This window comes from Beta vulgaris, chromosome 3 (assembly GCF_026745355.1).
Source record: "Beta vulgaris subsp. vulgaris cultivar EL10 chromosome 3, EL10.2, whole genome shotgun sequence".
Classification (NCBI taxonomy): domain Eukaryota; kingdom Viridiplantae; phylum Streptophyta; class Magnoliopsida; order Caryophyllales; family Amaranthaceae; genus Beta; species Beta vulgaris.
Window position 1 is genome coordinate 39,646,685 of NC_079204.1, and position 72,089 is coordinate 39,718,773.

At 37.5% G+C, this 72,089-nt stretch overlaps 3 protein-coding genes across 13 annotated transcripts; 1 reads left to right on the plus strand and 2 right to left on the minus strand.

Annotated features, from left to right (window-relative positions):
* Positions 1–7,139: 7,139 nt before the first annotated feature.
* Positions 7,140–11,468, minus strand: LOC104906529 (spliceosome-associated protein 130 A). Its single transcript, XM_010695296.4, has 3 exons — positions 10,474–11,468; positions 8,522–9,013; positions 7,140–7,467 (listed from the first exon to the last, which is right to left on the minus strand). Exons 1-3 carry the CDS (start codon positions 10,546–10,548, stop codon positions 7,462–7,464), a joined length of 573 nt encoding a protein of 190 aa, XP_010693598.2. The 5' UTR covers positions 10,549–11,468; the 3' UTR covers positions 7,140–7,461.
* A 4,936-nt stretch (positions 11,469–16,404) lies between these two features.
* Positions 16,405–16,926, minus strand: LOC125495653 (protein FANTASTIC FOUR 1-like). Its single transcript, XM_048640434.1, has one exon. The coding sequence runs from the start codon at positions 16,924–16,926 to the stop codon at positions 16,405–16,407; it is 522 nt and encodes a 173-aa protein (XP_048496391.1).
* Positions 16,927–27,120: 10,194 nt separating this feature from the next.
* LOC104906560 (protein GAMETE EXPRESSED 2) lies at positions 27,121–41,176 on the plus strand. 11 transcript variants are annotated; one of them, XM_019252405.2, is made up of 16 exons: positions 27,121–27,239; positions 27,699–28,062; positions 28,464–28,790; positions 29,097–29,303; positions 29,392–29,477; positions 29,581–29,722; positions 30,963–31,271; positions 32,426–32,550; positions 32,961–33,178; positions 33,271–33,498; positions 34,348–34,571; positions 38,093–38,331; positions 38,981–39,137; positions 40,040–40,203; positions 40,521–40,594; positions 40,762–41,176. In XM_019252405.2, the coding sequence occupies exons 1-16, from the start codon at positions 27,174–27,176 to the stop codon at positions 40,877–40,879; spliced, it is 3,048 nt and encodes a 1,015-aa protein (XP_019107950.2). In that variant the 5' UTR covers positions 27,121–27,173; the 3' UTR covers positions 40,880–41,176. The 11 variants fall into 11 exon arrangements, 9 of the variants coding, with proteins under 9 accessions (XP_019107950.2, XP_048497419.1, XP_048497420.1 ...); XM_048641462.1 differs by having other exon boundaries at positions 29,214–29,303; XM_048641463.1 differs by having other exon boundaries at positions 28,605–28,790.
* The last annotated feature ends 30,913 nt before the right edge of the window (positions 41,177–72,089 follow it).

Genomic DNA, 72,089 nt, shown 5'->3' on the forward strand with positions numbered 1-72,089 from the left:
CCCCTACCCCGTGGATTTCCCCACCCCACCCTCTACAGTAGCCCCTACCCCCGTTCCCCCACCCCCTCGCAGCCTCCCCCCACCACCGTTCCCCCTCACCCCTGTCGATTTTCGTCGAATTCCCCCACGCCCGTCGATTTCCCCCACCCCGTCGACCTCCATCAAATCCCCCCCCCCACTCTCGTTAGCCCCATCCCCCGTCGATTTCAACCAACGACCCTCAATCACTTTTTCTTTGTCTTCAATTGTTGTGGGCTGCTGGTGTATTTTTTACCCGGATGGGGGAATTTGACGGGGGTGGGGAGGTGGGGGATATTATGGGGTGGGGGAAGGGGGATTTTGGGGACTAGGGTGGTGGGGGAGGGGGGACTACTGCGAGGGGTGGGGAGATGGGGGGCTGTTGCGTGGGTGGGGAGGAGGGGGCTGCTGGGGACTGGGGTAGTGGGGGAGGAGGGGGGCTGCTGGGGGGTAGGGGGGAGGGGTTGGGTGCTGGTGTGGGGGAGGAGGGTTAAGGGGTTAATATTAGGGTTAGGGTTTAGGGTTAGAGTTTAGGGTTAAGGTTTAGGATTAGGGGTTAATAATGGCAAAATGGTAAATAAAGTTAACGGAAACTTAACACCGTTAGTCAGTAAGGGTACTTGGTACATTGTATGCAAATCACAAGGGCATCTGGTGCACTTTTGAAACGAGGGTACCTAGTGCATTTCGTAAAACCGCAGGGGTACCTAGTGAAAAAACCGAAAAATATAACAATATACTTGAATGACGATTAAATTAAAAACTTTCACAAAATTACCAACACGCGATGTCACGCATCGTGTGCAAAAGATACTAGTGATAGTATATGTTAGCTCTACGGATCTTGTGTTATTTAATAATTCTCAAATAAGTATTTATTTGTCATCTATATAAGGTTTACCCAGGAATGACAGGTCATGGCGTCATTACTCTAGCCTAAAAAAAATTCTTCGGCAAATGGCCTAATTTAAGTAGTAGAAGCAAAAAAAAATTAGATACTAGTTTGAAAATAAAAAAACACCCTACCAAAATTATAATCATCCAAAATGAAATCCGTTTTGAAATATTGAATGAAACAAACAATTAAAAATTTGAAAGGAGTGTCAAAACTCATTTTGATTATTGTTTGGGTCCATTATGACGAAATTACTAATTACCCCTACATGAAGGGAAGATAACTCTCCACCAATTGGAGTTGACTCGAGTACTCCTATTATTGGGAGCCTCGACCTCTATAATAGGATTGTCTCATCAATCAAAAGGTATGCAATTCTCACCTACAAAGACCAGAGTATCTCTCTCTATATTTACTCACTTTCTCTCTCTACCTCAATGACATCTAACTTAAGCGTTGGAGGGGATTTCTGTAGGATTGTCGGAGACCTCTTCTTCAACACTTCAGAGCTTCTCATTATTTCAGGACTGTCAACACTACAATCATCTTCGACAATTGCTTGACATAAACAGTTTGGCACCGTTTGTGGAGATGCTACATCTCAAAGTCACATACCGAGAGCAACATTGGATAAAGACAAGAGCTTCTCACCTGGACCAAAAAGCTCCCATCCTGTCGTCACACCAGACTCAATGTGGAACGAACTTATTAGGAGGATGAGAGATCCACCTATCGGGATGAGCAGATAAACCTCAACCTCTGAACTAATTATTTCCTCTAATTTCACCTCACTTAGTCAGTATGACGAACCTAGAGAGGATGGTAAATCGGGTCAACAAGAAAATTCAATGAAGTCTTCAAGAGCTCCTAATCGACATACCGCGGCTCAACCAAGGGCCTCAACTTCAAGCCTAACTAACTCCTCCACTCAAAGTAGAAATGAGATAGCTCGGGAAGAAAAAGACCAAGAAGATATTGCACGGCAACAAGTGGGCATAAGATGAAAGAGGTCGCATGCCAGGTTGTCAATAATCATGAAGCAAGTCAACGAGAAGGATCTCGCAGAGAGGATACTCGTGCTTGAAACTCTTCGAAGAACGTATGAAGGGATCCCTCTTGGATCCAACAAGCACAAAGAAGGAACATACAACTCAGGCCCTCAACAGGTTCTGGGACTCATTCCTGGTATCAGCACGAACTCCTTAGCACTCGATACTTTGATATTGCGTGGTGGATGAGAAGAGATTTGTAAGCTTGTCGTCTGAATCGTGGAAGCGAAAAGGAGAGGCTCCCCCCGGGAGTGCACCAACAACAATCGTAATCGAAACAATCACCCTTGATAAAGGGCCTTCGGCCTCGGGTCATAGAAATGACAAATCGGTGGAACAAGAACCAAAAAGAAATCCAACTCAGCTTCAAAGGGACACTATCAAAAGTCTTACATCACCTATATTAATGAAAGCAGATACCTTGGAAACTCTTGGATCAATAACAAAGGCGAGCAAAAGGAAACTCGAGAGAATGATCACCTCCTCGAAAATCATGGGGATCATTAACCTCCCAAGTCGAGAACTTCTCCAACGGCACCCCCTCAATCATGAGAGGAGTGCCTCAAACCAACATGCATGGCCAAAAGAGGGTCAAGTATCGCTTATTGGGACCTACTCAATGAGTAGCGTCGTTTCGACAAGAGAGACCGCCTCAGGAAGCATGAAGCTCACTAGCTGTCCCGAGTCAAGTACTCTTCCCTCCGTTAGAACCTCCTCGAGAAGCGTAGGCTCGTTAGTCTCTTGAGTCAAGAAATTTTCCAAAGTCACCTCCTCGGGAAGCACGGGGCTTCATTACAACCCCCCCCCCCCCACAAGTTGATACCATCTCCGGAAGCATGGGGTTCTTTTAACTTAGCAAAATTAACCAAGTACTACCCACTCAACCTCCCTGGGAAATAGGGGGTTGCCCATCACCGCTTGGGGATGTGAGGTGATCATCTCGGAAATTACGCGACTTGAAAACTGTCCGACTCGGAGAACAGGCGACTCATTAGCCCCTGAGTCGAGACGGTATGTGAATCTCTCATTATTCTTACCAAGGGGGTCATTACATAATAAATAGCTAAGTACCCACATCAAAACCCACTCGGGAAATACCCGACTCAGAAAGATGCTCGGCTCGGAAAAATAGGCGGCTCATTAACTCTCACAGTTTCCACACCTATAACTCTCAGACACTCAGGAACTCACTCTTCCCAACTCTAGAAGGCAAAAAGACCGGCGTGGAAAAAACATCTTGGTCTCCCTCCTAGCCAATCCGTTGCCAATCTTCGCTCGGTAACCCCACATATATATACCCTTCGGAAATTTAGGGCTCCCTCTCTCCAGACTCAGGAAACTTGAGGGTCAACTTGGGAAATTGAGTCGGTCTACTTCACAATCACCTACCAAGATAAGATGGACAACGATGTGTCCACCACTCGAAAAATTTGGGGCTTCTTCCTAACTCGGGGTTGGGGAGTGTCTTCCGAACTCGAGATTTTCATCTCGGTTCCCCCATGAGGCTCACCCTGTTCGGCCTCGGGAAACTTATAATTTAGGGCAATCGCACATCAGGGCACCTAACTTAAGGCAAGGTGCAATCTCGCGTCCCCCGGGACCAGCAAGGTACTTTAGACCAGATGTCTCTCTCGAGTTTCGTTGGATGACCGCCTCGGGAAAGAATGATGTTACCCTATCCGTTCATCCAGCACGGGGCTAATTGATTGAACCCCTCATCTGGTTTGATAAATACGCTCAAACAAATGAAGGATGGGGCTCATTACCCCCCCCCCCTCGAGTCGAGAAACTTCTTCTTAAGCACCTCCTCGATCATAAGAGGAGCATTCTATTAACTTAGTCAAGAAAAGGGCTAAGTATTATTAATTGGTACTACTAGGCATCTGAGTAGTGTCGTGAAACCTCCTTGGGAAACATGGGGCTCATTAGCCCCCTCGAGTGGAGAAACTTCTTCATCGGCACCTCCTCAATCATAAGAAGAGCATCCCACTAATTTAGCCAAAAAAATGGCTTAGTATCATTAATTGGTACCTACTCGACATTTGAGTAACGTGTGTTGACCTCCTCAGGAAACATGGGGGTAGTTAGCCACCCCGAGTCGATAAACTTCTTCATTGGCATCTCCTCAGTCATTAGAGGAGCGTCCTACTAACTTAGCCAAAAAACAACAAAGTATAAAAAATTGGTACATACTCGGCATCCAAATAAGAGGAAACATGGGGTTCATAAGTCCCCCCGCCCCTCCCTCCGAGTCGAGAAACTTTCATTTGCACCTCATCAGTTATAAGAGGAGCGTCCCACTAACCTAGCAAAAAACGGCTAAGTATCATTAATTGGTAACTACTTGGCATCCGAGTAGCGTCCCGTGACCTCATTGGGAAGCATAGGGGTCATTATCTTCCATGAGTCGAGAAACTTCTTCATTGTCACGTTCTAGGTCATAAGAGGAGCATCCTACTAACTTAGCCGAAAAATGGCTAAGTATTATGAATGGTACCTACTCGGCATCAGAGTAGCGTGGTGAGACCTCCAGATACCCTTCACAACATCATAGACTCGGGATTCAACACCCATAGGTCGCGAGAGTTTGCAAGAGCCCATCTCAACATCATGGACTCGGGAATCAACCATCTCGGCCAAGCAGAAGTTGTGTTGAGCGCAGATAGAGTGCATCAAATGCATTGTCGTGCATGTTCTCGTGCCTCGCACAAGTTGTTGTCGGGATTATATAAACAAATTTCGAGTCAAAATATATAAGACAAGAAAGAAAGTAACAATGAAATTATATTTCAATAAGGTATTGAGTACAATCTCTGTAAACAGTTTATAATGAATACAGACTAAGTCCTCTGATTATGTTCCGCAGCTGGAGAGTTGCACGTGTTGATATCGACGTGGAGTTGAGTGTAGAGCGACGCTTTATCAACGTCAATCAGAGTTTGAGTTTTGTTTGATTTCCTTGACTTTTTTACTATATTTCATTTACAAACTCAACTTATACCATTATATCCAAGTATTACCAAATATCAAATTTGAATAACAGGATATTATAAGAATTACAACTATAACTAATAATATGATCTCTTTTACTTATTTTATACATTACTTATACTTACAAAGCTTAATCAATTTTACGAGGGAGAAGGAGGGAGGATAGAGGAGAGAGAAATTTTTGGGAGGAAAGAAAATCCCAAATCAACTTCCTATTTCTTATTTTATTTATTTCGAAAATAAAATAAAACCAAACCATAATATAATTAGGTATAGTAAGTAGGTTGTATAATTAAGTTAAAATTGTAGGCTTATCCAAATTATATATTTTTTTATAAACAATATTAAAATATTTTTTCTTTATTCTTTATATTTTCTTATTTATGAAAGAATAACTCCTAAAAATACGGAGTATTACAAGCGTCCCCCCTTTAAGGAAGTTTCGTCCCGAAACTTTGAGGTAGCCAGACTTAACAATGATCTTTTGCACATCTGAGTCCTAATATTTCACAAGCCTTTTCTAACTTTCGCACGTCACATAAGCAATAAATACACGTAATTAACAGACTTAACAGACTTTTAGGGTGGAAGCGCAAAATTTCTATCGCATTCTTGGCATCACATCTTCAGACGCATCGCATCTTCGGCTTCCCATGTGGCTTCCTCGGTATTTTCATTTCTCCACAACACCTCCACAATTTTGACGTCCTTATTTCTCGTACTACACACCTTGTGGTCTAGGATCTTGATGGATTTCTCTTCATAGGACAAGGTTTCATTTAACTCGACGTTTTCAGGTTCTAGGACATATGACTCGTCAGGTATGTATTTCTGGAGTTGGGATACATGTAACACGTTATGGACCCTTTCTAATTCCTTGGGAAATTTCAGGCGATAAGCGACTTTGCGTACTCTTGCCAAAATCTCATATGGTCCTATGAACTTAGCGCTTAGCTTCCCCTTTTTCTCAAATCGCATCACTCCTTTCATTAGGGATACCTTAAGCAACACATTTTCTCCAACTTCATAATTCTCTTCCCTTCGCTTCTGATCCGCATAGGATTTTTGCCTATCCTGTGCAGCCTTAATCATATCTTGAATGATTCGCACCTGATCCGTAGTCTCTTGAATCATTTCAGGACCTAACACCACAGTTGCACTAATGTCGTTCCAACACAAGGGACTACGACACTTTTTCCCATACAGTGCTTCGAATGGAGCCATTTTAATACTAGCATGATAACTATTGTTGTATGAGAAATCTATGAGGTTCAAATGATCTTCCCATGATCCCTGGTATTCTAAGGCACAAGCTCTTAACATGTCTTACAAGGTCTGAATAGTTCTTTCTGTTTGACCGTTTGTAGCTGGGTGAAAGGTTGTATTCATCAATAGCTCACTACCAAAAGCTTCCTGGACCTTTTTCCAATAATTCGAAAGGAATCGTGAATCCCTATCCGACACTACACTCATGGGTAATCCATGCAATCGTATGACATGTTTAACGTATGGTTTAGCTAGGACTTCCAAACTCCACGTGTCTTTCATGGGTATGAATCTCATGGTCTTGGTTAGTCTGTCCACTATTACCCATATTGTATTATTGCCTCCCCAACTCCTAGGTAAAGCTACAATGAATTCCATGGATATCGAATCCCACTTCCATGTTGGTTCATCTAGAGGTTGAATTTTTCCTTGGGGTCTCTTGTGTTCACTTTTGACATTCTAACACGCTTGACATTTGGAAACAAAATCGGCTACTGCCCTCTTCATCCCAGGCCACCGAAACATATTTTTGAGGTCCCACTAGTAGAAAAAACATCGAATGCTCCGGTTGAAAACCCATTAAATGCTCCGTATTTAGCGCGTAGCAGACGCCATACGAGCATTTGAGCATTTTACAAATGCTCCGGTTTTCACCAGAGCATTTTGTAGCTCAAATGCTCCGGTTTTTTATTAACAACCGGAGCATTTGATAGTTTTTTTTTCTAAAAAAAAATTGTACAGCTTCAGCAGCTACTTTGTACAAGTAGCTTTTAGTGTGGCAGCCCCTAAGACTACTTTTATAAAAATCAAAAGAACAAATAAAAAGGATATAAAGTGAAATTTTATTAATCAAATAAAAAATTAATATGTCATGACACAAGTATAAACAACTAGCTAATAATTGCAAAAAAAATCTCATATGCGTTTACGACACCATAATTAGTATTCTACAAAAAGTATTGTGAAAAACAGGTAAGAATTATAGATCTAAACAAAAGAAAGATGCATCTCTCATCATAATTATACAGTCATATGTATCTTCTATCTTGCTTTAAATTTCATTATCACTAAACCTCCTAAAAATATTTACAGTACAGTGGAAACACCATCAACAACATCATATGAAAGTTTGGCACTTAAAATTAAACTATAAGCTTCAAATAACATCCATGCTTTCAAGGAAAAACATGTAGCAAGGCTTAAAAGTGAAGTTCAATCAGCATGGTCCGCATGGATCTCCATTTATATCTAAAAAACAAAGGCACAAAGAGAACATTAAGCAATCTACACAATATAAACAACAACTTGACAACACATCAATTGAAGGACGTTCTTTCCAAATAAGCTATTCCTTTTTTTTTTCCAAAAAACACAGGCTAATGTGTAGTTTCCCAAAATGAGTTCCTTTTGAAAAAGTGATCCTATATTATAGATCACATAGCTATTAAATAGATTGATGCCTAAAAACAAGGTCTACCTATTATTGGGAAAACAAGCAAACAACATGCCATAAGTGGGAAAACCATTCATTTTCCAAAGCCATAGAAGACAAATTTTTTTAAAAAAGTAGAGATTAGTACAGTTGGTTTTTAAAGAGCAAGTATCTATGGATAATGAAATAGGGTTTGAATAATGAGCAAAGAACATTAAGCAAACCACAAACATTGCGGAGGACATATCACAAACTTATAAATGAGTAGGCTACAACAGGAAATCAAAATTAGAATTACCAAGGACTGGTCTGCAGACTGCTAAGAGATGATTAATGCAGATGTACAAGAATCTTATAGGGAGCCAGTGGCTAAACTATTAGATTTGTGAAGATATTAATCAGTAGTTATCTTTGGAAGTTTCTTTAGAATTAATTTGTACCAAGTTCAATTTGTTTGGATAATTAAAGGCAAGCCAGTGGCTAAACTATTAGGTATTGCTTAACACAAGAAAAACATGAAGCAATAACCTACCAGTTTTTAGATTTGACGCTCAAGCTCAAAAGCATGTATATGAACAGAGAGAGGCACTTTCTATTAGAAGTAGTAGTTATACCATAAGGTTATATGGGAAGGGAACTCAAACCTTGGATGGGATGTACTCTAGCAGGGACACAATGTTATGAATTTTAAATTAAAATGACACCATATTTTAGCAACTAAATACCATTTTCAAATGACAACACTGAAGTAGCACCAAATTACGAGGAAAATATGCAGATCTATAGGCCATATGATCTCTGCCATGTCAAGCAAATAGAGCTTATATGAAGAATGTAGACATGTCAAGCAATAGAAAGTAATAAGCATACCTTAACAGGAAAATATGCAGATCTATAGGCCATATGATCTCTACCACACAGAGGTGGATTCTCCTGTCTCAAATGCATTTCCAAGTGAGAAAAGAAGTCAACATCATCACGGGAGGTGAAAGGAAGGAAAGCCCCCAAGCTCCCCATCACAGTGCCATAAATAATACATTCTCCACCACCAGGTATGAGAGATGCCTTCTGCAAGCTGGACACAACATCACCAACATGAAACTGAACGATCTCCTCCATCTTGTTTGGAGCTCCATTCAGTTTACCCTGCTCCCATTTTATTTTCCCATCAGTCAGGTCTTCTTCAATCTCGTCGGAGACATCCTGAGGTAACCGAACAAAATATACATTCCCAAACTTATCTGCACCAGCCATTGTGTCAAAATCTACATGGTGTGATGCAGTTAGCCATCTAGGATAAACACCATCAGAAAATATGTAGAGCTGGTTTTCATCTCGCCTATACTTGCAATAATGGAATGACTGCAAAGACCAAAACATAAAATTTGTCAGACAGCATCAAAAATTGAGCCGGATTCTCATATCGATTCAAAAGCCACAGAATTAACTCACACGATAAGATCCTTTCACAATCCACAAGAATCTTAAAGAAGGTCAATAAAGAAAAATCATGCTAAGATTTTATGAAATTGCAAATATTTGCATCAACCATAACTCACAAATGAGTTCAAAACTTTGAGGACCAGCAACCTCACAGAGAAGACTAGATCTCCCTCTAGAAAACTACAATTGACTTGTGCCATATGAAATGAACTTTTCACACTCCCCTCCCACTTTCCAGAAGTAGCAGTTTAAAACTTTAAATAATGAAAGTAAAACAAACAAGACTTTCCATTTAATAATGTTATCTGTCTTCATATCTTCATAATAGTACCGTAATAAACAAATGATGTAGTAATTCTAGGAGGAGAGACACTCAGACACCCTTATAATTTTTTCGGGGTCAAGGGTTTTCTATTATACCAATTTGAGAACTTCTGCTTACATGCTACTTCTCAGGCCAAAAGCCTGTGAACTACATGGGACTATTAGCTGACACAAAAAAAGCTAATCAAATTCAAGAAAGATCTTTCATAATACTCGTTAATTCTATGATTCATAGAAAATTACTCCCTGAAAATGAAAACTTTTTAGGTGAGTTATGTCTCAAAGAGAGAAGAGTGGTGCACAGAATTCAGCCACAACTAGCTTTTAGTCCAGTGATACAAGGAATGTAGGACGCTTGCCCGATGTGCGATTTGAATCGCTTGTCCCCAATCGCGGAACAAATCGCGACTGAGGTCGCCTTCGTTCGCGAATCAGATCGCCTAAGGCGACGTCCCTTATTTTATTGCAAAAAACCCAACCAATTGAGCCCAATTGCAAAACTAGAGTTTTGTTCGACAATTTTAGTTGAATAATTGAGGATCGCCAGGCCAATATTCCATAAGAACTTAAGACATGATCTTAAATTCACCACACTAAACCAGACATAATTAGGTATGAAAAGTAGGCCAATAATTTCAGTTTTCAGTTAATCTTGATAACACATAGATAAGGTAAACCCACAGGGAAGAAGCTCATGAAAACAATCGACCAACAGATAGCTCATCACCAGTAGTTGTGGAATCGTATCATTGATAACGAAAAGGCGAGAAGCTCCCTAGGGGCTAAACTGCTCAACAAAATCAAAACATCTTTGTTTTTCATAAGACCAACATAATAGCGAAAGTTATACACGAAATAGACTTATTCTCAAGGATGTCAATAGCAAACATGATTCAGTGATGGACTCATTTACCATATCAACACAATACAAACATCTAAAATCACCAGATAATCACACAAATGAATTAATCAAATCCACTCTGTAATTCATGCAAAATCCACCAAAAACCAAGTTTATTTTAACTAACTAAACGATGAATTTATCAAAAACTAACCAAATAAAGACGTTGCTGGCGAGGTGGGCGGCACTGCGACAGTGAAGGAGAGGAGTCGTTAGTGGTGACGGACATGCAACAGTTGTTGGCGGATTGTGACGGAGTGAGGGAGAGAGACCTAATAACCCATCAAATTAACCCTTCAAAAAACATAGATCTGCAATCTATCGGCAACATAAACGAAAATTCGGTTCTTTCAACGGAATCAAAGAGAGGAATGATGAGAGGACGCGAAAGCTATTTCAATCGAAACCTTAATTTTTGATGTTATTCGCGTGCCCCAAAAGTTATGAGAACGGCGAAATCGATTTGATATGAGAGAAAGGAAATCCTACAGGTTGCTTGGTAATGGTAATTAAACAATTGATAAGTTAAATCTTGAAAATAAAAGAGAGAAAATGAAAATTAAAACTTTTTCTCAGCTAGAATTTGTATGGTTTCAGGGGCGTGATGAGACAGAGAGAGAGGAACTCATGAAAGGGAGAAATAAATCTTCTTCGATTTCTAGGGTTCAAGTTTTAGAACAAAAATAAATCAGAAATCGAAAAATAAAATCGAGCCACTTACTTATGGGTGAAATAATGCAAGTGAAAATTGAAGTGGAAACCAAGGTGACAATAAGGAGATGGAGAAAAGGAGGGCAGAAATGGAGTATGGAAGATATGAAGACAGGATGAGAGAGAAAGATAAACCAGTGAAGGGAGGGAGAAAACAGAAAGGCAAAATACTGGGAGAGCAGTAATTTGATTAGAAGAGGGAGGGAAGTAGGGGGAATTAATTAGTAATAAAAAAAGACAGCCAAATGCTCGGGTTGACGGTCGCGGAGCACTTATTAACAACTGCTTGTGTTGATTAATCAACCGGAGCATTTGACATCAAATGCTCCGGTTGACTAATCAACACAAGCATTTGTGAATTTCTTTTATTAAAATTTTCACAAATGCTCGGGTTGATTAGACAACCAAAGCATTTGATAAGTAGCAAAAGCAGTTTTTTCCACTAGTGTCCTTATATAACTTATCCTCCCTTGGTGGACGGAATTGTTCGTGTTATGACCCTCACTAATTATCTTTTGCTTCAACCCCTCACATATTTGTGGTACACATCACCTACCCTTATAGCGTATCACTAGTGGAAAAAACCTCATATGTCACTTAGTAACAGATGCGATTTTTAAACCGCATCAAAAAATCAATTAGAAAATGGGAAGGAAAGCTAAAAAGAAAATATGATGTGGTCCTCTTGTAGACCGCATAAGATTAAAAAAAAACTGATGCGGTTTTTTAAGAATCTGATGCGGTTCCTAGGACTGCATCATATTTTCTTAAAAAAACGCGCGACCCATTTCCCTCCCTTACAACCCTAGCCCACATAACTCTCCTCACTCAACCCTCATCCCCCTTCTCCTCACTCAACCTTAATCTTCCTCTCTCTCATTCACGGCGCCCTCTCACTCCTCTCTCCTCTATCCTCTCTCCTCTCTCATTCTCTCGTTTCCTCGTTCTCAAACACAATTTGTCACTTTGTTTCCTCATTCTCAAACACCACCACCACACATCCTCCTCTCTCCTCTGTCGTTCTCAAACACCAACGGCAACGCCACCACCAAGCCACGACACACCGCCAACGCCAGCCACGAAACCCTAACGACACTCCGTCGACACCACCAACGCCACCAACCAAGAAGTGAAACGACCGCGTCCTAGTCTTCAATGGTGCCCAGGTCTAATCTTCACCTCTTCGAAACGCCGACCACCACCAACACATCATGGTTTATTTTCGTTCTTTAGTTGAATTTGTTAATTTTTGTGGTGATTATTATCATGTAATTTCATATTATTCTAGACATAGGTTTAATTTCGTTTAGTTCTCACTTTTCGTTTCTTATTTTTCTGTTAATTAGTTTATACTCTGTAATTTCAGATTTGATTAATTACTTTATTTTTTTAATTTAATTTCGTTTGTATAAATTAAATCCACTAACTTCGTTTGTATAAATTTCATTTAGTTAGTTTCTTAATTTTTCGTTTGTATAATTTCATTTACTTTATTTTAGATTTTCGATGTTTAAAATGGCCCCATGTTTTCGTTGTCTGTAATGGCCTCATGCATGTTTTCGTTAATGTAAACGGATTTCACTGCTGAACATTTTTTTTTTATTTTTCAAAAAAAAACAATCTGATGCGGTCATTCTTGAAAACCGCATCAGATTCTTACCATACTGATGCGGTTTTGGACCGCATCAGTTTTTTTGCTAGCGGCTGCGGCGGGTCCATCTGATGCGGACCAAAACCGCATCCGTAAGCCGGATTTTGATCGCATCAGATCAGATGGGGTATTTTCCACTAGTGTATACTCCCATCTTCATGGATTTCAAACCCTTCTGCTTTGCCCTCCTTAAGCTTTGCTTTGACTCGCTCAAGTTTTACATCCCCAGACCGACTCTCTCTTATTTCATCTAGGAAGTTGGGCTGGATGATTAGGGTACTCAACAACTTTTCTACTTCCCCTTAATGAACCACCTCTATTTGGAGTTCAGAAAATTTCTCACAAAGTTTGTCGGCAAAAACCAAGGTGTTCAGGCTATGGTTAGATTTATGACTTAATGGATCAACAACAACATTTACTTTACCCTCACGATATTGTATATCTAAGTCATAGTCATTAATGAGCCCTAACCACCTGCAATGTCTCATATTAAGGTCTTTCTGGGTGAAGATGTATTTGAGGCTTTTGTGATCGGTGAAGATTCGACAGGTCACCCCGTAAAGGTAATGTCTCCAGATTTTTAAGGCAAAGATAATTGCGGCCAACTCTAGGTCATGTGTCGGATAGTTAACTTCACATGATTTTAGTTGACAGGACACATAGGTTATGACTTTCCCATTTGGCATAAACCACCCAACCCATTCTTTGACGCATCACTACAAACATCATATCCCTCATTCTCGTTAGGCAAGGTAAGGACGGGTACTGGAGTTAATCTCTCTTTGAGCGTTTGAAAGGCTTTCTCACCGTCCTCATTCTAGTTAAACCTACAATCTTTCTTCATTAAGGTGGTCATAGGCATCGCTAATTTTTGAAAAGTATTTCATAAACCTCCTATAATAACTGGCTAACCCAAGAAACTTCTTATATCTGTGACATTCTTTGGTGTAGGCCATTTACTCACAACTTTTATTTTTGTACGATCTACTGATACACCCTCCTTAGAAACAAAATGACCCAAAAAATGACACTCTTTCAAACCAAACTTCACACTTTGAAAACTTTGCATACAGTTGGTTGTCCCTAAGTGTCTGTAAATTAAGCCTCAAATGACCCTCATGTTCCTACTTTCTCCTTGAATAGATCAATATGTCATCTATGAACACGACTACAAACTTATCGAGTTAGGTTCAAAAAATCCTATTCATGTGGTCCATGAAAACAGTAGGTGCATTGGTTAACCCAAAAGGCATGACGGTAAACTCATAGTGCCCATATCTAGTCCTGAAGGCAGTTTTAGGTATATCTTGATCAGCAATCCTCAATTGATGATAACCTGACCTTAAGTCTATTTTGGAGAACATCCCGGCCCCCTGAAGTTGATCAAATAAGTGATTTGATTTTTTTTTCACAATGATATTGTTCAACTCAAGGTAGTCTATACACAACCTCAAACTACCATCCTTCTTCTTCACAAATAAGACAGGGCTCCCCATGGTGACATACTAGGTCTAATATACCCCTTCTCAAGTAGTTCTTCCAACTGGTTTTTCAACTTGTTCATTTCTGATGGAGCCATTCGGTATGGGGTTTTGGAGATAGGTCCAGTCCCATGTACTAGGTCGACAGTGAACCCTACATATCTCCTTGGAGGCATACTAGGTATTTCTTCAGGAAAACATCTTGGAATTCTCTAACTATTGGCACATCCTCAGGTCTCAATGGATCATCTTCAACCCTTCTCACGGAACACATAAATAAAGGTCATCCTTTGTCTATATAGCTCTTAAGTTGCAAAGCATTGATTACTTTAATCCCAGGTTTTCGAGGTATTCTCCTATATGGCACCCTTTTTCCCGGAGGATCTATCAGTTCCACCTTCTGTGCATCACAATTTATCTTAGCAATGTACTTCCCAAGCCAATCCATTCCCAAAATGACGTCTAGGTTCGATAAATTAAACTCTATTAGATCAGAAAGAAAGAATCCTTCCCCTATTTTCAGCAACACATTTAGGAATCTCTTTGAGCAATTAACGGTATCCCCAGATGGAATAACTATAGGCACAGAAATTGACTCGGACTCAAACAGTGCTAGAGTTCTAACATTTTTATGGGCAATAAAAGAAAATGATGCTCTAGAAACGAACAATACTTTAACAAGAGTAGAGTTGATAGAAAAAGTACCAGTGATAACATCCCTACGAGCTTCCTCTTTGCTAGCCGTGATCATATATTGCTTACCCTTGCCCTTATTACCATTGTTATTGGTCACATGGTTCCTATTTGGTGCCTGATTGTTGGTGTTGGTTGGTGATTTGGAGTACTTGGAGTTCCCATTGCATGCATTTCCACCATTCCCAATTCCCAATTCCCATTCCTAGGCTTGTCTCCATAATTCCCTTTCTTTTGACTATTGGGGTTAGCTTTATTCTTCGAGTAACACACATACGCTCTATGCCTCAATTTCCCACATTCACAACACTCCACCTTATTACCCTTGCAATCTTTCCCAGGATGGATGTTTGGGCACTTCCTACACCTGTACACACGCTCAGCTTTTCAGTTGTTAGTGTTATTGGTGCGGGTATTGTTATTGTGGTGAGTGTTATTGTTATTGGGTCCCTTACAGAAGTTTGTTTGGGAGTTTTGGTGGTTCTGGTTCCCATGGTGTTTCTTTTCAAATAGTTGAACCTCGGGGTTTGGACTCTCCTTTTGTTTCTCACCTTGCTTACCCCCTTCCTCTCGTTTCCTTATGGCATATAAATGAGCGGCTTTACCAAAAATACAGTCTAACGAGGTGAAGGTATCTCCCCCAGTCTCTCTTGCAGGTCAAGGGTAAGCCCTAATTCAAAACGTGAGGCCTTAGCTTCCTCAGTAAGGGCAATTTCAGGAGCAAAACTCATCAGCTCGATGAATTTGCGGTAATATTCCTCAACAGACATGCTCCCTTGTTCTAACATCATAAACTCCAGGGCATCTGCTTTTTGAGGTATGGTGGGTAATATTTATCCTTTAAGGCCTTCTTGAAAGCTTCCCACCCAAAGCCAGGTTGTTTTAAGAGGTTGTCCGTAGGTAATAGCTAGCTAAGGGAACAGTCTTGTCATCTGGGCGGGATAGGGTGAAAAAAAGCTTATCAAACTCCCCAACCCAATTCTCCAAATTCTTGGGCCCCCATTTCCCATTCAGTATTGCTGGATTCCTACGGGCAACCTTTTCAGATAAGTCCCCATCCCGGTTATGACCTTGGGCTAGGTTAGCTGTAATTTACACTAGGTAATGTATCGATTGCTCGACATTGAGAGGGACGATCTCAAGTGTGCCTCCCAACCGAACCATTCTGCGCTGAAAATAGCATAACAACTATCTCAGTGACATACACATAATCTTTTATTCACTTAACAATTACACATTTGCACATTCATACAACATGTTTCCATTGCGAACAAAAATTAAGTCTCTATTGACTTGCAATATAAACATCTCAAATAAGATGTCACATCCAATAATGAAAGAACTAAAAGAAATGTACTATTATTGAAAATGAAATTTTATTGTTTCAAAGGAAACATAATATAAATAAATAAAAGAAATAAACAATTCTAACTTGCTACTTGGCATGCAAGTCTTATTAAAACTGAAATAAGTAAATAAAAGAAAAATAAAATAATACTCTAATCCTAATTCTATTTTCAGAGGAAACTAAGGACTATAACAGTGAGCTTCATTCAGGATTTTCTAATCCTTCTTCCATGCCAGCTTCGTCCTCAACAAGCTCGTCATCCTCTATAGGTTCCTCTTCCTCCAGGGGTTCTTCCTCTTCTTCTTCTATGGGCTCTTCTTCCTCTTCAGGCTCTTCCTTAATCGGATCCCCTTCAGTGGGCTCATCTTCATTAGGAACTCCCTCTTTCTCAATTCCTATGTCCAGTACAGGTGCAACCTGATTTTCTTTAATCATTGCGATAAAGGTCCTATTATTCCCTTCATCATCGGAAATGTTGGTAACAATTCTAAGGTTTGACGCTACGTGGTAGTCCTCGAGTATGAACTCATCCTCAAATGCTTGATACCTTGCTCTTTTCACGCCTCTAGGTGGCGTTTGTGGCTCAGGTTTAACTCTTGGATTTTCAGAATTCCAATCTACAGTCCTAGCTTCCGAGTTTTTCCCCACGTAATAAGTTCCTCGAACTGAAGGTGATGAGGTAGAGGGGTCACAACCTTTTTTTCTCATGGATTCTACACTCATTTTCATAGTACTTGAGGTTGGTAATGAAATGCTCTACAGTGGGAAGGTATTGGTTCCGGTAGCTAGGTATGTTTTTCCCTGTTAAAGTTTCCCTCTTCGGACCACAAATCCCTATATCTATGATGTATGAAACGGTAGGGTTCTATGTTAGGGACATAATGAAGCATGAAATGTATCCTCTCCAGTTCAGTCCTTAGCCTCGTATATCCTTGCATGATCCTATAGTCCATAACAACTTTCATTTTATAGGCCCAAATGTCCCAGTCCTCCGCTATTCGGTGTTCATCAGGTATTCCTTAGGTACTATGTCGTAAACCATCTCCGAAATTGAAGAAATGAAATAGTTTAAGTTTTTGTGAATATAAGAGATAACACGATCATTTTAAACTTAGAACTCCTTGAACACGTTCAAAATAATTTCAACAATTAAATGATTTTGTCCTAAAATATTTAAAATAATGTTTTACTTCAACTCCTTTTTGAAACCTCTTTTATACCAATTCAAAGCTAACTTAGTTCTCCTAACCACTATAAATGTACCTATCCTTATACATCCTCCTAATCTATTCACACCTCGAAGATTTCAAGAACCTATCATAGATTCAATCAATCAAACAACACATACAAGTGCAAGGTAAGAAAAGAGATTACAAATAAAATCATTTATATCATTTAATGCACGTAAAAGTAAGATATATGCTCCTATTCCATACTTCACATTTTAAAAATTCTTTTAAAATATTTTTGAAATAGGAACTTCTGGCTCTTATACCAGTTTTGTAACACCCCAAAATCCATACACGTCTAAACTACGTCGCATCGACTTTGAGAGTGTTACCGCCGCAGGGAAACGCAAGGCTTATTGAAAGGATACATTAATTTAAATCATTATTATGAAAACTAAACTGCAGCGGAAATAAAATGTTGAGTACTACTCGGGAATCATCATTGACCCTTTTTATTCAAACCACAACTAAGTAAATTAGATAGTTCTATAGTGTTCAACCAAAAGATTTAAAAGTTTAGAAACCAGTGAATATCCCTTGTATGCTCAATTTCATGCAGCAACACCAGCATACCTAGTCTGCTCCCCATTGAAGCATCAATGGTTCATGACAGGTCCACAATGAACAGAAATAACAAATAATCATCTATGCTAAGTACGAACTAAAACATTGAGATAATATACTAGCATAATCAAAACAATAAGAATCATTGTTAGACATGATACTACAATAGTATTACATTTATTACTTTTATAATTTAGTTGGCATCGAATGGGCACCGTCATCTTACTAGATACATACGGATTACTTAATCCTTAATAGACAACTTGGTCTATTAGATGAAATGCAAATACGGTTTCGTTTCATCCCACATCCATCACCTTAGTATGCATACCCCCAAGATCGTACGAAACCTTCCGCCAACTTGAGTTATCAAAATTCATAAGGACACAAATGTCGTCACAGTAGGCCTGCGTAGGAGAGTAGAACAAGTCACACACTCCCCCCCCCCCATTGTTAATTACTTGTAGGGAGTCCAACTACAAGTTTATTGCCGAAATCCTTTCTTAGTATTATCCATTCACATACCATTAAACATGGAATCATTTAATGTTCTTTCTTTGATACATTGCTCAATTCTTTAATCCTTGTAACATCCTTGCTACACCATAAATCAAAGGATACCAGTCCAATGCTTTTCATGCTTGTAATACGATATAATTACGCATTCCAATAATAATGCAATCCAATTCGCAAGTCATACAATAAGGAAAGACATACATATTTCCAATCCATTTCATACTACCAAACAATCTCATCAATCACAATCATACAATTGTTCCCTATCATGATTCTAGGTTCCAATGAAAGAATTCATAATCTAACATGATGCTAACATATTCAACTGAACTAGTACGCGTACATACCTTGTAACTAAGAATCTTCGCTGAATATTTAAACGCTCCGCTTATAAAATTGGGACCTAATCAAATAATGAAATATTTCAGTGCTACGTCCTTGATATTATTAAACTAAAAACAACTTGACTAACTAGATAAAACTTAGTGTTCCAAAATATAAAAAAAGAACCAATCTTGTTATTTAAACTTCCTTTTTTTCATGAACTTTATAGAAAGTAACGTCTTTGGGGACTAATAATAATGTGTTTACCAATCTAATTTTAGTTAGCTTACATTATACTTATTCATAATACCAAAACTTAAACTAATATAAATAGGTATAATTTAAATCAGAATTTAGAATTAAAATCATCCTAGGAACTAATAGTATAATCAAGAATATGATTTCTTTAACTTTTAGTATATTTCATTTACAAACTCAACTTTAACCATTATACCCAAGTATTACCAAAAATCAGATTTGGATAACAGGATTATTATAAGAATTACAACTATAACTAATAATCTGATCTCTTTTACTTATTTTATACATGTACTTACAAAACTTAATCAAATTTACAAACTTAAATCAACTTACAAACTTAATCAAATTATATCTTACTTAAATTACAACTTAAAATTACAAAATCAGATTATACAATATTGAGTAATAAAAGAGAATTTTTATATTATTATTATCTTTATACCCAACAGTCTCGCCGACGTCAATCACCGACGACGAAATTTTGGCAACGACGCACAACCTACAACTTAGCACAACCACTCGAGCCTCGCGCGCGACACTTTGCATGCCACACACGGTCGAAAAAATGACCCTCACACAGCCCACTGCACGCGCACCCTCGAACCACACTTCTTACAGCAAATCACGACGCTCTAACCCTGGAACCACCGCACACTCGCACACCAAGCACAACCCACTGCACAACGCGCGCCTCACACAACTCCTCGCTTCGACACTCACCCTCGACACATTGTGCGACTTCGCACCACACTCGATTCGCGTTGCACAACCTCGCTCGACACAACAAGAATCCGCCTTTTTAGCGTCTAACATTAGCGTCCGTCATGTTACGCAAACGGTATAAGTCGATATACCGTCCGTCTTTTATCAGATGGTAAATAGTGTCTGAATTCCTAAATTTAGCGTCCTTCCACCAAAGCAGACGTAATTTACCGACAGCAATAAGAGGTCAGCGTCCGAATAACGGACGGTAAATGCAGCTGATTTAATTTTTTTAAAAATATTAAATTTAGCGTCTGACATTAGCCATTTATTGTCGGCCTAGCGGACGTTAAATAAATTGATATATCAGCATCTAAATCGACCCTTTGAAACACATTTCGACGAGCTCTCATTATCGCCTCCCCCAACCATTACCAAACCCTAACCTCACCGTCGCGCCTCCATTGTCGCCGGCGCATCGCCGCCACTCTCCCCTTAGCTTCACTCGCGCCGGACTCGTGCCGATTCTCATCTCAGCTTCACTCGCACCGGACTCGTGCCGGAGCCCCGCCGCTGCTAGCTGCCGTCTCTCTCTCTCTCTCTTCTACAGTTGCTTAAGCTATGAATTTATATCTTAGTTTTGTTGATTTTTGACTTGAATTCCTTGTTGTTGATTGGGATTCTTGGTATTATTGATGTATTATTGTTGTTCATATTTGTTGTTGATAGTTGTCGTTGTTGTGAGTGATAATTGTTGTTGTTGATGATGATAATTGCATTGTTGTTAAGTGAATTTGTTGTTGTTGTTGATAATTGAATATGTTAAGTGTTGTCGTTGTTGATAATTTAATGTTGATAATTGAATATGTTAAGTGTTGTTGTTGTTGATAATTGAATATGTTATGTGTTGTTGATAAAAGAACATGTTTAGTATTGGTGTTGTTCATCAACTTGTTTAATTTATTCATGATAATTGTGAAGTGATGTTGTTAATGATAATTTTACAACCTCTTTATGTTCTTGTTGCTATTATTAAATAACAAAGTACTTCATGTTACATGCTTTAGACAAATTGAGTAATTAATTTATTAGACGTAGAGAATTAAGTACAATTAATGGTCACATATCAAATTTATATTATCAAGGGCTTATTATTCTAGGTGCTTTGTAAAGATATGTATTTTTTAGTTGTATCGAATTGAGTTGATTGTATATATCAAATATATGTTTAGTATAATAGATTTAGTGTATATTTAGTATATGTTCACTATATATTTGTTAATATATTTAGTATATACTTACTTTATTTACTTATTACTTAGCTAGTGTTGTTGTTAATCTTTTGGATTTGCTAGTAATTCTTATTATTCATAAATTGACTAATATTTGTCTGCTACATATAGTACGTACTTCTATTAACAAGTAGTGAATATAGTGAATTGATACTTACTTTCTAGTTGTGTGTAGAGTTTTAAATTATGAAAAGGAAGGAACGTAGCTGGATGTATAATAGACTTCGTGCGCGTTCCCTTAGAATTGAGTTTGTGAAAGGGATTGATGAGTTCATTGAGTTTTGTTTACAAAATCCTCATTTAAATGATGATGACAAGATAAAATGTCCATGCATCCGGTGTAATAGCTTGCGTTACTTGGATGTGGACACGGTCAAAGTACATTTGTATAGTAAAGGTTTTAAACCGAATTACTTTGACTAGTTATGTCATGGTGAACGTGCTATGGGGTCCTCCTCATCTTCCGCTCAGTCAAATCTGTATATGGATATGGTTATGGATGCTTTAGGGAATACTGAAGATCATGCCATGCTTGCACTTTCAAACTCAGTTGAAAAAGAACTGAATGGTGACGCGAAGAAGTTTTTTGACCTTCTCAAGGCGGCCGAGAATCCCTTGTATGAAGGGAGCAAGATGTCCGTGCTGGAGATGGCTTCTAGAGTCATATGTTTAAAGTGTGAGTATAACCTACTACACAGGTGTGTTGATGGGTTTGCTAGTTTATTGAATGACGCGATACCCCCAGAACAACTACATGGGAAGAACTTGCATGAGGCATTATAACTTGAAATAGGCGTATAGGTTGGATTATAGGAAGAACCAAGTGTTTTAGGACTTGCATGAGGCATTAGAACTTGAAATAGGCGTAGAGGTTGGATTATAGGAACATTAAAACCCAAAAAAGGGCTCGAAATGACTTACTTTAACTCATTTTCATTGGCTAAGTGTCTTAAACTTGCTTAGAATCATACAACCAAGTAATAAAAAGCTTAAATGAGTATTATAGGACTTGCATGAGGCATTAGAAATTGAAATAGGTGTAGAGGTCGGATTATAGGAACATTAAACCCAAAAAAGGGCTCGAAATGGCTTACTTTCACTCATTTTCATTGGCTAAGTGTCTTAAAGTTGCTTAGAATCATACAACCAAGTAATAAAAAGCTTAAATGAGTATTGTAGGACTTGCATGAGGCATTAGAACTTGAAATAGGCATAGAGGTTGGATTATAGGAACATTAAACCCAAAAAAGGGCTCGAAATGGCTTACTTTCATTCATTTTCATTGGCTAAGTGTCTTAAACTTGCTTAGAATCATACAACCAAGTAATAGAAAGCTTAAATGAGTATTTTAGGACTTGCATGAGGCATTAGAACTTGAAATAGGCATAGAGGTTGGATTATAGGAACATTAAACCTAAAAAAGGGCTCGAAATGACTTACTTTCACTCATTTTCATTGGCTAAGTGTCTTAAACTTGCGAAACTCATTCTTGTAGGAAAGTTATGACAAAACTCTTGCTGAATGTCAAGAAAGAGGGGAAAACAAGGCCCCGAACCAGATTTTCTTTGAGACAGTCGGCGGCAGATAGAAAGGATGGGTTTATGGTTTGGGGACGAGTGCAGACCTCTATTTTGAGAGGTCTTCGGGGGGGGGGGGAGGTAGTTCATCCTTCAGTTGCACTCCTTCCATGCTTTCTCAGTTTTCCGCGAGGTTCGAGGAAGAGAGAATCGAGTTTCAAAGAGAACGTGAGCGGATACAGAAGGAGAGAGAAGAGGAACGACTTGCCACACAAAGGGAACAAGAAGAGCACCTTGCAAGGCAAAGGGAGAGAGAAGAGGAACGCCTCGCCAGGAAAATGGAGAGAGAGGAGGAGCGCAGAGTGCTTGAGGAGTACCTAGCGCAGATGAGGAAGACTATGGAGAGCTACATCCAGATGATGAGCCAATGTGGTGGTTCCTTCCCCTTTACCGGGCCTCGAGACCCCCCCCCCACCGGCGGTGGTGATGCGTTTGCGACTTAGGCTCCTACTATTGTTTACAATATCTATCTTGTATATTTTTCGGGACGTGAGAACATATAATTTAGTTAAGACTGTTAACTTATGTTTGTGTATGTATGAATTTATGTTAACTTATTAGAGTGTATATATGAATTTCAAATTAATGCAAATAGGTCATTAGTGCAGAATTCGGCGCATTAGCGGTCGGCTTTAGTATATTTTGTTGGAAAATGAAGCAGGTTAAAAAATATTCAAATATCACAACTCAGGGTTATTTTCCAAAAAATAAAATAAAAATAAATTAGCGTCTGTCGTAGTGCAATTAACGTCCACTGTAAGCAAAAAAGGAAGAAAATGAATTAAAAAAATATGATCAATTAGCGTCTGCTGCACAAACTGTAGCGTCCGTTTCCCGGACGCTAATTAGCTTCTGAAACAAGCGGTCACTATTTAGCGTCTGAAGATGCGGACGTAAAATACCGTTTGAGACATGTGCAGACGCTAATTAGCATCAAATATCCAGCAAATTAGAATTTATAAATAGCAGACGCTATTTACTGTCTGCATTGTCTCAGACAGTAAATTTGAAATTTCAGACGATGAATATTTAGCGCCCGCTTTGCGGACGTTATTTGGAGAATTAGCGACCAGGGGTTTTGCATCAGTCATTTAGCGTCTGATTTTGGCGGACGGAAAGGAGTGACATTCTTGTTGTGCAACCCGACGACTCGCCTCGACTCCCTCGCTCGCACACGCCCCCGTCGAACACCACACGCACACAAGCACGACCTCGTCAAAGGTCGAAGAGATTCAGGGGAGGGGAATAGTGATGAGGGAGAAGAACAGAGGACATAAAATTTGGGGAGGAAAGAAAACGGTTGAGGCTTAGTTAGATTAGGGTTTGCTGATTTTTTTCATTAGTATTTTCTCCTTCTCTCCTATTTATAGGATGATAAACCTAAGTTTAATATCATTTGCTCCCAAATCAACTTTCTATTTCTTATTTTATTTATTTCAAAAATAAAATAAAACAAAATCATAATATAATTAGGTATAATAAGTAGGTTGTATAATTAAGTTATAACTGTCAGCTTACCCAAACTGTATATCTTTTTGTAAACAATATTAAAATACTTTCGCTTTATTCTTTATATTTTCTTACTTATAAAAGAATAACTCTAAAAAATACGGAGTATAACAGCAATGGAAATGAAATCAACGATCTTTATAATCTTGAAAGCAAAGAGTTAATACAAAGCTAGAGAGAAATAAACTAAGTGTTCAAACCTAAAAACAAAGAATAAAAGATGAACTTATCGAAAATACTAAAAACCTATTTATAGTCTTTACAAAACCAGCTAAAAAAGACAAAAAATAATGTTCCTGGAAAACCTCTCGGTTAGACGACGATGATCAAATTTTACGAGCTGAGGAGGACTTTCGCCCGGTCAACCAGGCAAGGCCGCCCGGTCAGGCGCGTAAGAGTTTTTGGCCTCTTTCTTGTCCGGTTGGCCGAGCAAACATGCCTTTTATTTTCGTGTCGCCCGGTCGAGCGAAATTTGCTCCTTGGCTTCTTCCGCAAATTCTTTGTCCAGACCTGTTGTGGAACTTGTTGGATTTTCTATGGGTTACAAGTGACCACTTTACTTTCATTCCGCAACTCAAATAAAAGGCACTAGATGCCTAATCTGCACAAAAACATCTAACATACAGAACAAGTCCAAACATAGCAAATCACACAAAATTCGAGCTCAAATCGACTCTGAAAACTAAGGGAATTGCACTAAATAATCTATATAAAATTGACACATCACTTGTCAACATTTCTTGGAGAAAAAAAGGCCAGTTTTTTCAATAATGTTCGTAAGCCCATATAAGGGTCAAACCAACGAGGTAGTGGTGGTAGCTTAGTGGGGTACCACCCCAAATTTAGGGCATTTCCCAGGGTTCGAATCCTCATCCCAATGATATATTGGGGAATTCACTTGTGGTGGCAGTGGGTCTTTAAGCCCGTTGTCTTATGTGCTATTTAGCCTTTTAGCTAACCTCTAAACTGGTGTGCCTAGTCGGGGTTGGTCTTCAGATCAATTATCTTTCCTATTAAAAAAAGGGTTCAAACCAACTACAATTTTTGATGTATAATTGCAAGTATCTATTCTTTGCAAATTTAGTCTAAGAATCTAGTCACTTTTATGTTGATTATACGTCCAACTGACAATTAAGAAGAAGAAATCAATTACAATATAGGTATAGAAGAAATGTTTAAAAAGTCTTTCGAGGATCATTCAACCAAAAGGGAGTTCCAAATATTCATCTTCGATGGGATGGTGGTGTACCCAAAGACACTGCAAGGCAATTACAGCTTTTTATTTTTTATTTTTATAAAGGTAAGATGGAAGGATGTTTAGGAGACCCTCCTCGCGAGGGGAACTCCTAAACTATCATTTACAAGGATTGCATTTAAAACCGAAGAAGAGACTTGACTAAAATAGAAATTGAAACTAACTAAGTGACCGACATTGACTATCCAGTCTGCTTTGCTTCACGATAAATATGCTTAATAGTGTAGGACTTGAATTGACGTAGGAGTGCCTTTATGTCTTCAACAATGAGATGAATTTGCAATGGAGCTTGCCAGATATTCTTTACTGCATCTATTACCAATAGGTTGTGGCCCTCGATGTGTAGATCCTCAATTTGGTTGTGAAGAGCTAGGAGTAATCCTTTGTGAAGAGGTAGGAGTAATCCTTTGTGAAGAGTTATAGCTTCAGCCACGAAAACGGGTGCAGTGCCTAAACTAAAGGTTGCGGCCTAAATGAAGTCTCCACTATTGTTGCGAATAATGACTCCTGCTGCGGCTGAATTCTTTGAAACAGAACCAATTACAGATTGCAAATGATGCAGTGTTAATTCCTACTCTATGTATCAATTTTTTTTCTCTTTCTTCGGTGTTTTTTGTTGTGGGCCCGCTTTTTTTTTTTTTTTTTTTCTCGCAGGGTGTTGTCTTTTGGACTCCGACGGTCTCTTGCCATGAGTTTCTCAACTTGATGCGGCTCAAACACCATAACTGCTATGGTCTCTAATAATCCTAACAGTTCTGCATTATTCACAAGTCACAAATCAAGCTTCTTATCTCCACACTCCAAAGCGGCACAATCAGTCCACTGAAAACTGAAAAGCCATCACGCTCCACAGCACGCTGCCGCAACAGGGATGCCTCTCTACAGGACCTACTGCCCACACCACCGCCACGCCGCAGAACTGAGCCATGGCCCATCACCCCACACATAGCCAGACAATGACTGAGAAATAGGCGGGTAAATTTGCCTCCTTCAGTCTCCTATTAATCTAAAACTAGATTAGGATATGCAATCAAGCTATAAAAACATGTTTTATATGAATATCAAATTGATAGGGTAGGTGGACACCAAACTCCTGGAGAGCTATAATAGAAATGTCAAATAACTACTTAGAACTTACCATGTAAAACAAGGGTACGATGGTAATCTTATCATAACCCCCCTAATGACAGTTATCAGTTATCAGTTATTACAAACTTCCCCGCCAAAATGTTGCTCTTTCTCCAATAACCGTTAAAACTCAGATACATATTGATCTCTTTCTCTCGCTTACTCAAACTCTTGTTTCTCTCATCATGATGGTTCAAGCTCTCATTTATGGCTTCCTACTTCTTTTCGCCGCCTTTGGTTCAATTCTCGCTGACCCAAGTACTTGTGTCTCTTTAATTTCAATTTCAGTAATAAAAAATGAAAACAGTATGATTTCTGCAATAGATGATACCCATGTTTTGCTTACCGTTTGCAGGTGATGAGTCGAAGCCGGCTTTTGTGTTTAGTTGGCTGGAAGACAAGGACACATATATTGCAGGCGATACAGCAACCATAAAGATTAAAATTCTTGGCACTTTTGATCCCCATTCTTATAATTTTTCTTTTAACCCAACAATTTCTGTAAATGAAAAAGCTGGAAATAGCACTTTCATTTCTGGATTATCTTTGAGTTTTGGGGATGATCTTAACTTTTGGACTATTTCCTTTGTTCCTATTCTTGTTGGGGTGTTTAATGTCCTCATTACAGATGATCGTTTCGCGGTGCTTGACTCTTCCCTCCATTTCTTTGTTAATCCTGGTAAGTTTTGGAGACTAATGTTGATGAACATGTGAACATAATATACTACTCGGGAACTGCCTTATTTTAATTTGTAAACTAGTCCTATATGCACAAGATTTGTGTGAAAGTAAATAGAAAGAAAATTTGTATTATTTACAATTTAACACTAATAACCTTAAATAATTGCTAATAAAACTTGTTCACAGAGTTCATCTAAAGAAAAAATTGACATTATTTCTATGTAGCAAATATTAAATAATCACGCTCATATGCAGCGAAATCCATTGACTAGATATTGTTTGCATCATTTTTTATATTAATATAATGTCAATCATCTTGTGAGAGATGGTATTTTAGTTTTTTACGTGGACACCAAAATCCTCAAGAGTTAGCTTACATGATAGAGGTTTAATGGTATTGCTTGAAATGAGACTTAGAAATTTCTGTTCCTTGTTTTTCATATTTGGGATGTGCCAGACACTTATTATTGTTGTTGATGAAGGGCCAATGCATCCAGCTGTTTCTATTGTATCATGGATGGATTATGTGAATGAATTTGTGGCTGGGACAAGGGCTATGGCTCTGATACTTCCTAAAGATGCCTTGGGGAATACTATTCCCTCAACAAATGCAGAATTAAGTTCATATATCTTTGATGTTTCTGAATCCTTCGTAAACAATTCTGCTGCCAATAGTCTCACTGTTACCTGCCTCGGATGGAATAATCATGGCTATCTTCAGATTGAGTTCATTGCTTCATCGGCTGGAGATCTTTTGCTGCATGTACAAAGGCGCAATGAAACTTTGCGAGGATCTCCCCTCCCCTTTGTAGTTCATCCAGGTATATCATACTTGCTGCTATCTGATGTTCTGCTGTAGCTTTTGAAGGTGCGACTCTGTTAATATCTCAATAAGGGAGCCTAAGTCAAGTGTCTCCTCTTGGAGGACACCCTAGGGAGAGTAGGGACATTGCCGGTTTCTGCGTGTCAAAACATTCCCTGTGTGGTGCTTTTTTTTTTTTCAATATATTTCATACCTTTCGTAAAAGATAACAGATACTGTTACTTGGACAGTAGAAGCTCCTTGATGGCCTGTACTTTGGTGTCACTAACACATTTCTTCTTGTTTCTCATGTTACTGATATCAATGCCTAGAAATTTTTAATGAGTTAGAGTAGATGTAGATCCTTTCTGTTGCATTTGGTTTTGACATTTACAATTTAATGAGCTAAACTTTGAACAGGACCAATTCATGTCTCCAAGTGTGTGGGAAAGTGGAAGTACGATACAAACATAGCACAGTATCAATCTCAAATGGAAATGTTCATTTATCAGCTGGATATTTATGGAAACCTAGTTTCAGACTTATATTCATTTGACGCAGAGATTGTTGAGAAGAGTACAAAATTATCCATGCCTGTACCAGATCTCAATTTCAGAGTATCTTCCCCAGGAGTCCAATTACTTTCATTCACTGCTCTGGAGCCGGGAAACTTTCTACTCACAGTATATGATGCAAAGCATAACACAAGCATCTCCAATACACCTTATGAGTTTATTGTTTCTATTGGTAAATATACTGACATAAATTGGTTCAGTTGTTTACTCTTTCTTTTTTCCTGAAAGCTTCCTTCTTATCTGTCATGTCACCTGTTGCCTCTCCTATCACCTGCAATATGGTAGTTTTTCGCCCTTTTCTGTTCAGAAGCACGGACAGTCTCTTGTTGTAAGCATAGCTCAGCAAGTAGAAAAGGAACTCCATTCACAGTGCATGTAGTTAGATTTAATATGGAGTTATATAGGCAATCCGTGTATCTTTCTGCTCAATTTGTGCTCGTTGAGTCTTTTAAATGACTTCTATATGTCATATGAATAGATAACTGCGATGGGTCCAAAAGCATCATCAATGGATCCGGTTTGAACATTACAGTTGCTGGACAAGAAGCAAGATTTTCAGTTCATCTAATAGATGCGTATCAATATCCCTGTCCAGTTGAAATGAGAATGCTTCAAGTACAAATTGCATGGATGACAGACTCATATATGGTGCTGCCTAAAATCTATCCTCTTGAGGAGTTAAATGGTACTGTCACCTGAATGATATTCATAACTCTTTATCCTTTAGTTCTTGCTATTGTACTGATCAAGGGGCATATACACTAATAACACAGGGAGTAGGTCTGTGCAGCACTTGACACATAATGCTGTGAGTCCCGTTGAAGATTTTCTTAGTCCATCAGTTGACCACAGAAATAGTGTATGAACCACATTCTTCAAATTTCTTCATACCATTACCTAGCCTTCCTCTTATCCAAAATTCCACCTATTGAGAGACTAATGACAATCTTTTCCCTATAAAGTCTATAGGTACCGAGCCTGTTGTGGCACATGCATATGGTGTACTATATACACCTGAAAAAAGTGGACTCTATGGAATTCTTGTTTTGTGTGGAAATATTCCATTAACTGGAGGTCAGGTGCTGAAGAAGGAAGTGAAATCAGGTACTTGAAAGCTCTGTATTTTCCATGAATTTGTGAGATCCTATGAGTCTGCACTAGAAACTATTGTTCTTTAATCTTTACAACTGGCAGATAGAGAAAGCCTAGAAAAACGTATGAGTGAATAAAAAAAAAAAAGGGAAAGGGAAAAGTAGTTGGAGTAGCTTGATTTCCAGTATAGTAGCTTCTCCTAGAGCTTATAATACCATGGCAACTGAATATGTGACTAAACTACTGATGAGAACACAAAGTTCTCTTTCCAAGATGGCAAAGATAGTATGATCTTGTTCCTGTGGAAAGTAAATCCACCATGCTTGTTTCTGTACAAAATGGAAAATAAACAAAGCTAATCCTTCATGACAAGCTATATGCTTCATAGAATTTTGTCAAGGTTAGAAAGATAGGGAGAAGAAATATAACTTGTAGCTTAACTAGGAACCAGATTTTTTAAAAAAATTCAGATGACAAATTTGCAATTTTAAGTAGGTGTAACATTTGATCACAAGGCATCAATTGTTTTGGACTTCTAAATGACCTCTCCCTTGTGAGAATATTAATTTTTGGTAGTTTATGAAAACTTAGAACAGTGTGGAAATGTCATCAAACTATATATAAGACACAAATTGCACAACAATTTAGAATTTGATTAATCATTGTATATAATTTATAGTCAGCCTTGTACCTTCTGATCATTCACACGACCATTACTGCTGAATAGATATCACTAGTCCATGATGTGAATGCATGGTTTCTGTCTGTTGACTATATAACTTTATATTTTCCAGTGAATGCGTTTCTTTTTTCTGGCCTGTATTAAGTTACTCAACTGCGTAATAACTTACGTGTGTGGATTAAAATTTGGTGAGATTGCATGTAGCTCATCTGTGTAATGAGTCTTCACCATTACAAGGCAGTTCAGCCTTACACTGCCGTTGAGAAAACCTTATAATCTTTAACGACATAATCCGTAGAGTATGTGCCTCGTCAAAGCATGATGTTGCTGATAGTGTACAGATATACAAGTCATGTTGCTCGTGGTCTGTTACACTCAAGTATTTTTCTAGTATGGTTAATCATTTTATTCTCAAGGTCCCCTGTAGGATGTATACATCTATAAATGGAACTGTTTTCTAAGACTTGTGATATTTTTCTGTTAGTTAAGATATCATCCCTTGTTTTTTCTTCATTGAATTTGCTTTTGCACCATGCCACCATGTTAACTCATTTTTGGTACATGCAATAGGTGAGGTTAATATGTCATTGTCAAGCGTCGTGAAATATGAACCCAAAGTACAGAAGTTAGTGAGGAACGAGGTCATCATTCAGGTTATGGATTCATTTTACAACCCAGTTTTGTCACAGCAATCAAAGCTAAAAGTGGAGATTGGTTCTATAAACCACTCTGACTTTGTAACCTGGATGTTTGTGGACAACAACAATGGATCATATACAGGACAGTATCAGATTAATGACACAGGCACCTTTGAACTATGTGCAACATTTAATGGAAACAAGTTCTTACCTTGTCCGTTCGGGGTCAATGTATACAACAGTAAGTGCACCTAACTACAGGATACATTGAAGTTGTCTTCTTCTCTTGTCTCTTTATCATGACCTTTGTATTGTTCAAAGTTACTAAGATATCCTATTTCCTTGTCTAAAGACTCTTCTGCTATTCTAAACCGTTTAAGGCGTTCAGATACCTCGCCAATTGTGGATCAATACTGGGGTTGTTATTGTTATTTTTCTGAAAATGAAACTTAGATCTTTTACAAATATACTTCATTGGAGATGCTATACTAATTAGAGAACCTCAAGCAAGGTTCCCAGATATTTTTCTTAAGTTACTTGACAAAGAGTATTATGAAAAAGATATAGTTATTGTTATCAGTCTTTAGTAATTAAGTTGTCACATTAAGAAGTCTTATTACATTATATGGTTTTTGTTTTTTAATTACTCAATGGTTGAAGTCTTATACATTTCATATCTTTCATGATCAACTAACGTACGTTCCCTTATTGATTTTAAATGACTGGCCTCCACAAAGTCTTCTTTCTTTATCGACTAATTTTGCGTTCCCTTGTTTCCGTGAATTTGCAAAATACAGTTAGAGCCTGTAAAATATGAGCTAATTAGGTGTCCTGTTCACATTCTTGAAGAACATTAGGGTTGCTTGTCAGGCTGCATATGTATTTAAAAGGACAAAAGGTTTTTCGCTTATACTCTCATATGTGTGATATTTATATTGCTTGACATGTGGTAGACTTGATAGTCAAAGTGAGATTTTAACTTGGCATGTGTGGACTTGATAGTCAAAGTTACATTTTAACTTGATAGGCTTATTCTTCCCCTAATTATTGGCTCTTACCCCTCTTTCTCTTGGATCTTTGGAATTGGATAGTTTTAGACTTCCCAGCCTTGTGATCAACATCTTTTTTCAAAAAAAGAAAGGTTAGAGATAGAAATGCTAATGGTGACGGATAACTGTCCCATAAGTTCAAGTTTTCAGTAAGGAAAGAATGACAAACTGTAACTAACATGATTTAGTAGATTCATCGAAGATTATTAATCTATAAAAGTTCTGTTTTATGGTTTCTGTTCATATATACTTTCCCTATAATGTTGATTATATCTGTTTGGAGTATGTCTCTAATTGGTGAAACAACTTCTTAGTACTTCACATCTATTATTATCCTGTCTCGCAGGTGATTATTTTCCTAAAGCTCATGATGACTCAATATCTGTATGGGAGGACGAATCAATTTCTTTCAGTGTTCTTGAAAATGATTACTTTGCTGGTGAAAACGCTACAGTTATTGGATTTTCCACTGTATGTTTATATTTGAATGAGCTTCTGGTATTATCTGCTCTGAGCAACATGTGGCTTTCTTTTCGCTTAAGCTTTCTGCAAGTGTAGTATGGGTGGGTAGTGTATTTACATTGCAGTCACCACAACTAAGGAACTGATGCAGCATATCATGAAAATTGGCACATCCTAATTTATAGATTCTCTAAAGTTTGAGTCTATCTTGAAGAAAATGATCAAAATTATTCATTCCAAAGTTTGTAAAGGGAATATGTCAGAACAAGCGCAAAGTTTGTCAGTGACAAGAAACTTTTAGTCAAAAGTTGTGTGTTTTTTCTTTCGGGTATTCTTAAAGTATCACTGTATGTATAAAACATGTTTTTTCCTGGTGAGTTTCTCAACTGCCCTTACATCCTGCTTTTATGGATTTGCAGCCACTTTCTGGTTCTGTGCTGCAGAGTGGACTCCTTTTCAGATATACACCTTACAAAGGATTTTATGGAAATGATTCTTTCTCATACACAATATGTGACCTTAATGGGAATTCTGCTACTGCTTCCGTATTCATTGCAGTACTTAGCATCCCACCTCAGTTTTTTTCTTTGCCTACTTCGCTGAAGGGCAGTGAAGACGTCGTGTGTCCAAAATTTGGGTAATGCTTCATTGGAATTAATGAGAAGATTACTTTTAGTTACATAGTTCACCTGAGTTATAAGGAAACTGATTGGCTCTTTGCTATGGCAGTGGATTCCATGGTATTGAGATCGTATATCCTGATTCACTGGAAAACGTCTCTGTAACATTAAGTGCAAACTCCGGGACAGTTTCGCTTTCCCCGATGATGATGCAATTCTGGGAACCAATTTGGAGCGGATTGTCTGTTAGAAGAGATGGTGAAGAAGCTAAGGCATTGTCTCTGTCTGGCCATGTGGAAGTCCTCAATATGGTTCTTCAGTCAATGCAGTATCTAGGGTACATGGATCCAGTCGCTTTATACATTAGTTATTTGTGTTTAACTATGAATCTGTGTGGATGCCCATTTCTCCGCATGTTTCTGAATTTCAACCATTTGGCAATTCATAAAGTGTTTTCATTCACCACTATGGTTTCGAGAATCAGATTATTTGACTTAGGTAGTCAAAGCTGACCAACTCTGATTAGTAATTTGTCTTAAATTGTATCAACTTCTGATGTGAAAGTAATTGTTTTACTAAATCATATATTAAAATGATTTCACGAGTCTATCCCTTTATAGTTTAGAGTGTAGACTGATGTATGGTATAGCTCTGATTTGGAGAAACTAGTTAAAGAAGTCAGAACTATGGATTGGGAGACTTCAGATCTCATAATGATGCATCAAAATGAACTTTTGCTATCTATACTCTACTTATATCTTAGTTAAGTGCATGAGACCTGAACATAAGCAGTTCCATGACATATGAATCTTGTATGTGATTTGGAAATTTGTTCTGCTCAAGAAATGTTGAACAATTGGTGTTAATAAGTATGGAATCTTCCTGTTTGCTCTACTAGAAAAGGTTGATGCTGGACACCTTGTTGAAGATCAGAGTTGATATTATACTGAATTCTTCATATGCTCAAGAACTTTTTGACGATCCATTTTCATAATGTATATTTCTATCTGCAAGCAATTTTAGCTTTATTCTTAGTAGGTAATATAATATACAATCTCTCTTCTTGAAAGAAATATATTGTTGAATCTGAAGTTCCTTCTCTTTCCTTCGCTATACTGTCTTTGGTTGGTTTTGGTGGATTTTCCTGCTTATGTAAGCCATACTTTTTTCTTTTTGCATTCACTAGAGATGAAAACTTTTATGGTGAGGACACAATCAAAGTGTCGGCGAGGAACAAAAATGGAGTTACTGATTTGAATGTCACAATTTTTATTGAACCTGTCAACGACCCTCCTTTTATAATCATTCCTGAACACATAATCCTGGAGGAGAATGAAGGCGGTGGATCAGTGATCTACGAGAAAACGAATAGGTTTGAGATTGGAGACCCAGATCTGCTTCACTTTCCAGGTATGTCTATAACTTGAAACTTTGACAGTTGGATTAGGACGGTGGTTGCTTTAACTTTTGATGATAGAACAGTAGAGTAAAAGTCTGGAACAAATTAGTAGTTGTAACTTGTCGAGTCCAGAAGGGCTTCCTTTAGGTTGAACTAAATGTGATAAGTTTAGTTTTTAGAGGCATCAGTTATGCAATAGTTAACCCACAAGTTAAACCATCCATTCATCTAATGTCATTTTCAGAGAAGCTTCAAAATGCTGCCATGCTATTTAACATGTCATCTAGCCTAGACACTGGAAATAAATAAAAGCACAAAAATTTTGTTAATGGCTATAGTACTAATGGATATAACTATGTTGTATCAATCTTTGTCCGAATGTCCTATATAAGCCTTTTCAATTCTACTCTCTTTAGGGTTCATCCTATAGTGAGACAAATTAGGCAAAGGAGATCCTGGTATGAGAATTGAGATGTATGGAATACTGGACATCTCTGGTCAGTGGGAACTCTTAGAGGAAAATTATGACTCCTCAAGAAGAGGTTAGAGGTAATCCAATGAAGAAATTTGAACTACAAGCTCAACTTTAGCTGCTAACATTAGCAACATTTTTAATTGAACCCCTTATCAAACACAATCATGCCTGATTAATACCCAATGATCATTGGCAGAATAAAAAATACGAAATTAACATTTATGATTAATGAATAATACTTCATCCATAATTGATTACTCTCTTTCTTTCTTATGCTGCGCCGAACAGATTACCCACTTCTCTAATAAGCATGATAAGACAACCAATACATCCTTTTTGGGAATATCATGTCTGTCAACAGCAATACATGCCTCCATCACTTTTCATACTTTTTACAAAACCAATGATGTTCCTGCTAAGAAAGGGCATAGTATTTTGTAATACCTCACTGAACATAGTCAATGTAATAGACTAGCCTAGGGGGCAGGGGTACTTTTGGTAATACACACTAGTTATTATGTTAGCTTGGGAGGAAAGCAGCTGGTTAGTTAGAGGAGACAATAGGCAAGTCTGCGATAAATAGAGGAGATTACAAGAGAAGAAATTATGCTGAAAATGTTGGAGGGTTTAGTAGTTTAGTTTTGGGAGCGAAACAAGCCTCTCAAAAAGCTTGTTACTATCTTTATTCTACTGTCAATTTCTAGATTATCAAGTAAAGATTGGTTTCCCTTATTAATGTTCTTCTTTAATCCGCTTTAGAGATGCCAGTTCATTACAGTCAAGATTTGGCTTGTGCATTTATCTAAAACTCCAATTTTTTCTTAATACCTGTGTCCTGTTAGATTATTTTCTAACAACATTTCCTAGGTTCATATTTGAATGTGTTCTACTATATTTTGTTATCAGAATTGATTGGCTCACGTTTACTCTTGTTAGTAAGGTTGACCCTGCATGATTTAATTGGTGCATGTGCAGTATTTGAGTAGAAATATGTACCTAATACACACTTCTCAGCTACATTGATTACTATCAAGAATAGGTACAGAACCAACATCAACCTGTTCATGTTTCGGTGCTGCTTTGGACGTTGTTCCAGGATGAATTTGCATTGCCTAAGTAGGGGTATATATCATTAGGTTTCCTGTCAAATAAACAGGGAGTTCCAAGTTTGAGATTTTCTATCAGGTTTTAGTGTGGAAGATACAATATCTGCATATTATCTGTGATTTCTTTGTTTTTGTCAATGAAATGTGTTAATGGCCTTGAAATGGAAAATAAACAAAGCTTCGACCTAAACAAGTTGTTCATGTTGGCAATATGAGAAAAATGGTGTATGTGGAAAAGAAATATCATATTTGAAGAAGTTTACTGAAGTGATCAACTCACAGTAAAGTATAGCTCAGGCCTCAGAGCTTCAAGCATGAAGCTCAATGGCTTTCCGTTTGGAGGAGTTGCAGAGTATCTTATCCACCAGTTTTAGAATTTACTATCTTTTAATATATATACATCAACATTTCGGGTATCTATTAGTAGATAGGACCTTCATATAGCTTTGTAAACATATAATTGTGTAATAAATGGTCATTGGATGACAAAAAATTACATGCGAACTAGAAAAGTGTGAATATGTTTTGTTGAGAAATATTGGAATGGAAACTTGTTAAGAATTTGTACTTCCCACAAAGTAGAGACATTTTTTTACTGATTTGTCTTCCCTAGGTAAGTAAAACTTCCCATGGGATACCTTATTTTTTGCGGACAAACAAATAATTGCATTTCCTATTTTGAAACTTCGGGACCTGAAATTTCCTGGGCAGTGTAACTTCCTTCATCCAACCAAACTACCACAAAGGTAGAATGTGTCAATATCATTCTCTTCTTCTCAAGTCTAATTATCACTTATTTTGGTTTGTGGTATTTGGTGGGTGCCTAGCCTGAGGAAGGTATAAGCTTAGGTTTGAAAGACTTCAAATACCCTATTAATGAGTTTATGCTAGTTTTATTTATAAATTAAATGATCTTTGTGTAGTTTCTAACTTTAACAATGAGGGGAGTCAGGAGTGAGAAGGTGCTATATGTAGATAATATAATTAACATCACACAGTACCTTTAACACTTACATTTGTATGAAATAGCATGTATCTCTATTCTCTCACAACCTTCCATGGGTTCAACGTCATCTTTCTGTTTCTCTAATCTTTTAGCATAAAAACCAAGAACATGTAGAAGATGAAATGAGGCTCTAACCATGAGGAGTTTGATGAAGTTCGTTTTTGGTCCATCAATGGGAGAAGTTTCTTATTGATACAGAAAGGATTTCTTGGCAGCTACGTTAAAAGACTTCATCCATCCGGTAAACATTTATTGCTCATTGCTGTCACCATTGAACAGTGGAAACACACATTTGCTTCAGTAGTATCACACTTTTGCTTACTAAAGGCTGGGTGACCGTGCTTTGAGTGTACACCAAGGCACATCCACTTAGCCGGACACAATTCTCATACATTTCTGATGTTCTTACGAAAAGCACTTTCTGTGCAGTATTAACAAATTTTATGCCCAAAGGCGTTTCAATCAAACTTGTCATCTGATGTGCCACTTTTACATGCTCAGGTCGTGGCTAAATTAGTTTTCACTTACTCTCTTATATCACATGCCAATGAAATTTGCCTGATTGGCTTAGGAATGAAGTGAAAGCCTGGTATGCATCAGCTTTGACTTGGAGCTCGGAAAGACCTTCACTCCACTATGCATGTTATGATTAGTTTACAACTTGGACTGCTTTTACTTGGTTTCCATTGCTGCAGCTTTTTCCTTGGTTATGAAGGGGAGAATTAAGTTGTGAATCCCAGATATATTGTTATGGAATTGAAAATTGAAGTTGTCAAGAGTGCCAGATTAGAAATTTGTATTAAGCAATGATAGATGCTATACATATTTTCATGTCATGAATGCTTAAAATCAGAGATATGAAGTTCATTATTTGTTTTCCTCTAATATTATTTTCTTATTTGAAGGAATAAACTACTAATGATATCCCTGCTAGTAATTATGCAGGGAACAAGTCCAGCTTTCTGATTATCTTTTCCATGGAAGTAACTTCTGGAATTTTAGAAGCCATCCTACCTGTGGAACTTGTCAATACCACAGAGCTGAAGCTAAAGAATAGTTACCAATGGCAGCCGCTTCAGACTTTTGTCACTATATCAGATCACTTAGTGGTCAAGGCAAGAGGTTTGAGGTTTCAGGCAACAGTTGATGACTGCAATAATATACTAAAACAGCTAATATATCACGTAAGTAGGTATAATTTGTTGTCATTCTTGTTGTCTTTGCCATAGGTTCAATTCTCAGAAAGGGATTACTTAGTAGAACTTATTAGCTTAATGATATAGATGATAATGTAGCAGAAGGTGAATTTGTATAAGCCTTATCCCCTGATGAGGCTAATTGTCATTCGAAAACAATATGGGCTGTTAGAAGTTCAAGCACCTAATCATGTTTAACAGAAATCATGAGAAAGATGCTCATAAGTCCTAAAACTCAAGTGTCAGGGATCATGATTGTTTGTCTTTTTTAACAATTGTGACTTCAATCTTTCCAAACTATTTAAGATAATATTAAAACTGACGTAAGTAGCCAGTCTTGAGCGTAATAATTTGGAACCAGAACTTAGTAGCTTTGAGCCTGTAGTTCAATGGTCGACTTTGTGCATGAGGACTTCTGTACACGTTCACTAAAGTAAAACGAGTGCATATTTTTTAAGCTTTCATCTTTTCAGCCAGTTTGATCTAATACTTCCTTAATTTTTTCTGGTAGTTTTTAATATTGACCATTGTTGGAATTCTGTCCTTTGTTTGCACTGACCTATAACGCATTTAGTACTTTGAATCCATGCATTGGGAGACATCAATATTGTGAAACTGACTACATTTTCTTACACAGGATACAGAATATGCTGCTATATTAACAATAGTGATAAATGACATGGGAAACTACGGATGTTTTCCTGGTTGTGCAGAAAATATATCAAAGCCTCTTCTTGCAGAGGTTAATATTAATCTCATCAAAAGAAAGCCACTGAATTCTGGGGCAACACATGGTATGTATCACAAGACTGCTTCCGTAGAGTACTCTGTTTCCTTAATCTGTAAATTTGTTTCCGTAATCTATGTTACTCAAGTTATCCACTTCACCTCAAATTCATGCCTTGGAATTTAGACATTGCAGGTGTGTGGACACTTGACACTTAATTTTGAACCAAAAAGCATTTAAAACTTCTATGAGATGGCTGAGTCCAACACCTAGACTCAAACTCGTGTGTTCAACATTAGTAGCCAAGCTCAAGTGACTTGGGATAAAAATAATGAGTTTTAAAGATGAGTTGGCAAATTGGGGACGAATGTTTTCTCGTTTGTTCTATGGTCGTCATTTTTGTTCGTGTTGAAACAGGATATTTAGAGTCTGAAGTGGCTGCAAGCTCAAGAGAACCTCTTTGACCATTTGCTGAATTGTATTGGTTTTAAAGCCCAATTTCAAGAGACTCAAATGAAATCTATGGCTAAGAATGCTTGCACAATGTGTATACCTGCTCAGATGTTCTATCTCTTATTTGCTATTCAGCAACTTCACTGAGTGATTTAACTTTCACATAGTTCCTTGACTGAATTAACCACTGATCCAGGGTTTTGAATTTGAACATGTTTCACGCAACGATAAATGATTAAGAAAGCTAAACAAACAGAACAGAACTTCTTGAAATAAACAGATCTTAAATGGGCATGGCAGAAGCATCGATGCAAATCCATCCAGATCAAAGGATGTCATTAATGAGTGTGTGTGTCTTTTGTTCAAGAATCAAGGGTTACCTATTAGTGTAGTGATTACTGCAATACATCTTCCATTTCCTTTTTTCTATGCTTTGGGAACATAACTAGGCCCTAATGTTTCAGAGTTAAATGGCTATTCTTGTGTAGTTCTTAACACAAACTTGTTGTACCACAGCTCTAGGATTCATGATCATTTTGGAATTTCTTGGGGTGGTCTCACTTGGAAGTTTATTGCTGTTTTACACCTGTAGATGTGCAATTTCTCTGATGAATGAGCAAAGAAAGCCGGATTCAGAGAAAGATGCCGCTTTTGGCAATCGAATATCTGGTGAAGACAAGGTGAGTGTCCTGAGTTCGTCTACTTAGTATTTGTGCATTCACTGAAAGTCAAAAGTATCAATCTACCCTGATCTATGAACAACGAGAACATAAGAAGAAAGAAGGAAAAAAGATACTTCCTAAGAAATTTGAAATGATCTGAGAATCTTGGAGGAAAAGGTAGGGGAGGGAAGAATGAACTGGCGTTTCCTTTCAAATAGTTCCAACATCAGATAGATTTGTTCTATTTAGAGTGAAAGGAAAACGAATGTATCCAATTCCCTTGCCTTTCCTTCATTGTTGTATTCATATTGCAAATGCTCCTTGTCTCTTGACAGGGAAAGGTAGCAGAGAAAGGGAGTGTTGCTGCAGGGGAGCTCCAGTCAAGAGAGAGACCAAACCTCCGCCAGCGGTAAGAACCACATTTGACAAGTTCATTGATAGAAAGATGTTCTTCAAGAATTATTACTTATCAAAATAATTCGGTATAATGGCATTGTAATGCTTGTGGCACTTGCATCTTCATTTGTTGATTGTGAAGCAATAAGTATGTTTTGATATGTTGATCAAATCATTCAGGTCATGCCACCAAAGTGGACATGGAGCTTTTACAGCAGATGGTTATCGGAGTTGGCGGGGTGATGCAAAACTTTTACCATCACTTTCAATTGAGAGAAGTAGGAGCGCAAAGATGTGATTATAGAAATGATATCAGTGAAATATATGGGTCTGACTCTAAGGCTATTTGCTGGCTGTCAACTTCTGAGACTAGCTTGTATTGCATGATTTGCATCTCTTCTATTTAATACCATAAGTTTGTTTCACATCTCTGCAAGAAGAAAGTCTAGGCATACATCTTGAAATTATAGAAAAGTTCTTTTTAAGTTTCATCTCCAAATGTTTTCACTGTGTCACGGATTCAGCACCTTGTTTGTAGTAACTTTGATAGCCATGACACTCTCAAGCACTTTTATAATTATTTTTCCTGATAAAATTTATTGGTGTTGATGAAAAACTTGTCTAAATTGACTAAAACATTCTTATTATGGCGAAAAGTTATTTGTTTTGGTATTGTATTTGTTTTTGTTATATTAATAAGGGTTTTTTCACCAGGTATCCTTGTGGTTTTTCAAAATTCATGGGGTACCCCTAATTTTTTTTTAATGCACCAGGTACCCTTACCGTTTCAAACAAATGTATGAAATGCCCTTAATGACTAACGGTGTTAAGTTTTCGTTAGTCATTAACCCTAACTCACCCCTCTAACCCTAATTAAACCCTAATTAACCCTAATTAACCTTAATTAACTAACTAAACCCTACCTTATAACCCACCACCCCTCCCCTACCCCACCCACCCACCACCACCTGCAACACCCCTCCCCTCCCCTCCTCTACCTACCCCTCGCAGCAGCCGCCCTTCCCCCCACCCCCCGTAGCACCCCTCCCCTCCCCCACCCCCGCGGCATCCACCCTCCCTCATCCCTCGCAGCCCCCTCCCCTCCCCAACTCCCGTCGATTTTCCCCACCCCCACCCCTGCGGATGCTGTTCTTAATTTCACTCTCCTTCTTCATTGATTTTCTTGATTTCACAAACTGATTTCGAAGGCCTGCTGCAATAATAAGGGTACCTGGTGCATTGAAAAAAAATTAGGGGTACCCCATGAATTTTGAAAACCACAGGAGTACCTGGTGAAAAAAACCGTATTAATAAAGTCAATTGTCTGTCTTATAAGAGAGAATCTTCACTTTTCTCCTTCAAAGTCAAAGTCGAGCATAGAAGCTAAGCAAAGAGAAGGAAACAACTTCAACTTGAAGATCTTTGGTCGAATTACCACAATATCATGACATGACCGCATAGAAGCTCCATAGCCAGTTTCCATTTTGGGTTATGAAATTAGTATGGCATCATTTTTGGCATTACTCGTATATCACACAATCCAAAATTGACATTGGCTTGACGGGCCTAGGACGAATACAAAATGGACTCTAACGCATATGGGCTTAGAATGAATGTAAATGGATTGAATGGAGTTGTTTGGATTGTATGAAGGTGTTTGGACTAGGCTTAGAATTTTTTGAAATTTATTTTTGAAAGCAATCCCTTGTTTTATCTTTTGGTAGGAAAAGATGATGGATTAATTTTGAAAGTATATATTTTTGTAAATGTCTTGTATGATGATGATTCATACATGCTTTTGAAAATGGTAGAATAAACATGGGTGTAGGATTGATTTTGAAAGATGTATGTTTTTGAAATTAAATGAATATGAAAAGGTAGGATGGATAGGGAAGATTAGTTGGGTAGCAGGGAGAAGGTAGACATGCATGCATGACAATTCTAACTCTACCATGACCACTTTTCTAGATGCACATTTTTTAGGCCAGACTCGACCTTGCATGAAAGGACTGATTTTTATGCTTGAATTAGGTGAGACCCCTAAAATGATCATGCTTTTATGCGAATGCAGTGGGACCCAACATAGGATCGACCACAATGACGACTAAATCCACGAAAAGCATGTGGTACAGGTTACGTGCCACGAAGCATTGTTGCGCGCGACGCAGCGTCGTGCGTCTGGCACGAGAGTGGTGCGCCAGGAGCAACTTAATGCGCTTGGCGCACTACTCCCCCGACATATTTCTCGGGGATTTAGGCGACGTTTTAGCCAATTGACGATCTTTTTGATTTTTTAGACGCGATTTTAGGTATGACGCATACAATTTGACAAGTTAATAACATGAAAAAATACAATCACAAGCAAATGTCATATAACATGGATACAAAAATTCCAACCTAAAGTCTAGTTCTATGTTTGAAACTATGGTCAGGTTTAAGTTAAATCTGAAATGGTCCATGACTAAGAGATTGATCCCACGCTTCACACCTCTGCTTAAAGAGGTGGCCACGTGTAAGACGCACTCCAGTTCTCAAGTCAGAAACAAGAGAATAATGTCATGGTTGGGTAAATTTGCTTATAACTAAGATCCAGCGCTATTGCAGGGGAACCTTTTGGCAAGGAAAAAGTGCAAACCCACGGGAGTGACCACACACATAGAACATGTGATAATGAAGCAAGGTAGATTGTCCTTATGGTGGCTGAACAATAGCGATGCATATGCAAAACTGTAATGTGATTCTAAGGCATAAAAAGAATATAAGCCGTATTTTTCAAGTTATACCCACTCATTTTAAAAATTAATCTTTTAAAATCCTCCCTAGTACGTAGTCGCCAAATTGTAGGCGTGTTTTTATTTCGTGTACGCATGATGAGCGTGTATTTGTATTTGACTACCCCCACTGTAATGGTTTTTGTATAAAAAATTGTTTTGAAGTCGCCAACAAATCTTTAAAGGAAGACTCATAAACCTACTTGGATATTGAAAAACCGTAGGGACAAATTAGGGACTTATCCAATATAGATTTATTTCCCTATCTAGACTCCATATATGGTCAAAATGAACTAAAGATTGAGTTCACGGGTGAGGGTACAACATAGTCAGGAATCATGTTGTCCATTATTGCTAGCCTCTACTAAATACGACTTCTGTCAATGTTTATGCAAAAGAATAACCAAATAATGTTTTAAGCACTCAAAAAATAATTAGTTTAGATTGGTTCATGAAACACATAAAAAGACTACTTTTAGTGATATGCTATTATGTAATCAAACTTCAAGGTTATTAGCAGGTTGTTCAAATTATCTGATTAATATTAGAACAGTTATTTAGTGATCAACAAAAATATATAACATGTGGGTGATAAAAGCAATAAAGCTGGACAATCAAATAATATGTATAGAATAATCAGGCAAACATATAATAATGTATAGATATGAATAATAATAAGAATATAAAATAAAGTATAGAAAATGGATTAGAATGTACAAAGGCATGATTTTTATATTAAAGATCTACATCATGAAAGAATAGTTAATAACTTCAATATAGAAATAGAGAATTTATTTAAGGACCCTCAGGATCATATCGTGGCTTGGGTCTGCGAGATTGACAACCTTCCAACGAGCAATCGTCAAGCCTAAAAATATGAATGTTTGAAAGTATGTAGATTTGAATGTGTTTGTGTTTGAAAGGTATGAGTTTTTATAGGGAAGTTTTGTAGAGAGAATTCGTAATTGTATTTCTAATATAAAATTCGAGAGTTGTGTGTAAAATCCATCCTGAAATTTGTATGAAAATCAGGCCTACTTATAGGAAAAATGGAACTGCGTCTCACGTGCTAGCTGCGCTTGGTGCAGGCTGACCTGTACGCATAATTCCAAGTGTCAGGCGCAGATTGGTGCGCCTGACACGGATGCACAGTAGAAAGGGTACATGTGGTACGCACTTTGAAAAAGATAAGAAAGAAAAAGTTGTGTCTCACACAGAGAGTGTGCTTGACGCAGGACTTTGTGTGAGTCACAAATCCACGTGTCGGGTGCAGATTGGTGCACCTGACACAGGTGGACAATCGTGTGCCAGGTGCACGGCCCTGCGCCAGGCGCAAGCTGATGCTAGATACACCATTCTGGCTTTTGATATGTCTTTGCCAGCATTTCTAAAAACGTGTTAAAGATTTTATTTTATCTTCTAATTCCTGAAATCTGATTTTACAGGATAAAATCTGATTTTAACGATAAAAAACATATTTAAAAATATTTATTTTATTTAAATAAAATAATTAATTATTATTAAATAATTAATTGGGCTTTCAAAGAATTTGGCTCAATACGCAATTAATTATCACGAATAATTAATTGGGCTTTTAAAATAGGACTTTAACACTTTTTGAAATAGTTTAGGATGGCTCTCCAGACCGTTCTCCCCTTAGGTCGGACCAATTAAGACCATGGTATGTTTCATCGTCGAATTCTTAAATGGGGAGACACGATAATGTGTCTACGCATAGTGTTAAGCAGACCTACCTAACCATGGCATTATTCTCTTATTCCTGACTTGAGTACTGGAGTGCGTCTTACACGTGGCCATCTTTTTAAGCAAAGGTTCGAAGCGTGGGATCAATCTCTTAGTCATGGACTCTTTCCAGCCTTAACCTAAACCTGCCCATAGTTTCAAACATAGAACTGGACTTTACGTTGAGAACTTTTACATACATGTTATATGACATTTGCTTGTGATTGCGATCTTTTCCTATTATTAACTTGTCAAATCTTGGTTGTTATGCATGACGTCTAAAAAAATCGTCAATTGGCCAAACCCTCGCCTAAATTCCCAAAAAAAAACATGTCGGGGGGGTAGTGTGCCAAGTGCATTACGTTGCCTGCTTAGTGCATCTGTATGTAAAATTTAGTCAAGTCTTCGAACTATAAAAGTTCATTCCTTAGGTCTAGTTTGCATTTCTCCGTAAACCCTAGTCAAGTATTCGGACTATAAAAGTTCATTCCTTAGGTCTAGTTTCCATCTCTATGTAAACCATAATCAAGTCTCCGGACTATAAAAGTTCAACCCTAAGTCGAGTATGTAAACCCTAATCAAGTATGCGGACTATAAAAGCCCAAGCCATACCTTTAGGTCTAGCCTACTTATTCCATATATAAGTTCAAAGCCTAGTCTTCTTTATAGTCTAGCATGCTTTGAGTCTAGTCTTCTTATTGTAAGTTCAAAGTCTATTACTCAACCATCATTCAATCCAGTCTGCTTACATAGTCCAGTGCAATCCAGTCCATTTCTGCATTTGCATATAGTTAGTCCCATATTTGCATCATGGTCAAGCCCATACTAGTGTAAAACCATACCCATTTATAGTCTTACCATTTCTAATCATTTTCTATTTCCATTTTCATTTCTCATCTCTCATTTCCCATTTTTCCATTTCTCCATCCCTCATTTCCATTTCTCATTTCAAAATTCCTAAACCTACCAGCGAGGTCCACTCAATTCTGTTCATGACCGGTCATGAGTTTACAACATTAGGAATGCTTAATGGAGGAACAAATGTGAGCATACTCTATGGCTCTTCAAGCACACTATCACCAACTCGACTTCATTTAGAGTCATGAACTTACTTTTTGACCGACTTCACAATTGATGTGCAGTCACTTCTATAGAGTCTACTCTAAAACCCTGCACCTAAAAGAAAATCCAATTTTTTTGACCGCCTTAACAATAAAGGCACCATCACTTCTACAGGAAAAAGGCCCAATAATTAATTATTCATAATACTTAATTATTTTATTTAAACAACTAAATATTTTTATAGTTAGAATCCCGTGAAATCGGATTTCTGGAGTTAAAAGATAAAAGGAACTCTTTTGAAACGCGTTTTATAAAAAGGCTGTAAAAGCGTTTTAGGCACAAGGCGGTGCGCCTGGCGCACTACGTGTGTCAAGCGCACATGTCCAGCTGTGTTAGTCGCACCAATCTGTGCCTAACATAAGGAATTGTGCAACACACAGAGTCGTGCCCCTAGTGAACTCCTTTGTGTCGCGCACATTCTTCTTTTCTATCTTTTTTAGTATTTCCTATAGATACAGACAGTTTTCAGTACACTTAACACTTCGACTTTGGGTGCACGTTGAAGCTCTCTTCAGCACCCTTCTTTGCTGCAACCGAACTCAATCATAATGAAAGCAATTGACTTGCCAATTAATCAAGACAACATGAAAAGCATGAGTATACTTAGGCAATAATCACAATCATCCCCTCCCTCAAGCTCAATACAGATTCATATACAGACTAATTTTTTTAAAAAAATAAAATATGGAGGGGCGTTCACCATGGACACCCCATCACCGGTGGAGACGTACATGGCATGCGCTCCACCATAGGGTGAGGCGCCAACCATAGACGCCTCTCCATATTTCTTTTTTTAAAAAAAAATCAAAAAAAAGGAGTCGTCCACCATGGACGCCCCACCACCGGTGGAATCGTCCATCATGGACGCCCCACCACCGGTGGAGGCGTCCATGGCAAGTGCCTCACCTTATGGTGGAGCACCTGCCATGGCGTCCATGGTGGACGCCTCTCCATTTTTTTTAAAAAAAATTCAATCTTCTTTCTTTTATTTATATTTGCTGATAGAATACACTCTTACTATGGCTACAAATTTATTCTTTTATGTACAGAATTTGGTGTTTTATGTAGAGAATTTGGTGGGTAATTGTAGTAATTTTAAATTTATTAATTAAAAAAATCAACTCCTACGTACAAAATATTATAGATCATGCCAGATGGTGCTTAACTGTTGTTATTGTCAGCAACTTCAATCTTCTCCATATACAGTTTTGGATTTTGGGTTATTTTAATTAACTTATCTCCTTTTGTATTCATTTCTGGTTTTGTATATTTCCCTTTTTATGCAATTGTTCAATCCAAGATTTCCTCTCCAAAGACATTTATTTCCCTCTAGAATATTTTTACAATACAATGAGGTGGCATAATATTATTAACGATTTTTTCACCAAATACCCCTGACAAAAAAAATTTATTCACCAAATATCCCAACTTTTTTCAAAATTCACCAAATACCCTTGACTTTAAAAAAAATTCACCAAATACCCCAAATTTTAAAAAAAATGACATAAAATGCCCTTAATGACTAACGGCGGTTAACTCCGTTAGTCATTAGCGTTAATTAACCCTAAAAATCCCTAAAAAAGCCTAAAAAAATCCTAAAACGCTAACTAACCTAAAACCCCTAACTAACCTTAACCCATTCCCAGCCCACCAAGCCCATACCCACCCCCAACCCCACAATCCCCCTCCTCCAGCCCCACCTGCTACCCCCCCCCCCGATCGCGCCTCCCCACTCGCAGCACCTCCGTAACCCCTACCAGCCCCCTCCCCAACCCTACCAGCCCCCTACCCCAGCCCCACCAGCCACCCCCTTCACCTCGATCTCCCTTGCTGCCGCGCCTCCCCACTTGCACCACCCCCGTAGCCCCTACCAGCCCCCTCCGCCTCATCCTCCGCTAAATTGCGATTCCCGAGCCCCCTACCGCACCCCACCTCTGGTTCTCTCTCCTCCTCCTAACTCTCCCTATCCCCACCACCCCTGCAACCCCTACCATCCCTCATCCGCCGCAAAATTGCAAACTCAATAGCTCCCCCTCATCCGCCTTAAAATTGACGCATACTCGGATTTCTTCGGCATGAATAGCAGATCTAGTGCGCCGGTGAGAGTGAGGGAGGGGAGGCAGATTTTTTCGATGATATCCCGCTGCGGGAGGTGGGTGCAGAAACGAGGTCGGAGGAGGAGAAAGAAACGGAGGTGAGTGCAGAAATGAGGTCAGAGGGTTGCAGGGGAGGGGGCTGGTAGGGGCTGCGAGGGTTGGTGGGGATAGGGAGGCGCGGCAGCGAGGGGGAGGGGGTGGCTGGGGTATAGGGCTGGTGGGGTTGGGGGTGGGTGTGGGCTTGGTTGGCTGGGAATGGGTTAGGGTTAGTTAGGGGTTTTAGGGTTAGTTAGAGTTTTAGGATTTTTAGGGTGTAACACCCCGATAATTCTCTCTTTCTAGAAAATACTTTTATAATAAACCTTAGAGAATTACCCAGGCATTATCGCCCGTGTGATAACGTATCGGCTTACTCAGAATTTTGCAGTGGAAAACAACTTACTAAAAACCAACTTTATTAAAACTTAAAAATAAGATAAGTGTTTGAAATCTTAAACACACCAACTTAAATAAACCACAAACTGAAAATAAGATGTTCCTACGAAAACAGAACTTAAACTATGCTAGGTATATAAATAGTCTATCCATTCCAGATTCCCAATGAGATGCATCTGCGAACCTGTAATGTCAATGCAATACTGACTCTGCTCACCAGAGGGATCATCACAGGATCAATAGACAAAGCCATGATCACACACAAACAAGCACGTAATCAGCAAAGCTGAGTACTACATATCAGACATAAATAATCCTAAACATGATACTACAAAAATAACATGCAGGGATAAACAATAATATAAGCATATAATAATCTGCAGACAACTTTTACTAAACTAGACTCTAAACATTATTTCTTCCTTTAAATGGAATAGTTATTGGACGAGTTGACTTATCTCAAAATATTTCATACGGGAGCTACCACATATTCCGAAAATGACCTGCGATATCGAGGAACCTTTGAACTGAAAGAGGGATGGTGATCAATCCATTCCTAGAAGAACCATGGCACGCTCACCATGCATTCCAACCCTTAGTGTCCAACTCTAGACGTGCACCAGTCTAAAGTCTATAACTTATTCTCGTTGCACTTTACATTAATTACATTTTATTACTTGTGTTGACACAACCAAGCAAGTAACACATAATTAATAACCAAACAGTCATAACAGAATTTCTTTTATCTTTGGATTAACAAGTGATCACAACTTATCAACCAAGACTCCTTTAACTTCTTTTTATACTTTACTAACTTACTTGTTGAACCTAGCCAACAATAAACTTTACCTTTATATAGGTATAACTTGTAACTTACCAAATAAGGTCCACGGTCCTTATAAGATAATAAATAATACTCAAAGAATACATGTAATACATGATTCACTTTAACTTATATTAATCCACTCACGAATTAATAAATAAACTAACTTAACATGCTTGCATCAACATTCATACACACATTTATAATCTGATAACGTAATCACTTCTTAACCACATGTTGCACATAGGCACATAACATGTAAAATAAATTCCAACATCCACATATGAATAAATAAGTTCCTATACATGATACTAATATTAAAATACTCTTAGAGCAAGCTTCTAAATTACATAGCACGTAGATAATGTACGTACCTTGAATACACTAGCCTGTAGGCCACTTTTAAGTCGTTAAAAGTCTCCTACAACGTAATCTCCGCCTAGAAAATAAAGTAATGAAAATTAATAACTTGAACTAAAAATTCCGCAGCTTTAAAAGATTAAAACCCCATAAAACAGTTTTAAAAATCGTTTTTAAATACCATACTTATGTTATTTTTAATTCCTAGTATAGTATACTATTCTAGCAATTAAAAATCCTTAAAACTCCATAAATACTTATTTTTCTGAAATTACAGCACTTATAAAATTTAATAACCATCCTCAAACATATAAAACGTATTTAAAATTACGTACTAATAAATCTCATACTTTATAATATATATTTAGTTTTAGAAATTAAAACCCTAAAAACTCTTATTTCTATGATTAAAACTAACAATAAACTCAACATAATAAATCTGAAATTTATTATATTAATAATCATTATGACCGAAATTGTTTACATAAATAAAACAGTAATTTAATTCGCAAACATGATAAATAATAATAAATACATAAAAACTAGTCTTTTAATGGAATCTTAGGAAGGAAGAAAGAAAACAACCGACAAATGGAGGAAGGGCGCCGGACAGCAGCAGACAGCAGAAGGAACCGGCGACAGCAAGTTTCGGTGCTTGAGAAGTATTTGTGACGTTTCTTGTTGAACAAGAAACGTTACTTGAAGAAGAAGAAACAATTTTGAGAGAGAAGCTGAAGAACGAGCACAAGGAAGAGAGAGAGAATGTCGAGTAGAGAGAGAGAATGACGTGGAGGTTGAAGAAAATAATGTGTAGGGTGAAAATATTTTGGGTTTTTAGGATATTTATATAAAGGCTTTTACTTGTGGGCTTAGGAAAAGAGATTTTAATTAATGAAACTTGATGACTAATAAGATGGGCTATTTAAGACTTTAGTCATCAAATGACTCTTTCCCTTTATCACTTTTTGGGCTTTCGATTCCATTAAACTTCTTTTAAAATACTTTAATATTTAAAACTTTATTAAAACATGCTTAATTAAAATATTTCAATTTTATTAAGCTATGAAAAATAATTTCATTTGACTTTTAAAATAGTCAACCCTTTTAAAAGTCAAATCATTTTCCAAACTCATTTGGATTTAAATAAACTACATAAATACTTAAATATATTTATAAAATTCTTTAAAATTGTGGGGGATTACAGTCTACCCCCTTAAAAGAAGTTTCGTCCGAAACTTGACACAAAATCCCGTACTTTCAAAAGTTTGAACTCATATTTCGAAAGTTTTTGAAACAAGGTAGTGCCTCTTGTGCACTTTCCCATTTTTAAAACACTTGTGTTACTTATGAACACTTTTTCTTATGCGGAGACTCTACTTCTTTTGCACTAACATGTGCAAATTGCCCAACATAGGCATACATATGCATGAAAATCTCATAAAAATAGACAAAAGCGCGAAATTTATCGCATTCTACCCCCTTAAAGAAAACGAGTTACGCCCTCGTAACTCACCTCAAGGAATAGGTCTGGATACTTTTTCTTCATATCATCTTCGGCTTCCCACGTTGCTCTCTTGACTCGTGGTTAGACCAAAGAACTTTGACAATATGAACATCTTGTTGGCGTACACGCACTTTCCTGTCGAGAATCTTGACAGGTCTTTCCTCATATGTGAGGCTACTATCTATCTGAACTCTTTCAGGCTCTAACACATGACGCTCATCAGGGATATAGCGCTTAAGTTGGGAGATATGGAATACATCATGCATCTTTTCAAACTCCATTGGCAGCGCAATCTATAAGCTACTTTCCCAATGCGCTCCAAAATCTCATATGGGCCTACATATTGCACTTAGCTTGCCCTTTTTCCCAAATCTCATAACGCCTTTAGTGGGTGATACTTTCAAGAATACTTTATCATACAGCAAACTCATCTTCGCGTCTTTTAAATCGCATAACTTTTCTGCCTATCTTGCGCAGCTTGAATTCGAGCCTGAATTAAGTTCGACTTCTTCGGTCTCCTCAATAAATTCAGTCCCCAAGACTATATTTTCACTAAAGTCATTCCAGCAAATGGGACTTCTACATTTCCGTCCATATAATGCCTCAAAGGTGCCATCTTTATACTCGCATGTAACTATTGTTGTAAGAAAACTCAATCAAATCTAATTGGTCCTCCCAACTTCCTTGAAAATCGATCGCACATGCTCTCAACATTCCTCCATAGTCTGATTAGTCCTCTCAGTCTGACCATCGGTCGCAGGGTGAAAGTGTACTCATTTTCAATGTTGTCCCAAGGTTTAATTGGACCTTTTTCCAAAACTTCGATAGGAATCTAGAGTCACGGTCAGAAATAATGTCCTTTGGAACTCCATGCAATCTCACTACATGCTTGATATAGGTCTTAGCGAGTTGCTTCTTTTTCCATGTCTCCTTAATGGTATGAACGGCGGATTGGTCAGTCTATCCACAATAACCCAAATGGTATCATTTCCACTCTCGTCTTAGGTAAGGCAGTCACAAAGTCCATAGAAATAGAATCCCACTTCCATCCAGGGACCTCTAACGATTGAACCTTTCCCATAGGTCTCTTATGGTCTACTTCACCTTCTGACAATTAGGCACTTAGACACATATTCAGCTACTCTCTCTTCATGTTTGGCCACCAATAGATACCTTAAGGTCTTTATACATTGTCACCCCCAGGGTGCACAGAATATGGAGTATTATGCCCCTCGTCCATAAGAGTCTCTTAAGGTCATTGCACTTCTGTGGTACACACCACTCCCTTTAAACCTTAGACTCCCATCATCATGAATCTTAAAGTCAGCTTTTCCTTGCTTCATTTTCTCCTTTATCTTGTCTAGGTGCTCATCACCAACTTGACCCTCAATAATCTCGTCGAAAACTGACACTCCCAAAGAAAGAGTACTAAGTCTAGCCTCACTTTCCCCAGGATTTAAAATTTCTAGGCTCAACCTTTGCATATCTCGACACAACTCCTCAGGGACTATCAAAGTACTCAAGCTATGACTCGATTTCTACTCAAGGTCAGCACCACATTGGTTTCCCCTCATGATACTGGATGTCTAGATCATAATCCTTAATCAACTCTAGCCATCTTCTCTGCCTCATATTCAAGTCTTTTTGGGTGAAGATGTACTTCAAGCTCTTATGGTCTGTAAATATCTTACAAGTTGCTCCATAAAGATAATGTCTCCAAATTTTCAGTGCGAACATGATGTGATTTTTGTTGGTTCTTTCAAACTCTTTTTATGTTTTTGTGATTTAAGAATAAACTAACTATGAAACTTAAAGGATATTACTCTTAAGTCGCGGTTAAGAGCATAGATAAACAAGTCTCGGTTGTTTGTTAGGGTTTACTACTCGGAAACCAATTTGTTAGCTTACGCTCAACACATGCAATTATGCACTTTCTTTAATCATCAAATCTCTTCTTTATTATGGCCGAAATTCTTGTTTATATAGTACAAGATTCCTAGCTTATCTAGTAAAGCTTAAAAGATAAACACAAATAACAAACTAATTCATCCATCTTTATCTTAAAGGATAAAGATAGATAACAACCTAAACTTATCTCTAATTTACACGCCTATCCTAAAGATAATTATTAAAATAAGAATCCTAATATGACTCAATGACAAGGAATTAGACTCCTACATATAATAGGATTCCTTTATCGCTCACACAACTGGAATTAAGCACCTAATAAAGCAATTAAATTACATAGTCTCCTAACAGAACTAGGACACTACATACGAATCCTAACAGAACTAGGACTCTGGCACAGTCTCGCTCAGTGGTTAGCACTGTCTGGCCAATCAGCGACCTATGTTTTCGAACTTGATGCTCCTCATACGCATCAGAACATTATGGCAGCTAACTCTAAATCATGGGTAGGGTAATTAGCCTCATAAGGTTTCAATTGACGCGACGCATAAGCTATTACCTTACCATTCTGTTGTAACACACAACCCATACCATTTTTCGATGCATCACTATAGACCTCAAACCCCTCATTTCCATCAGGCAGGGTCAAAATAGGTGCAGAGGTTAAACGATCCTTCAAGATCTGGAAAGCTTCCTCACACTTTTCATTCCACTCGAACTTAGACTCCTTTTTCATCAAATTAGTCATAGGTCTTACTATCTTCGAGAAATCTCTCATAAATCTCCTATAATAGCCAGCTAGACCCAAGAAACTCCTAATGTCTGATACACTCTTCGGAGTTGGCCACTCACTCACAGCTTGAATCTTAGTCGGATCTACTGAGACTCCTTCTTTAGACACAAAGTAACCCAAAAATGCTACTTTCTCCAAACGAAACTCACACTTAGAGAATTTGGCATATAGCTGGTTCTTCCTCAAAGTCTCCAAAATAATCCTCAAATGCTCATCATGCTCGGTTTCATTCTTCGAATATATCAAAATGTCGTCAATGAAAATCACTACGAACTTATCCAAAAACTCATGAAAGATCCTATTCATCAAGTCCATAAATATAGCAGGAGCATTGGTTAACCCAAATGGCATTACAGTGAACTCATAGTGACCATAACGCGTTCTAAAGGCAGTCTTAGGTACATCCTTATCGACTACCCTCAATTGATGATATCCAGAACGTAAGTCAATCTTCGAGAACACACTCGCTCCATTCAATTGGTCGAATAGGTCATCTATTCTAGGCAAAGGGTACTTGTTCTTGATGGTAACATTGTTCAACTCCCTATAGTCGATACATAACCTCATACTTCCATCCTTTTTCTTTACGAACAACACAGGAGCTCCCCAAGGTGATGCACTAGGCCTAATATAACCTTTATCCAAAAGCTCTTGCAATTGCGTCTTCAACTAACTCATCTCATGAGGTGCCATCCTATACGGTGCCTTAGATATAGGTGCAGTTCTAGGAACTAAGTCTATAGTGAACTCAACAGCTCTAGCAGGTGGCATACCTGAAATCTCACTCGGAAATACATCCATAAACTCGTTCACTATTGGGACATCCTCAAGTTTTAACTCAGCTTCCTTACTCACATCCTGCATGCTACAGAAGAATAGCTCACACCCCTTTCTCATCAACTTCTGCACTTGCATAGCAGAGATAACTCCAAACTTCTTGGGTTTCCCAAAACGTCTATATGAGGTCAATTTTTCCGAAGGATTTCTCAACACTACCTTTTGAACTTTGCAATCAATGTTAGCCTTGTAAAGACTCAACCAGTTCATCCCAAGAATCACATCTAGGTCTCCCAAGTTAAACTCAATTAAGTCGGATGGAAAAACGCTCCCTCTTATGTTCAAAGGCAGGTTTTTGAGCAACTTAGTACACCTTATGACTTCCCCAGTAGGAATACTAATACACAAGTCAATTGATTTGAATTCTACTAAGCCCAAGCTCTTTAGGACAGAAGACGATATAAAAGAATAAGTCGCCCCCGAATCAAATAGCGTTTTAACAAAGACTGAATTAATAGAAAAATTACCAGTGACCACATCAGCGGACGTCTCAGCTTCGTTACGACTCATCACGAACATTTTTCCTGCAGGCTTATTCTGGTTAGGATTCTCATTTGCAGGCTTACTATAGTTTCCTCGGTTATTCTGCTGACCTCCAGGCTTAGGACCCTGGTTCCCTGACTGATTGGACCCTGATCTAGCCTGATTACCATTCCCTTGAGTCTTCAGATCTTTACCGTGCTTGGAGAAGCACTCATACTCCCTATGACCCTTCTTCTGACAATAGTTACAAGTTACTAAATTCTCCCTTGCAGTCTCTCCCAGGATGGTTTTTATCACAAGACTTGCAGTGATGCACTCTCTCAGGTTTTCCTTTGCGACTATCCTGGTTATTCTTCCCCTGGAAACTCCCATTACCATTCCGGTTTTTCTTGAAATTTCCTTGGTTTCCTCCAGCACTAACATCTTTCCTCTTCTCACCAACTATCCCAATCTTCTTATCTCTCCTTGATTGCAACCCATAGATATGTGAAGCTTTCCCATACACCACATCTAAGGATGTAAAGGTCTCACCTCCTAGTCCCAACTGAATTTCATCAGTCAACCTTTGTTCGAACCTCTGAGCCTTAAGCTCCTCAGTAGCTACAACCTCAGGTGCAAACCTAGACAGGGCTATGAATTTACTATAGTACTCAGATATGGTCATACTACCCATCCTCAGGTTGATGAACTCTTGAGCTTTGTGTTTTCTCATGAAGGCAGGATAAAACTTTCCCCTCAAAACAACCACAAAGGCTTCCCAATTGAATCCCTCAGCAGCACTCAATCTAGCACCATTTTCTCTCCACCAAAGGTCAGCCTCATCCTTCAGATATAACACAGCCTGACCTACTCTCATATTAGCAGGGCAGTTCACTACCTCAAATAGTTTTTCAAATTCCCTAATCCAATTCTCTAGGAAGGTAGGGTCAGATTGTCCCTTAAAGTAGGGTGGTTTCACTTTGGCCAGTCTTTCGAACATCTCTCCAGCAGTCTCAGGACGTTCAACCTTTTCCTGAGTCAGTTTCTCCGCCAAGAGGCGAATAGCATCAGCTAGATCAGTATTGTTAGCCATTCTACTCCTGGACCTGAAAGTAATATAACTCTACTTAAGTTCCAAAATAACTTACATGGTCATCTAATAAGGCAACATTTGATTTGATCATTAAAGATCGTATCAACAAACAATTCCACTAAGTTCCAACATGAAGTGTTCTCTAATAATCACATAATTGTTCACGTAAAATATATTCATATCAACATGAAATGGAATTGAGCAAGTAAAAAAATTTAATCATATAATGAAAATTTATATAAAAAATATTCCCATCACGTGCCCAAAATAAATTCTTACTCACTCAAATAAGGTAAATAATATCTTTATTCTTCCATAAAAGGGAAATAATATAAAAATAAAAATAACATAATAGTATCTGTATTTTTCCTAAAATGATAACTCTATAAAACACCTTTGTCCTTGTTGGCACACATCCAACATTATTCCTATAACTAATATCTTATGTATATTTGTATATATAAAAAAAAAGTATATACGTATATATATATATATATATAACCTATGGCACTACATTGATATCTTTATCGTCATCTTCCTTATATTGTTCAGGCAGGAATGTAGCATCCTCAGAATCCTCTTCTTCCCCATCCTCATCATAATCAATGAATTTCCTTTGTATCTTTGATCTTCTAATGGGTATGGCATCCTCATCCTCTTCAGGTTCAGTCTCCGATTCATACCTGAAGTAAGCATGGTAAATATCTTCCCTAGTGGTGCCTCGAGCATGGTCCATTTCTAATATCATCTCATCATCACTAGGCAAACCTCTTCTTAAGATGCATCGCATCGTCCAGTGAAGATCTGTGTACTCTCTATGGTCGTTAGGTGCATGAAACTCGTCGACTTCGTCGTCGCTCAGGACGATGGGGTTAAAATAGCTTCCTACGTTAGCAGCCATAATTGAAGAGCTACAACACAATAAACCATAGTGGTTTAGCACTCTCTGACGTGTTTCCACAAAATAATAGGGTAAACAAAAGCAAAGGCCTGAACATATAACACTTTGCAGGCAAGAAAGTATAAACAGTTAGCAGGAAGGAAAAATATTCATGCATCATTAGCAGGAAAGTGTAATAATATAATGCATCATTACAGAAGGAAATGATAATATGCACTATGTGCAGAGAAGAAAAATAATAATGATGCTGAACTAACTTCCTGATGCAGACATATCATATTTCTATCCTTTATGCCCTTCCTATACTACCCATTCTCACAATGCAATTCTATAAACCTTAAAGACATGAAAAATAATGCAGACACTTTTTATAAATAATATTACTTAAGTGCCTGAAAAAAAATTCGAATAATATAAAAAAAAAAATTCGAACTTATGAATTTTCGAAAAAAAAAAATTTCGACTCCACCATAATAAAAAAAAATTCGGACTTAATATTCGAAAAAGAAAAAAAAAATTCGAAGTCATGTATTTTTCGAAAAAAAAAATATTTGAACTATGTATTCCGGAAAAAAAAAATTTTCGAACCTCATGATTTCTGAAAAAAAAAAATTCGGTTTAAAAAAAATCAGTCTAAAAAAATGTACTATATGTCTAAGTTTTCGAAATGAATACGTAGGAGCAATTCTAAGGTATCCTTCAAATACTAATAAGCTAAGTAATCTTGGGATTTCTGATTTATCTTTTTCTATAATCATCCGTAAGGATGCTTTAGGGTGGCCCAAATCTTGGGATCCTCCCTAGTTTTTTATTTCATTTATAAAAAATAATAATAAAAAAAAAACTTAGTAAGCTAGCTAGCTAGTTAGTTAGGCGCCTACAAGTCTTAAACTAACCTAAAGCTCCCAGATACCACTTTGTAACACCCCGATAATTCTCTCTTTCTAGAAAATACTTTTATAATAAACCTTAGAGAATTACCCAGGTATTATCGCTCGTGTGATAACGTATCGGCTTACTCAGAATTTTGCAGCGGAAAACAACTTACTACCAACTTTATTAAACTCACTAAATAAAAGACAAGTGTTTGAATCTTAAACACACCAACTTAAATAAACCACAAACTGAAATAAAGATGTTCCTACGAAAACATAACTTGAACTATGCTAGGTATATAAATAGTCTCTCCATTCCAGATTTCTAATGAGATCCATCTGCGAACCTGTAATGTCAATGCAATACTGACTCTGCTCACCAGAAGGATCATCACAGGATCAATAGGCAAAGCCATGATCACACACACTAACAAGCACGTAATCAGCAAAGCTGAGTACTACATATCACACATAAATAATCCTAAACATGATACTAGAAAAATAACATGCAGGGATAAATAATAATATAAGCATACAATAATCTGCAGACAACTTTTACTAAACTAGACTCTAAACATTATTTCTTCCTTTAAATGGAATAGTTATTGGACGAGTTGACTTATCTAAAAATATGAAATACGGGAGCTACCACATATTCCAAAAATGACCTGCGATATCGAGGAACCTTTGAACTGAAAGGGGATGGTGATCAATCCATTCCTAGAAGAACCCATGGCACGCTCACCATGCATTCCAACCCTTAGTGTCCAACTCTAAACGTACACCAGTCTAAAGTCTATAACTTATTCTCGTTGCACTTTACATTGACACAACCAAGCAAGTAACACATAATTAATAACCAAACAGTCATAACAGAATTTCTTTTATCTTCAGATTAACAAGTGATCACAACTTATCAACCAAGACTCTTTGAACTTCCTTTTTATACTTTAATAACTTACTTGTTGAACCTAGCCAACAATAAACTTTACCTTTATATAGGTATAACTTGTAACTTACCAAATAAGGTCCACGGTCCTTATAAGATAATAAATAATACTCAAAGAAACATGTAATACATGATTCACTTTAACTTATATTAATCCACTCACGAATTAATAAATAAACTAACTTAACATGTTTGCATCAAACATTCCATACAAACATTTATAATTTGATAACATAATCACTTCTAAACCACATGTTGCACATAGGCACATAACATGTAAAGTAAATTCCAGCATCCACATATATGAACAAACAAGTTCCTATACATGATAGTAATATTAAAATACTCTTAGAGCATGCTTCTAAATTACATAGCACGTAGATAATGTACGTACCTTGAATACACTAGTCTGTATGCCACTTTTAAGTCGTTAAAAGTCTCCTACAACGTAATCTCCGCCTAGAAAATAAACTAATGAAAATTAATTACTTGAACTAAAAATTTCAGCAGCTTTAAAACGATTAAAACCCCAAAAAACACGTTTTAAAAATCGTTTTTAAATACCATACTTACGTTATTTTTAATTCCTAGTATAGTATTACTATTCTCGCAATTAAAAATCCTTGAAAACTCCATAAATACTATTTTTCTGAAATTACAGCACTTATAAAATTTAATAACCATCCTCAAAACATATAAAACGTATTTAAATTACGTACTAAATAAATATCATACTTTATAATATATAACTTTAGTTTTTAGAAATTAAAACCCTAAAAACTCTTATTTCTATGATTAAAACTAAAAATAAACTCAAAATAATAAATCTGAAATTTATTATATTAATAATCATGATGACCGAAATTGTTTACATAAATAACACAATAATTTAATTCGCAAACATGATAAATACTAATAAAATAGCATAAAAACTAGTCTTTTAATGGAATCTTAGGAAGGAAGAAAGAAAACAACCGACAACAATGGAGGGAAGTGGCGCAAGACAGCAGCAGCAACAGTAAGGAACCGGCGGCAGCAAGGTTTCGGTGCTTGAGGAGTATTTGTGACGTTTCTTGTTGAACAAGAAACGTTACTTGAAGAAGAAGAAACAAATTTTTGAGAGAGAAGGGCTGAAGAACGACGCACAAGGAAGAGAGAGAGAATGTCGAGTAGAGAGAGAGAGAATGACGTGAAGGTTGAAGAAAATAATGTGTAGGGTGAAAATATTTTGGGTTTTTAGGATGTTTATATAAAGGCTTTTACTTGTGGGCTTAGGAAAAAAAAGATTTTAATTAATGAAACTTGATGACTAATAAGATGGGCTATTTAAGACTTTATTCATCAAATGACTCTTTCCCTTTTTATCACTTTTTGGACTTCCGATTCCATTAAACTTCCTTTTTAACATACCTTTAATATTTAAAACTTTTATTAAAACATGCTTAATTAAAATATTTCTAATTTCATTAAGCTATGAAAAATAATTTCATTAAGCTATGAAAAATAATTTCATTTGACTTTTAAAATAGACAATCCTCTTTAAAAATCAAATCATTTTCCAAACTCATTTGGATTTAAATACAACTACATAAATACTTAGATATATTTACAATAATTCTTTAAAATTGTGGGGGATTACATAGGGTTAATTAGGGTTTTTTATGATTAATTAGTTTTTTAGGTTTAATTAACGTTAATGACTAACGGAGTTAACCGCCGTTAGTCATTAAGTGTATCTGGTGAATTTTTGTAAAAGTCAGGGGTATATGGTGAATTCGGAAAAAAGTTGGGGTATTTGGTGAATAAATTTTTTTGTCAGGGTTATTTGGTGAAAAAACCGTATTATTAAATGTGTATAAAGATTATCTATACGCATAGGGTAAGTCTATCACCCATTCACCATCGGTCCCAAATGTAGCAAGTACTGTTCTTTTGAATTGAACTAGGATGAACTGAACTAAACTGAACTGAACTGAATGAAAACTGTGAGAGTAAACCAATTAAACTAACTGAATTGAACAATGAAATTAACTGAATTAAACTAAACTAAACTAAAATAAATTGAAAATAAGTTCAAAAGTGTTGTATTATAGAGAGGTTTTAAGCAAGATTGGAGAGTATGCTCTTGTTGTTGTGTTATATCTTTTCTCCCACGAAGTGCGGTTTATATAGTGTCGGTTGAATAATTCACCCGGTGATACATCATATCACTGCATAACTGTAGTGAAGTGTCTAATCATGGACGGCAAAATACGGCGTCGTTTTATCCGTTCACTGTTTACATAGAATATTACAACACTCCCCTTGAACGGATCTTAAACCTTATATTACGGGGTGACAACTGCCTCATTAAAAACTTTACATTTGAAAAAACCCTAATGGGATAAAAACAAATATAAAGAAAAAAGAGTACAGTTGGGTTTTAATATGGCTATATTCTTTTCTGCCGCATTAAAACCTTGCCAAGAAAAACCTTATGAGATAAAAACTTGGACGAAGGAAAAAGAGTATAGAGCATATAGTGTTGCCCCTCAATTTAACGTACATCTCGAAGGCGGCGCAGACCAGTTAGGTGCACAAGCTCTTGGAATTGCTTTGCTGGTAATGCCTTTGTGAGTAGGTCGGTTAAATTGTCGCATGATTGAACTTGTGTGACATTGATTGTTCCTTTCTTCTTCAAATCGTGGGTGGAAAAGAATTTAGGATCGATAAGCTTTGTTCTGTCACCTTTGATATAACCTTCTTTAATTTGTGCAATGCAAGCGATATTATATTCATGGATTATAGTTGGACCCTCTTATGTCTCTTTGATACCACTTTCCCTGAATATGTGATGGATCAAAGATCTCAACCATACACATTCTCTACCAGCTTCATAAAGGTGCGATTAATTCAGCTTGATTTGATGAAGTAGCTGTGAGAGTATGTTTTGTTGACTTTCCAAGAGATTTATTGCTGTAGTTTCATAGCTAAAAATATAACTTATTTGCGATTTTGCCTTGACTGGATCTGACTGGTAACCTGCGTCAGCATACCCTACAAGGGTAGGATTTCCGTATCGTGGATAGAATAATCCCATATCCGTTATCCCGTGTATATAGCGGAGTAAGTGCTTTACTCCACTCCAATGCCTGTTTGTAGGCTCGAAGCTGTATCTAGCTAATAAATTGACTGAGAATGCAATGTCTGATCTAATATTGATGGCTAAGTACATTAAGGCTCCAATGGCACTTAGGTATGGTACTTCGGGACTGAGTATATCCTCACCTTCTTCCCTAGGGTGGAAAGGATCTTCAACAATTTCTAAGCGACGAACAACCATAGGTGAACTCAATGGATGTGATTTGTTCATATAGAATCTTTATAACACTTTCTCGGCATAATTGGATTGGTGAACAAGGATTCCCCTCCTTTAGGTGTTCAATTTGTAATCCAAGACAGAATTTGGTCTTTCCAAGATCTTTCATCTCGAATTCCTTCATCATGCATTTAACGGTTTCATCAATTTCATCGGGTGTCCCGATGATATTTAAGTCATCAACATATACTGCAATTATAACAAACCCGTTTTAGGTTTGTTTGATGAAGACACATGGACAAATTTGGTCGTTCTTGTAGCCTCGATTCATGAGGTATTCACTAAGACGGTTGTACCATATCCTTCCAGATAGTTTTAAACCGTAAAGTGATATCTTTATCCTAATCTTCCTTATATTGTTCAGGCAGGAATGTAGCATCCTCAGAATCCTCTTCTTCCCCATCCTCATCATAATCAATGAATTTCCTCTGTATCTTTGATCTTCTAATGGGTATGGTATCCTCATCCTCTTCAGGTTCAGTCTCCGATTCATACCTGAAGTAATCATGGTAAATATCTTCCCTAGTGGTGCCTCAAGCATGGTCCATTTCTAATATCATCTCATCATCACTAGGCAAACCTCTTCTTAAGATGCATCGCATCGTCCAGTGAAGATTTGTGTACTCTCTATGGTCGTTAGGTGCATGAAACTCGTCGACTTCGTCGTCGCTCAGGATGATGGGGTTAAAATAGCTTCTTACGTTAGCAGCCATAATTGAAGAGCTACAACACAATAAACCATAGTGGTTTAGCACTCTCTGACGTGTTCCCACAAAATATTAGGGTAAACAAAAGCAAAGGCCTGAACATATAACACTTTGCAGGCAAGAAAGTATAAACAGTTAGCAGGAAGGAAAAATATTCATGCATCATTAGCAGGAAAGTGTAATAATATAATGCATCATTACAGAAGGAAATGATAATATGCACTATGTGCAGGGAAGAAAAATAATAATAATGCTGAACTAACTTCCTGATGCAGGCATATAATATTTCTATCCTATATGCCCTTCCTATACTACCCATTCGCACAATGCAATACTATAAACCTTAAAGGCATGACAAATAATGCAGACACTTTTTATAAATAATATTACTTAAGTGCCTGAAAAAATTTTCGAATAATATAAAAAAAAATTTCGAACTTATGAATTTTCGAAAAAAAAAAATTTGACTCCACCATAATAAAAAAAAAATTCGGAACTAATATTCGAAAAAGAAAAAAAAAATTCAAGCTCATGTATTTTCCGAAAAAAGAAGTATTCGAACTATGTATTCCGGAAAAAAAAAAATTTCGAACCTCATGATTTCTGGAAAAAATAAATTCGGTTTTAAGAAAATCAGTCTAAAAAAAATGTACTATATGTCTAAGTTTTCGAAATGAATACGTAGGAGCAATTCTAAGGTATCCTTCAAATACTAATAAGCTAAGTAACTTAGTAAGCTAGCTAGCTAGTTAGTTAAGCACCTATAACTCTTAAACTAACCTAAAGCTCCCAGATACCACTTTGTAACTCCCCGATAATTCTCTCTTTCTAGAAAATACTTTTATAATAAACCTTAGAGAATTACCCAGGCATTATCGCCCGTGTGATAACGTATCGGCTTACTCAGAATTTTGCAGCGGAAAACAACTTACTAAAAACCAACTTTATTAAAACTCACTAAATAAAAGACAAGTGTTTGAATCTTAAACACACCAACTTAAATAAACCACAAAATGAAATAAAGATGTTCCTACGAAAACATAACTTAAACTATGCTAGGTATATAAATAGTCTCTCCATTCCAGATTCCCAATGAGATGCATCTGCGAACCTGTAATGTCAATGCAATACTGACTCTGCTCACCAGAAGGATCATCACAGGATCAATAGGCAAAGCCATGATCAACACACAACAAACAGTAATCAGCAAAGCTGAGTACTACATATCAGACATAAATAATCCTAAACACGATACTACAAAAATAACATGCAGGGATAAATAATAATATAAGCATACAATAATCTGCAGACAACTTTTACTAAACTAGACTCTAAACATTATTTCTTCCTTTAAATGGAATAGTTATTGGACGAGTTGACTTATCTAAAAATATGAAATACGGGAGCTACCACATATTCCAAAAATGACCTGCGATATCGATGAACCTTTGAACAGAAAGAGGGATGGTGATCAATCCATTCCTAGAAGAACCCATGGCATGCTCACCATGCATTCCAACCCTTACGGCCCGTTTGGTAATCGTTAATAAATTGCGGTAATGGGAATGAATTTTAAGTGTAATTTTATTAGGGAAGTACCCTTAAAATCTCCATGGGGAGGCATTTTTTCTCCATGGACAAGCAATCTCACCCCTAAACTTGTGTTTTTGTCTCCAAGGGGAAGCAATTTTCATTACCACTCATTACCACCTACAAGGTGGTATTGGATGGGAATGAAAATTCAAGAAGGAAAGAGGACACTTTAGGATAAATTAGCATTACCATGGTAATGGACAATGATATTTTTCACAAATTTACACACAAATTCATTCCCATTACCACCATTTATGACCAACTACCAAACGGGCCGTTAGTGTCCAACTCTAGACGTGCACTAGTCTAAAGTCTATAACTTATTGCACTTTACATTAATTACATTTTATTACTTGTGTTGACACAACCAAGCAAGTAACACATAATTAATAATCAAACAGTCATAGCAGAATTTCTTTTATCTTCAGATTAACAAGTGATCAAAACTTATCAACCAAGACTCCTTTAACTTCCTTTTTATACTTTACTAACTTACTTGTTGAACCTAGCCAACAATAAACTTTACCTTTATATAGGTATAACTTGTAACTTACAAAATAAGGTCCACGGTCCTTATAAGATAATAAATAATACTCAAAGAATACATGTAATACATGATTCACTTTAACTTATATTAATCCACTCACGAATTAATAAATAAACTAACTTAACATGCTTGCATTAAACATTCCATACAAACATTTATAATCTGATAACATAATCACTTCTAAACCAAATGTTGCACATAGGCATATAACATGTAAAATAAATTTCAGCATCCACATATATGAACAAACAAGTTCCTATACATGATACTAATATTAAAATACTCTTAGAGCATGCTTCTAAATTATATAGCACGTAGATAATGTACGTACCTTGAATACACTAGCTTGTAGGCCACTTTTAAGTCGTTAAAAGTCTCCTACAACGTAATCTCCGCCTAGAAAATAAAGTAATGAAAATTAATAACTTGAACTAAAAATTCCAGCAGCTTTAAAACGATTAAAACCCCATAAAACACGTTTTAAAAATCGTTTTTAAATACCATACTTACGTTATTTTAAATTCCTAGTATAGTATTACTATTTTAGCAATTAAAAATCCTTGAAAACTCCATAAATACTATTTTTCTGAAATTACAGGACTTATAAAATTTAATAACCATCCTCAAAACATATAAAACGTATTTACAATTACGTACTAAATAAATCTCATACTTTATAATATATAACTTTAGTTTTTAGGTATCAAAACTCTAAAAACTCTTATTTCTATGATTAAAACTAAAAATAAACTGATATGGATGCAAAGGCACTTGTTAACCATGAGCCTATTGACTTGACCATGGACACTTTAGGGTTCCAAATAAAGAACAAGAACCAAGTCTTGGCTTGTGTGCTAACATGGGACTTGGATGATGGCGTGGAGAGGAGTAAAGAGGAGTCCTAGTTTTGTTAGGATTACTCCTTGCTTGCTACATAGAATCCTAGTAGAATAAGGATTGCTATATTTATGTTTTATGTTTTACAAGATAAACATGTGACTTGTACATGTTATCTTTTAGGCGCGTGTTTTAATAACTAGGAGTAGGATAAGTTTATGTTTTCCTAGTAGAATTAGGATAAGTTTTCATAGTTGGATTAGCCTAAGTTGTACCCTATATAAAGGGACGTTTTCTTTCAATAATAACTTAGAGATTTTGTGTGTTTAAACTTATTCTTGATTGTGTGCTTATTTGCTTACAATTGAAACCATTAATTATTCTTCAGGAGTGTTGAATACTTAGTGTTTAAACATCTTAAATTCAGGAGTGTTTTAAGAGTGTTTAGAGTCTTTATTCAAGTTTCAGGAGTGATCTTGAATAAATTCATATCCTTGTTCGACTTTTATCCTTGTTGTTCGAACTTCTTGAAGTCTTTTCTTCAAGATTTACATTCATACTTTGATTATTAGACTTCTTGGTTTAGTAATCATATCATAAACTCAACATAATAAATCTGAAATTTATTATATTAATAATCATGATGACCGAAATTGTTTACATAAATAAAACAGTAATTTAATTCGCAAACATGATAAATAATAATAAATTAGCATAAAAACTAGTCTTTTAATGGAATCTTAGGAAGGAAGAAAGAAAACAACCGACAACAATGGAGGGAAGTGGCGCCGGACAGCAGCAGCAGCAGTAAGGAACCGGCGGCAGCAAGGTTTCGGTGCTTGAGGAGTATTTGTGACGTTTCTTGTTGAACAAGAAACGTTACTTGAAGAAGAAGAAATAAATTTTTGAGAGAGAAAGGCTGAAGAACGACGCACAAGGAAGAGAGAGAGAATGTCGAGTAGAGAGAGAGAGAATGACGTGAAGGTTGAAGAAAATAATGTGTAGGGTGAAAATATTTTGGGTTTTTAGGATATTTATATAAAGGCTTTTACTTGTGGGCTTAGGAAAAAAGATTTTAGTTAATGAAACTTGATGACTAATAAGATGGGCTATTGAAGATTTTATTCATCAAATGACTCTTTCCCATTTTATCACTTTTTGGACTTCCGATTCCATTAAACTTCCTTTTTAACATACCTTTAATATTTAAAACTTTTATTAAAACATGCTTAATTAAAATATTTCTAATTTATTAAGCTATGAAAAATAATTTCATTTGACTTTTAAAATAGACAACCCTCTTTAAAAGTCAAATCATTTTCCAAACTCATTTGGATTTAAATACAACTACATAAATACTTAGATATATTTATAAAAATTCTTTAAAATTGTGGGGGATTACATAGGGTTAATTAGGGTTTTTTATGATTAATTAGATTTTTTAGGTTTAAGTTTAGGTAACTACATTTTCTCTCGAGGCGACTGCTAGGGTTTTTTCCTAGGGTTTAACTTGTGGAGTGCTTTTCTTCCTTTCGATCCAGAAAGGTGAGACTCGGGTTGATTTTAATCCACGTGAAATCCTTTCCCTGTGGCTTTGGCTGGCGTTTTCTCTGGTTATTGATTGCGGATGGCGGATCTCTTAGAAAATAAATTCAACGGGCTCTCTTTGACAGAAGAGGAGGAGGAAGTGGTGGAGTGCGATGATAGGGATGATGAAACTATCACTGAACAATTAAAATTATGCTTAGTAGGGAAGTTATTAACTCTTAACCCTTTTAGCGTTGAGGCAATGAAAAATACTATGAAGATTGCTTGGAGATTGGGTAAAGGCATGGTTGTTAGGGAAATTGAGAATAACATGTTCATGTATCAATTCTTTACGATGTCCGATAAGCTGAAAGTCTTGGAAGAGGGGCCGTGGTTCTTTGATGGGTCCCCGTTGTTACTGCAGGAGGTGGAGGAAGGGATACAGCCTTCAGAAATAGTGTTCGACACCATGCGCTGGTGGGTGAAAGCAGAAGATGTCCCCTTGAACAAACGAACTAAGTCAATGGCGGTATCGATGGCGACGTGTATGGGAAGATTTGTTGAGTTTGATGAGTCTGATCCAATAGGGTGGAGTAAGTACATGAGGTTCCGGGTGGATGTCAATCTAGATAAACCGTTGCGAAGAGGTATGCGCATAGCCACTGCTAATGGTAGTAAATGGATCAAGTTCAAGTATGAAAAGTTAATGGACCTGTGTTACGCTTGTGGGAAGTTAGGCCATAACTATTCCCAGTGCCTAAAATATGATGATGTTACTCCCGTCTCGGAGCTCCCCTATGGGTTGTGGCTTAGAGGAACTCCTACACGCAGAAAGAGAACGGTGGACTCGAAGAAGGAAGAGGAGATTAGAATGTGTCAGGAGTTTAGGGGTAATTTGAGAGCAAGTAAAGCTAAAGCAAAGTTGAATTTCAATGATGTGGTGCCAAATTTAGGTTTTGAAGAGAGAAGAATGAATGCAGGGGGAGTGGTAGCTGTGTATGAAAATCCTATGGCTGATGATGGTGTTTCGTTGGGTGCCGTAGTGATGGGTGGGGAAAGGGTGTTAGGCAGTGGTGAAGAAAGATTGCTGAAGCGGGGGAGGAAGGAGGTGGCGACCCGACAATCAGTTCCTATGAATAAGGAGAAAGAGGCTAACTATGATGCCCCTATGTATGATGTCCCAATTAATCTAAATTGTCCCTCTAGTTCAGTGATACATGAGGATAGTTTAATGGTTCCTAATGATGTTGTATCGGCGGTGATTGGTGGTGACCAATCCCGCCGGGTCCAATGAGTCTGTTAAGCTACAACTGTCGGGGGCTTGGCAACCAACGAGCAGTTGGAAGGCTAAAAAAGTTGCTGAATAAATCGTCTCATGATGTAGTGTTTTTGATGGAGACGAAGCGAAGTGCGATTGAGATGGATTTTGTTAGTTCTAAGTTAGCTTTTTCGGAGAGTTTTTTTGTTGATTCCGCCGGTCGAGCGGGAGGTCTTGCTTTATTTTGGAATAATCACATTGATATACATATTTTGTCTTCCTCTTTACATCATATTGACTGTACTGTAAAGGGGTTATTTTGTGAGGAGGAATGGAGATTTACTGGTTTTTATGGTTGGGCGGAGAGAGAAAGTAAGCATCTTTCGTGGGAATTATTACGTGAGTTAAAAAATAAATCTAACCTTCCATGGTTAGTTGTGGGGGACATGAACCAAATCTTATTTGAAGCCGAAAAAGATGGTGGTGCCCCTAGAAGGCAACGGGAGATGGATGACTTTCGAGAGGCTTTAGATGACTGCAGCCTCCAAGATCTTGGATTTTTTGGGGAACCTTTCACATGGTGGAATAAGCAAGCTGGTGAGTTTGCATTATATGAAAGGCTAGATAGGGGGGTTGCTTCTTTAGAATGGATTGAGTTGATGCCTCATATTGGGGTCATACATATGGCTAGTGACAAATCCGACCATGTGCCTATCAACGTCACTGGTATGCCACGAAGTGGGAGGACGAGAAGAAAAAAGAAGATGTTCCGATTCGAGGATATGTGGTTAACGTCTCCTGAGTGTGAAAATGTAGTGAGGGATGCTTGGACTAATACTATGGGTCTAACGAATGCGGATGACGTGTTAGTCAAAATCAAGAATTGTGGTGCATTACTTCAGAGGTGGAGTAGGCGAGAGTTTGGGGATATAGCAAAAAAAATAAAAGACGCTAGAAGGAGAATGGTTGAACTTGATAGATGTGCACCTTGTGAGATGATGGTGCAAGAGAGGAGATCTTTGTGTACTGAGATTGATAACTTGCTTGCTTTGGAGGAGACTATGTGGAGACAACGGTCGCGGGTGGATAATTTGAAAGAAGGGGACCAGAATACTAAATATTTCCACTTGAAAGCCTCGGGCCGTAGAAGGAGGAACTTGATCAGGGGGATTCGAAAGGGTAATGGGGCTTGGGTGCAGGAACACGATGACATTACGGGGGCTGCTGTTGAGTATTTCATGGAGCTGTTCACTTCTATATCACCGCAATCTATTGATATAGCTCTAGAAGGAATGCCGAGCCGGGTTACGGGAGAAATGAATCAAACTCTTATGAAGCCGTTTGAGTACGAGGATGTGCGCGTGGCTATTTTTCAGATGGGTCCTAGTAAGGCTCCTGGGCCTGACGGGATGAATGCAAATTTTTTCCAGCATAATTGGCATATCATAGGACATGATGTAGCAGCTTATGTTCTAAGTGTTATAAATGGTGACAAGGAGATGACAGAGCTGAATGTGACTCACATTGTCCTTATTCCAAAGGTAAAAAACCCTCTCTCCATGAGTGATTTCCGACCTATTAGTTTATGCAATGTGCTATACAAGATTATTTCAAAAATGATTGCCAATAGAATGAAGATGATTCTCCCTGATATTATCTCCCTTAACCAGAGTGCGTTCACTCCCGGGAGACTTATTACTGACAATACTCTGGTGGCCTATGAAACGTTTCATTATATGAATAGTGTATGTTCGGGGGCTAGAGGGTGTATGGCTGTAAAACTCGATATGAGTAAGGCCTATGACAGGGTCGAGTGGAGTTTTCTTGAGGCGGTGTTGATAAAGTTTGGTTTTGCTGATAGATGGTGTCAGCTTATTATGCGCTGTGTGTCATCCGTTTCACATGCTGTTCTTATAAATGGTGAGCCATCTGATTATTTTTCGCCTGGTAGAGGGCTCCGGCAGGGAGATCCAATGTCACCGTATCTGTTTATTCTGTGCGCCGAGGTTTTTTCTCATTTAATCCAGGTGGAGGTCAATAGAGGATTACTAAAAGGTGTTCGTGTTTGTCGGGAAGCACCAGAGGTTTCCCATTTACTGTTTGCAGATGACAGTATTATTTTCTGTAGGGCTGATGCTAGGGATGTTCAAGCAATTAGAAGAGTATTGGATTGCTATAGTAATGCTTCGGGTCAAGAAATTAATTTTTTGAAATCTGAAGTCTCAATGAGTTCGAATGTTTTACAGGATATGAGGGAAGAATTAGCTGCGGATCTGGAGGTGAAATTGGTTGATAGTTATGGAAAATATCTGGGGATGCCTACCTATGTTGGTAGATCGAAAGCTCGATCCTTTGCGTTCCTAAAAGATCGTGTGTGGAAAAGATTAAAAGGATGGAAGCAACAACTCTTATCGTTCGCAGGTCGGGAAATTCTCTTAAAGGCTGTTGTCCAAGCGATTCCCACCTATATAATGAGTTTGTTCCGCCTTCCTGTAGGTCTTTGCCACGATATTCAGCGCATGATGGCTCGGTTTTGGTGGGGTGGCAAGGGGGATGAAAAAAAGATTTCGTGGATTTCTTGGGATAATTTATGTGATCAAAAGAGTGCGGGTGGTATGGGGTATAGAAGGATTGTTGATTTTAATGAAGCATTACTTGCAAAACAGGTGTGGCGATTAATGAGTAACCCGACACTGTTATCTGCTCGTATTTTGAAAGCGCGGTATTTTAGTCATTCTTCTTTGTTGGAAGCTCCGTTGGGAAGTCGACCAAGTTATATATGGAGGAGTATTTGGAGTAGTAAGTGGGTGATGGAGAAAGGATGCAAGTGGATTATCGGGGATGGTAAAATGGTAAGTATTTGGAACGACCCTTGGCTTAGTAGACCTCCTTCATTTCGGGTTATTTCTGCGAGAAAGGAGGGGTGTACAAAAGAGAGGGTGGCTGATTTGATTGATCCTGTGGGTGGTTATTGGAAGGAAGATAGCATTCGAGAGTGGTTTCTCCCGT

Excerpts from the sequence above, each read along its gene's own strand:
- LOC104906529 (XM_010695296.4), bottom strand. The coding sequence starts at position 10,548 with ATGTCCGTCACCACTAACGACTCCTCTCCTTCACTGTCGCAGTGCCGC. Across the intron at positions 9,014-10,473 it reads GCCAGCAACGTCTTTATTTG|TCATTCCATTATTGCAAGTA; the intron begins GTTAGTTTTTGA and ends TGGTCTTTGCAG.
- LOC104906560 (XM_019252405.2), top strand. The coding sequence starts at position 27,174 with ATGTCCTCATTACAGATGATCGTTTCGCGGTGCTTGACTCTTCCCTCC. Across the intron at positions 28,791-29,096 it reads TGAGTTTATTGTTTCTATTG|ATAACTGCGATGGGTCCAAA; the intron begins GTAAATATACTG and ends TCATATGAATAG. Across the intron at positions 40,204-40,520 it reads GAATATCTGGTGAAGACAAG|GGAAAGGTAGCAGAGAAAGG; the intron begins GTGAGTGTCCTG and ends GTCTCTTGACAG.
- LOC125495653 (XM_048640434.1), bottom strand. The coding sequence starts at position 16,926 with ATGAGTGTAGAATCCATGAGAAAAAAAGGTTGTGACCCCTCTACCTCA.